Here is a 72,089-nt window from a genome sequence, read left to right as displayed (position 1 = left end):
GCCCAAAGCTACACCCAAGCCTGAAACTGAGTGCTTCTACTGCAAAGGAAATGGTCACTGGAAGGGGAACTGCCCCAAATACTTGGTGGATAAGAAGGATGGCAAAGTGAACAAAAGTATATATGATATACATGTTATTGATGTGTACTTTACTAGTGTTCATAGTAGCCCATGGGTATTTGATACTGGTTCAGTTGCTATGATTAGTAACTCGAAGCAGGAGTTACAAAATGAACAAAGACTAGTTGAGGGCGAGGTGACGATGTGTGTTGGAAATGATTCCAAAGGTTCGTAAGATCACCATCGCACACTCCCTTTAACTTTGGGATTAGTGTTGAACCTAAAATAAATGTTATTTGGTGTTTGCATTGAGCATAATATGATTGGATCAGTTTATTGCGATACAGTTATTCATTTAAGTCAAAGAATAATTGTTATTCTATTTACATGAATAAAACCTTCTGCGGTCATACACCCAAGGTGAATGGTTTATTGAATCTCGATAGTAGTGATACTCATATTCATGATATTGATGCCAAAAGATGCAGAGTTGATAATGATAGTGCAACATACTAGTGCCACTGCCGTTTAGGTCATATTGGTGTAAAGCGCATGAAGAAACTCCATGCGGATGGACTTCTTGAATCACTTGATTATGAATCATTTGATGCTTGCGAACCATGCCTCATGGGCAAGATGACTAAGACTCTGTTCTCCGGGACAATGGAGCGGGCCACTGACTTATTGGAAATAATACATATCGATGTATGCGGTCCAATGAGTGTTGAGGCTCGTGGCGGGTATCGTTATTTTCTGACCTTCACAGATGATTTGTGCAGATATGGGTATATCTACTTAATGAAACACAAGTATGAAACATTTGAAAAGTTCAAAGAATTTCAGAGTGAAGTTGAGAATCATCGTAACAAGAAAATAAAATTTCTACGATCTGATCGCAGAGACAAATATTTGAGTTACGAGTTTGGCCTTCATTTGAAACAATGTGGAATAGTTTTGCAACTTATGCCACCTAGAACACCACAGCGTAATGGTGTGTCCGAACGTCGTAACCGTACTTTATTAGATATTGTGCGATCTATGATGTCTCTTACCGGTTTACCACTATCATTTTGGGGTTATGCATTAGAGACGGTTGCATTTACGTTAAATAGGGCACCGTCTAAAAATTCATTGAGACGACACCGTATGAACGGTGGTTTAGCAAGAAACCTAAGTTATCATTTCTTAAAGTTTGGGGTTGCGATGCTTATGTGAAAAAGTTTCAGCCTGATAAGCTCAAACCCAAATCGGAGAAGTGCGACTTCATAGGATACCTAAAAGAAACTGTTGGGTACACCTTCTATCACAGATCCGAAGGCAAGATCTTTGTTGCTAAGAGTGGATCCTTTCTAGAGAAGGAGTTTCTCTCAAAAGAAGTGAGTGGGAGCAAAGTAGAACTTGATGAGGTAATTGTACCTTCTCTCGAATTGGAAAGTAGCTCATCACTGAAATCAGTTCCAGTGATGCCTACACCAATTAGTGAGGAAGTTAATGATGATGATCATGAAACTTCAGATCAAGTTACTACTGAACCTCGTAGGTCAACCAGAGTACGATCCACACCAGAGTGGTACGGTAATCCTATTCTAGAAGTCATGTTACTAGACCATGATGGACCTACGAACTATGAGGAAGCGATGATGAGCAAAGATTCCGACAGATGGCTTGAGGCCATGAAATCTGAGATAGAATCCATGTATGAGAACAAAGTGTGGACTTTGTGGACTTGCCCGATGATCGGCAAGCCATTGAGAATAAATGGATCTTCAAGAGGAAGACGGACGCTGATAGTAGTGTTACTATCTACAAAGCTCGACCTGTCGACAAGGGTTTTTGACAAGTTCAAGATGTTGACTACGATGAGATTTTCTCACTCGTATCGATGCTTAAAGTCTGTCTGAATCATGTTAGCAATTGCCACATTTTATGAAATCTAACAAATGGATATCAAAACTACATTCCTTAATGGATTTATTAAAGAAGAGTTGTATATGATACAACCAGAAGGTTTTGTCAATCCTAAAGGTGCTAACAAAATATGCAAGCTCCAGCGATCCATCAATGGACTAGTGCAAGCATCTCAGAGTTGGAATATACGCTTTGATAAGTTGATCAAAGCATATAGTTTTATACAGACTTGCGGTGAAGCCTGTATTTACAACAAAGTGAGTGGGACCACTACAGCCTTTCTGATAAGTATATGTGAATGACATATTGTTGATCGGAAATGATGTAGAATTTTTTGGAAAGCATAAAGGAGTGTTTGAAAGGAGTTTTTCGAAGAAAGACCTCGGTGAAGATGCTTACATATTGGGCATCAAGATCTATAGAGATAGATCAAGACGCTTGATAAGATTTTTCAATGAGTACATACCTTGACAAGATTTTTGAAGTAGTTCAAAATGGAACAGTCAAATAAGGAGTTCTTGCCTGTATTGCAAGGTGTAAAGTTGAGTAAGACTTAAAACACGACCACGACAGAAAATAGAAAGAGAATGAGAGTCATTCCCTATGCCTCAGCCATAGGTTCTATAAAGTATGCTATGTTGTGTACCAAACCTATTGTGTACCTTGCCATGAGTTTGGCACGGGGGTACGATATTGATCCAGGAGTGGATCACTTGACAACGGTCAAAATTATCCTTAGAAAACTAAGGACATATTTCTCGGTTATGGAGGTGATAAAGTGTAACACCCCGCATGTAACTTGCCATATTTGTAACTCCGACTCTTGCCATTTCCGGCTATGTGATATGTTTTTCCCTCCGTTGTCGGGTTTTGTCTTTCGTTTTGTATTTTTTCATGTCATGCATTTTCATATCATGTCATCATGCGCATTACTTTTGCATATGTGTTCGTCTCATGCATCCGAGCATTTTCCCCGTTGTCCGTTTTCCAATCCGGCGCTCCTATCTCCTCCGGTGCACCCCTCTAGTTTTCTTTCGTGTGCGTGTGTCAAACTTTCTCGGAATGGACCGAGGCTTGTCATGTGGTCTTAATATACCACCCGGAGACTACCGGTCAAGTTTCGTTCCATTCGGAGGTCGTTTGGTACTCCAACGGTTAACCGGGCCTCCGCAATGTCCATTTGAGTATCCAACAAAAACCCCCTCCAAAACCAGCCCAAAGCCCACCAAACTCTCTTCCATGCTCTAGGTCGTTCGATCGCGATCGTGTGGGCGAAAACCGCACCTCATTTGGAGTCTCCTAGCTCCCTCTACCTATAAATGAGTGGGCATCCCGAAAAACGAAATCTCAGACGAAACCCTAACCCTCTCCCTCCGCGCCGCGCCGGACGCGTCCGCTCCGGCCGGACAACGTCCGCCGCGCGCCCGGCCAACCGGAGCGCGCCACGTCATCTCCGCCGCCGCCCGGACCGCGCCGGCCCGCCGGGCCCGTGGCCGGCCCCCTCGGCCCGCTCCTCCGCGCCTCCCGTCGGCCGCCACCGACTCCGCCGCCGCAGCGCGCCGCCGCGCCCGCCCGCCGGCCGGCCAGCCGCCTCCGCCGCCGCGCCGCGGGCCCGCCGCCGACTCCGCCGCCGCGCCGGCCACCGCCTCCTCCGGCGCCGCCCCCGCCGGCGGCCCCCTCCTCCGGTGCCGCCGCCTCGCCACCGGCCTCCGGCCCCTCGCCCGCCGGCCCCCTCTCCTCCTCCGGCCCGAGCCGGCGAGCTCGAGCTCCCGTTGACCGCGATCCAGATCTGGTCAAAGGTTGACCCGAAACCCCCCCTCCGTTTTGCTAAGTCTGATAATTTTCTCAGCATATGCTCCTGTTCCCGATGCGATAACTTTGTGCATGTAGCTCCGATTCGGGCGTTTAATATGTCAAATTGTTCGTCTCGTGATGCTCTACATTTTGTTCAATTGCACCATGTTCATTAGAGGTCATCTTGATGCCCAAATCTTCGTTGGAAGAGGGCTAGTTGCTGTTAATCTCTGGTTCTTATCAGAACTTGGAGATTTGTCATTTTTGTATCATTTATTCTGTGCATCTTTTGAGCATGAACTCTACATGTGTTTTGAAGTATGCCATGCCATCTTTCCAGTGGTATGGTCCATGTATTTTTGTGGTCTTTGTGGTGACTAGCACAAGCATGCAAAGTAGGCCCCGTAATAATTCTGATTTCAGGGACTTAGTGATTTCTCTAAGTTTTTGTCTGCTGTAATTTTGTTGCCATGTAAACTTGATGCTAGAGAGAGATCCATGCATATTTTGGAGTTGTTCAGTAAGGATGTTTTGTAGATATAGTTGCAATTGATCCATTCCTGCAATTGTTTGCAATTTTAGAGTACAATAGAATGACTCAATCTTGCTCTACTTTTGCTATAAAATATTTCTGGCAGATTCTTAACATGGTATGCATTTTTGCCAAGCTTATTGTAGTTTATCCATACATGCTACGCAATTGTTCTTGCCATGGATAGCTTCATAAACATGCCATCTTGCTGTAGGTATGCTTGGGTTGTCATGCATTGCTCTGTAGTGAGTGCATCAAGCTCACAAAGAGGCCTACATATTTATATTTCTGCCATGCTCTATTTTCTGCTAAGTCTGAAACCTGATAACGAAACTTGCTATGTTTACATGCTTGCCATCATATCTTCTGGTCCTTTTTGGCTTATGGTCAGTAAGGGACTTTTGTCATGTGCATTTAGTAGAACACTACCATGCCTTGTTTTGCTATGTTAAGTTCCTGTAGCATATTGATTTCGTGCTCCGAACATTGCTACCTGATGCTGATTTCTGCCATGTCCAGTTTTTCACTAAGTCTGTGAACCTGTAATCTTTTGCACTTTTGCCATGCTTGTTTGAGCTTGATATGTTGTGAACTAGCCGTAGCTCAGTGTTCATCTTTTGTCAAGCATCTCCTGTAGATTACTGCCATGTGCTTTGTTGCTATGTTGGGGTGCTGTAGCATTGTTACTTGTGGTATTTTAAGTGCTATCTTGCTGTTTAACGCAGATTAGTGTCATTCTTGTTTTGCTTGCCATTTGCAAACCGTGCATCCGATTCCGGTGATCTTTATATCGATTTCGACCGAAATCATCTCATCTTTCCAGTGGCATGCTTGGTTTGCCAAGTTACTGCCATGTTCATCATTTTCCTTCCGGAGCACGCATACGCATCGCATATCATATCTTGCATATCATACATGTCTTGCATCATGTTGCTTGTGCATTTCTCGTTGTTGATTGTGGGTCCGTTTGTTTGTGTTCTTGTCTTGGGTAGAGCCGGGAGACGAGTTCGTGAACGAGGAACCTGTCGAGTACGCTTACGAGGATCAAGCTTTCGACAACTCTGAGAATCTTGCAGGCAAGATGACCACCCCTCGAAATCACTTCTATCTTTGCTATGCTAGTTGTTCGCTCTATTGCCATGCTCGCTACCTATCACTGGCTATATCATGTCTCCTATTTCAGCCATGTCAGCCCCTAACCATCCTTTCCTAGCAAACCGTTGTTTGGCTATGTTACCGCTTTTGCTCAGCCCCTCTTATAGCGTTGCTAGTTGCAGGTGAAGTTGAAGTTGTTCCATATCGGAACATGGACATGTTGGGATATCACAATATCTCTTATTTAATTAATGCATCTATATATTTTGGTTAAGGGTGGAAGGCTCGGCCTTATGTCTGGTGTTTTGTTCCACTCTTGCCGCCCTAGTTACTGTTATACCGGGATTATGTTCCTTGAGTTTGCGTTCCTTACGCGGTCGGGTGATTTATGGGACCCCCTTGACAGTTCGCCTTGAATAAAACTCCTCCAGCAAGGCCCAACCTTGGTTTTACCATTTGCGACCTATACCTTTTTCCCCCGGGTTTTCTAGAGCCCGAGGGTCATCTTTATTTTAAACCCCCGGGCCAGTGCTCCTCTGAGTATTGGTCCAAACTGTCAGCCGCCGGTGGCCACCAGGGGCAACTCTGGTCTGGCCTATCGGAAGCTTGGACAATCCGGTGTGCCCTGAGAACGAGATATGTGCAGCTCCTATCGGGATTTGTCGGCACATTCGGGAGGCTTTGCTGGTCTTGTTTTACCATTGTCGAGATGTCTTGTTAACCGGGATTCCGAGACTGATCGGGTCTTTCCGGGAGAAGGTTTATCCTTCGTTGACCGTGAGAGCTTATGATGGGCTAAGTTGGAACACCCCTGCAGGGTATTATCTTTCGAAAGCCGTGCCCGCGGTTATGAGGCAGATGGGAATTTGTGAATGTCCGGTTGTGGATAACTTGTCACTTGACCCAATTAAAATACACCAAGTGCGTGTGTAGCCGTGATGGTCTCTTCTCGGCGGAGTCCGGGAAGTGAACACGGTCTGTGTTATGTATGACGTAAGTAGGCGTTCAGGACCTCTTCTTGGTCATTGCTAGATGACGTCCGTTCCTTTGCTTCTCTTCTCGCTCTCATATGCGCAAGTTAGCCACCAAATATGTTTTTGCCGCTGCAGCTCCACCTCTTTGCACCATTCCCCCTTTAAACTTAAATAGTCTTGATCTCGCGGGTGTGAGATTGCTGAGTCCCCGTGACTCACAGATACTTCCAACACCAGTTGCAGGTGCCGACGATGCCAGTGCAGACGATGGCGTCGATCTCAAGTGGGAGTTCGACGAGGAACGTGGTCGTTATTATGTGTCTTTTCCTGATGATCAGTAGTGGAGCCCAGTTGGGACGATCGGGGATCTAGCATTTGGGGTTGTCTTATTTTCATCTGGATGTTGACCGTAGTCGGTCTATATGTTTGTATTTTGGATGATGTATGAATGATATTTATGTATTGTGTGAAGTGGCGATTGTAAGCCAACTCTTTATCCCATTCTTGTTCATTACATGGGATTGTGTGAAGATGACCCTTCTTGCGACAAAACCACTATGCGGTTATGCCTCTAAGTCGTGCCTCGACACGTGGGAGATATAGCCGCATCGTGGGCGTTACATAAAGAGTTCGTCGTAAAGAGTTACGCCGATGCAAGCTTTTACACCGATCCGGATGACTCTGAGTCTCAATCTGGATACATATTGAAAGTGGGAGCAATTAGCTAGAGTAGCTCCATGCAGAGCATTGTAGACACAGAAAATTTGCAAAATACATACGGCTCTGAATGTGACAGACCCATTGACTAAGCTTCTCTCACAAGCAAAACATGATCACACCTTAGTAATCTTTGGGTGTTAATCACATAGCGATGTGAACTAGATTACTGACTCTAGTAAAACCCTTTGGGTATTAGTCACATGGCGATGTGAACTAATCACATGGTGATGTGAACTATTGGTGTTAAATCACATGGCGATATGAACTAGATTATTGACTCTAGTGCAAGTGGGAGACAGAAGGAAATATGCCCTAGAGGCAATAATAAAGTTGTTATTTATATTTCCTTATATCATGATAAATGTTTATTATTCATGCTAGAATTGTATTAACCGGAAACTTAGTACATGTGTGAATACATAGACAAAACAGAGTGTCCCTAGTATGCCTCTACTTGACTAGCTCGTTAATCAAAGATGGTTATGTTTCCTGATCATATAAATGTGTTGTCATTTGATGAGCGGGGTCACATCATTAGAGAATGATGTGATGGACAAGACCCATCCGTTAGCTTAGCACTATGATCGTTTAGTTTATTGATATTGCTTTCTTCATGACTTATACATGTTCCTATGACTATGAGATTATGCAACTCCCGAATACCTGAGGAACACTTAGTGTGCTATCAAATGTCACAACGTAACTGGGTGATTATAAAGATGCTCTACAGGTGTCTCCGATGGTGTTTGTTGAGTTGGCATAGATCGAGATTAGGATTTGTCACTCCGAATGTCGGAGAGGTATCTCTGGGCCCTCTCGGTAATGCTCATCACTATAAGCCTTGCAAGCAATGCAACTAATGAGTTAGTTGCGGGATGATGCATTACGGAACGAGTAAAGAGACTTGCCAGTAACGAGATTGAACTAGGTATGATGATACCGACGATCGAATCTCGGGCAAGTAACATACCGATGACAAAGGCAACAACGTATGTTGTTATGCGGTTTGACCGATAAAGATCTTCGCAGAATATGTAGGAGCCAATATGAGCATCCAGGTTCCGCTATTGGTTATTGACCGGAGATGTGTCTCGGTCATGTCTACATAATTCTCAGACCCGTAGGGTCCTCACGCTTAACGTCCGATGACGATTTGTATTATGAGTTATGTGATTTGATGTACCGAAGTTTGTTCCAAGTCCCGGATGTGATCACGGACATGACGAGGAGTCTTGAAATGGTCGAGACATAAAGATTGATATATTGGACCATGTTATTCAGACACGGGAAGTGTTCCGGTTAGTTTCGAGTAAAACCGGAGTGCCGGAGAGGTTACCGGAACCCCCCGGGGGAACTAATGGGCCACCATGGGCCTTGTTGGAGAGAGAGGAGGGCAGCCAGGGCAGACCCCCCCCCCCTTGCAGTCCGAATTGGACAAGGGAAGGGGCGGCACCCCCCCTTTCCTTCTCCCTCTCTCTCTCTCTCCTTCCTTCCCCCTCTCTCCCTTTTGGTGGAATCCTACTAGGACTAGGAGTCCTAGTAGGACTCCCCTCTTGGGGCGCGCCCTAGGGGCCGGCCGGCCCTCCCCTCCTCCCTCCTTTATATACGTGGGGAGGGGGGGCACCCTAGAACACACAAGTTGATCTTTTAGCCATGTGTGGTGCCCCTTCCATAGTTACACACCTCAGTCATATCGTCGTAGTGCTTAGGCGAAGCCCTGCACCGGTGAACCCATCACCATCACCACGCCGTCGTGCTGACGAAACTCTCCCTCGGCCTCAACTGGATCAAGAGTTCGAGAGATGTCATCGAGCTAAACGTGTGCTGATCGCGGAGGTGCCGTGCGTTCGGTACTTGGATCGGTTGGATCGCGATGACGTTCGACTACGTCAACCGCGTTAATAAACGCTTCCGCTTTCGGTCTACGAGGGTATGTGGACACACTCTCCCCGCTCATTGCTATGCTTCTCCTAGATAGATCTTGCATGATCGTAGGAAAAATTTTGAAATACTACGTTTCCCAACACATTATGCCATTACTATGAGTGAATATAATTTCTAAGAGTGGTCATTTGCATGGTGAGTTAAGATCTTTGCTGAAAACATGGGTACTATTTAAGCTTATATACAGGCGAAGGCTGGCAAATAGATTGAGAAGCGACCAACTAGAGAGCAACAAAAGAGTTCGTAAAAGTTTTTCTTTATCACTTCAGTTTGTCAACTGAATTGCTTGAGGACAAGCAATGAGTTAAGCTTGGGGGGAGTTGATACGTCTCCGTTGTAGTTTTCAGCAGAACTACTATGGTGTTGTTTTGGTGCAGAAATAAAAGTTCTCGGAATTGGACAAACTTTTTGGAGATTTTTTATGGATTATATAAAAAATACTGGAGCCAAGATCCACAGGAGGGGACCCACCAGTGGCCCACGAGCCACCAGGGCACGTCCTGGTGCCTCGTGGAGCCCACATGGCTCCTCTGACCATAATCTCAAGTCTATAAATTCATATTTCCATAGAAAATAAGAGAAGAAGTTTCATCACATTTTACGATACGGAGCCGGCGCCACCTCTTGTTCTTCATTGGGAGGCAAGATCTGGAGTCCATTCGGGGCTCCGGAGAGGGGGATTCATCGCCATCTTCCTCACCAACCCTTCTTCACCACCAATTTCAATGATGCTCACCACCGGAAGTGAGTAATTCCTTTGTAGGTTTGCTGGACGATGATGGGGTTGGATGAGGTTAATCATGCAATCGAGTCAATTTGATCCCTAGTATCCATTATGTTCTGGGATTGATGTTGCTATGACTTTGCTATGCTTAATGCTTGTCACTAGGGCCTGAGTGCCATGATTTCAGATCTGAACCCTTTATGTTTTCATGAATATATTTGAGTTCATCATCCTATCTTGCAAGTTATACACACCTATTCGTGTTATGGTCTGCATACCCCAAGGTGACGATAATTGGGATTCTTTCCGGTGACTACCATAGTTTGAGGAGTTCATGTATTCACTATGTCTTAATGCTTTGTTCTGGATCTCTATGAAAAGGACTTAATATCCCTTAGTTTTCTTATGGACCCAGCTGCCACGGGAGGTTAGGACAAAACATGTCATGCAAGTTCTTATCATAAGCATGTATGACTATATACGGAATACATGCCTACATTACATTGATGAATTGGAGCTAGTTCTGTGTCGCTCTAGGTTGTGACTATTATATGATGAATGTTATCCAACACAATTATCCATCGCTCATCCCATGCTACGACTTTTGCATATTGATCTTTGCTAAGTTAGTACTATTGCTACTGTTGTTACAATTACTACAAAACTGCTATTGTTACTGCTACCGTTGCTATTGCTACTGTTAGCACTACTATCAAACTATCATATTATTGTGCTACTAATCACTCTGCTGCAGATATTTAGTTCTCCGGGTGGGGTTGAATTGACAACTCAACTGCTAATACTTGCAAATATTCTTTGGCTCCCCTTGTGTTATCGTATGATTCTATGTTAATAGGTTTAAACCCGTCAGGGAATTGATGTTCCATTACCCTGTCTGTAAAACCGATCAGGTGAGCGGGGCCTCGGGTCCGAGAAGTGTCGCGCCGGACATCGGGATAAATCCGTTCGTAGGCTAGGTCTCGAGCTCGGTCATTCCTGTCCATCCAGGCCTCGTAGCCATCGACACCTGCAGGTTCGCGTCTTCTTCATCCGTAAATGGTCTAAGGCAACGCTCGGTTTGCCTCTATCTGACGTCGAACGTCGTGGGGATATAAGTAATCAACAGGGTCCTTGCCGTGACGGTGTGGTGCTGGTTGGGTGTGGAAACTTTCCCGCGCCGGCCTGTCGCACCCTCTAGGGGGTCAGTCGGGTTGATCTGCCTGCCCATGCGTTAAAGGCAGTGGCGCGTGCGCAAATAAGATTTAGGTGCACTACGGCGTCGCTCCTCGAGATCTTGCTCGGTCGAGAGCATTTCGACCCACATATCACTAAGTGCATCTTCGTTGGCCTGCAGTTGTTACTGCTTCTGTTTCATGCTTCGGGCGGTGGCGACAAGGTGCTACCGAAAGCATTCTTGCTCGAAGGGGTCTTCAGGGACTATATAGTCCTCGGTGCCGAGGCTCTCGTCTTCCTTGGATTCAGGTTGGTAGTTATCATCAGCCCCTTCAAAGAGGTCGTCAGGGTCCATGTCCTCGGGGATTCCTTTGGGGCTGGCATGTCGCTCTAGGGAGGCTTGCAGATCCTCCCCTGGGTCGTCAGCCTCGTCGGCTGCCGCGCCGCCTTTATCGGCAGTGACGTTGTTCCCACTGGGTTCCCCGTCCGCGTCTGCGCCGCTGTCTGGACGGGTTTCTGGGAGTGTGAACCATGTATACATCATAAGTGGATGTTGCGGTCCACTTGCCGGTGTTTACCAGTGGCAAAGTGTTTTCTGTAGGGCCGTTGACATCTTCATCCATGTCATTGGCCTCATCATAGTCTAGCGCATCAGTTAAATCATCGACCGTGGCAACTAGGGTGGGTGGTGTGTGGGACGTAAATTTCCTGATCATCGGTTTTAAGTCTGATCTTGTGATAAACAGAGGTCTGACCATCCGAGATTGACAGGCTCTGGGTACGGTCAAGCATCTCATATAGCTAAGATAATTCCTTGGGGTCCATGACCTGGATGTAGGAAGGGCTGACTCGAAGTACACCCGGCATATAGCCTGGCATCTCTTCAGCGTGGTAAGGCTCCGAAGTTGACTCCGTATCTGGCACATGAGTCGGTTCTAAGTCCGATACAATGCCTGAGACAGGGGATGGGCCGGTGTCACGGCTTGATGCCGAGACGAGATCGCCCGGGGTTGACGTGTTTGGTTCCTCTGATGGTGCCGGGAGCCCGATCAGATATCCTCGAAGGAGATCAGTTTCGGAGTCGAGCCTCCGAGTCTGATATGCCCTCAATCCGACCGGGCATTAAGCCTGACAAGACGAGCTAGCCGCGGGAATCCGCGATGTATTCCAAGCCTCCAAAAGTCACGATCTGATCCAGGGCATAGTTCTCAACGGAGGACAGATGGCCCACCGAGTCGATGCAAAATATCATGCTACCAAACACAAAAGGTTGGTCGGGAACGTATACGTTCCCGTGGCCGGAGCTGCAGTTAATCTGCAGATGAGCCATCGGTCCCTCTATTGATCGCACAGCGGAACTATCAATGAAAGCACCAGTGTCGGTGTAAAATCCGGAAGACCTCATGGGTAGGGGGTCCTGAGCTATGGATCTCGTATCGGTGGTAACAAAAATAAGGGAGATGATGTTTACCCAGGTTTGGGCCCTCTTGATGGAGGTAAAACCCTATGTCCTACTCTTGTTTATATTGATGGAGATGTATCAGGTACAAGCTTGACCTACCTCAAGATCGTAAGTTGTGTTCTAACCCTAGGGCTAGGTGAATGTAATTGTGGTTCGGTCCCTTGTATGGGCTAAACCCTTCGGCTTAAATGCATGCCAGGCAGGGCATCTAGGTAACATGGTCGGTATCCAGGGGATCGCATGGAGGCGGCAGGAGATGTCTTGGACTATACGTCAAGTCTTCAGCAGAGGCAATCTTGATCACGTCTAGTCATGCAGCTTCTGGAGTCCATCCGGTGGAGAATGAGGCCCACGGGCCCATCCCGAGGACTACGGGCCGACTCGGTTGGCACCCCTTAGTCTAGGACATCATCACTTGGCCTCGGTTCGAGAAATGGCATGCGGCTGCGGCGTGGCCAACAGTTGCATGTGGCCTCCCCCTGCCCTATTCCTGCCGACGGGGCTCCAAACTTACCAAAAGGGCTTGCTTTTTCGGCCTCAGCGTTAGGTCCATGTTGATGGGGGTGGGTGGTCTTGGATGCTGGGGCGGCGGCTCTGGAGATGGGAGCGCGGGCCTCGTGGGCGGAGCTCGTGCTTAGGTGATGCCCGGTGGCCATAGTCGTGTGGGCGGCGTGGCGACTAGGGTGTGACGATCGGTGGCGGTGGTGTGGCATTCGTACATATGCCGAGGGTGATGAGTGTGGGCTGGGGTGAAAATTTGTTCTGTCCTCAGGCAGGCCGGCGGAGGCGATGTTCATTCCCTTCTTGAAGGCGTCGCCTCGGTCCTCATTGCATGTCGTGTTGCTCCATGGGAAACCCTGATCCTCGGCTCGAGCGATGGCGGCACTCTGGTGTCGTGTCCTTCCTGGAGGCACCATTTTGAAGCTCACAGGTCATTGTATGCAGCTTCGTCTCTTCGTGGTGGCGTGTTCACAGTTGAGGACCCTGATAGCTCTTGTAGTGGTAGGGGTGGTGTTGCGGCACTCGGCGTCGATGTATCTGCCTTGGATGTGTGCGTGTGTTGGGGTGTCGTAAGTTCATATTGAGTTGTCAATGATTGTTGTTTTATATATAAAGCGGGGCGAAAGCCTTTTTGGTAAGTTGCTCGCAATACCAAGCACATATATTGGCCATCGAAATGAAGGTGGGTATGGCTCGTTGTGGGTAATTTTTCGCCTGATCCACCACAAGTACCAACAACCTACAAGAAGGGCTTGTTTCACTTCCAGACCTGGCGTAATCAGCAGCCGGGATTCACGTAGGAGTAGAAGATGCTCCATCATGACAGAGCCTTATTGGTCAACCGACGCAGCTTCATCAATGATATTCGTCATCCCTAATCGGTTCCAGATATCCTTCGCATGATTACATTGGAACAGAAGATGTTTAAGATCTTATGCATGTTTCCCTAGAAAAACCTTGGGCTTCCCTAAAAAAATTTGGAAAACGTTTTGTATAACCTGGCTGATTCCTGAGTAGAAATTGTTGCAACTTAATTAAACATGTATTAAGGGGGGAATCTTTCATTGTCCCAATCGTCAGGCAGTTATTTCAGTGAAGGGACGCGGTGTTTCCCCCTCCCTCTCTCACAACTGACGCATCATCTGTTCTGAAGAGTTCGAAGAAAAGATTCGAAGCAAACAAAGGGAACTAGAAAAATAATTCTCGGGGCAGTTCATTCTCTAGACGTAGAGAAAGATTCATTTAGACCATGGGATGACGAAAATAAGATATTGGGACCAAAAGTTCCATATACGGTGTCATTGGATCAAGCAAACACAATTGGTTGGGACTCAATAATATCTTTTGATATCTCCAAGGCATCTAACATCTTGTCCTAATTTTTGAGTTTTAGTGAAAACTGCACAACAATATCATTGGATAAATCGATTAGATCCCCACTATGTCACATCGTAGACAAGCTTTGTGTTCCAAGTAGGATGGTAGTCATCCCATGAAAGTCTTCTAAACATACCTTAGTGACTACATCCACCAACCATTATCTCAAAAATAGTATTGTTTGTGTAATTGTGTTGCTCGAATGCAAACCGGTTACAATATTGACGAGCTTACAAGTCAAATCATGTGACATCGCGTTCATATGTTCACTCCAGAAATATGTTTATGGAACTAGTATGTGACGGCTTTGGGATTTGTGAGAATGGGGGGTATCTTCTTGAATTGTTCCTATTCAAAGCATCATATTATACACTTTTTTCCTTCATGAGTTCACTTTACAAATTCTCATAAAGGTTTTTGTAGGTAATATCAACAGCAGATCATATGTCATATTTTATGCTTTCCTCGCCGGTAGTTTTAAGAAAGTATATTCAACATATTTGTTGCCCCCCTAAGTTATATTATTTTCTCATATCGAGTTAAAGGAGACAATAACTGTTATGTGTTGTATAATTTTCTCTTTAGTTTTTCACTGCGCTTGCAGGAGTATTGGCAACACATCAAACACTATACTCCTCACAATTATGACACAGGGTTTTTCAAGGAGTCTATATTCAGATGATGATTCTACATGGACAAGCATCGATTAGGAGGGTGTTACAACTTAATTAAGCATGTTTTATTAAGGGGGCATGCGGTTATTTCCATGAAGAGACATAGGGCGCATTTGGTTACCTGCACCGTTTTTTGCCATTTTGCATACTTGTCCCAGTTGGGCCTGGTTGAGCATATGCAGGCAAAAAAACAACATCCGCATGTTGATTGGTTTCCTGCATACCCTCTCCCTGCATCATAGCAACACCTCTACGCGTTGTGTTGGGTTGCTCGCATTGGTTGTGCTCATACTAATGCATGTTGTTTGGTTACATACACTGGATATGGTTAAGAGTTAACAACTACACATAACACACAGTGTTACACTAGAGGTGCCTCGGCGACAGAGGTGGACTGCGGTCGCGGTGCAGCGTCCAACACGGCGAACACGGAGTCATGGGCGAGCGATCCCATCGAAGGCGTAGTGAACTAGTTGCTAGCACCGCCGCCGCCGAGAAAGTCAGTGTGGAGTAACGAATAGGAGGACGTTGATGCAGAGGATGATGGAGAAAAAATGCAGTGTGCGCGCCATGGCGGCCTCGGTGTAGTACGACGTGAAGGAGGAGGCCGGACAGAACGACGATGACGACGGCGCCATTGTAGTAGGACGCGAGCGAGGAGGCCAAGAGGAACGACATCGGCGATGGCTTCAGTGTAGCGGGACATCGGAAAGGAGACCGAGAGGAATGACGACCGCGCGAGTGTAGTAGGACATGGGAGAGGTGGTTGAGAGGAACGCCGCCGCCGATGGCACTAGTGCAACAACACGCAGGAGAGAACCGCAATGGCGACGATGCCAGTGTAGTAAGACATGAGCGAGGAGGCCAAGAGGAACGACGCTGGCGATGGCTCCAGTGTAGTAGGACATGAGAGAGAATGTAGAGAGGAACGACGCCTGCGGTGGCGCTAGTGCAACAACACGTGGGAGAGGAGGTCGAGAGGAGCGACGCCAGCGGTGACACATGTGTAGCAGGACACTGGAGAGGAGACTGAGATTAAGGAGTGTCATTAACACCATATATATGCGTACATACTTTTCACGAGGAAGAAGTTAGATCTAATCGTCTACGGTCGTTGAAACAGAAAATGCACAACACGAAAGTCGTGTGAAAGATAAAACTACTGGTCAAAGGAAATTTCAAACGGTCGACCGTGCACAACGAATTTGAAAAAAATCATCCAAAATAGCTTCAAACATAATACAAAATATATTATTTACCTTCGATGAAACTTTGAACTGATCGCAAAAATGGAACCATAACATCAATATGCATCTTTTTCATGTAGAGCTTATCTCGATTTGATGCACTGTTGTGTAGATTAGAAGGGACTAATAAATGAACAAGGTTAGGAATTAAACCAACACACCACATGCAAACTCACCTACACTTGTGCATGAGAACGAACGAGGCTGCATACATCTAGCCACCCACGTGCGCTGGACTGCATCGCTCGGGCCTGGCTAGCGAAAACAGCCAAATCAAGCGCTCCCAAAGATGCACGTCCAGAGATGCTTTAAAGTCCGTACTGTGCAGGTCAATCAAATGGGCCAAATCCTTTCCGCGCGGGTCTAGTTAGACCTAATGCAGGTAACAAAACGTGTCCATAGTGTTTCTCTATCTCTCACACACACAACCGATGCATCCTCTCGGAGCGTCTCCCTATAGCCGATGTGTCCCTTCGGGGGCATATATAATGTAACTTCATCATGGACAAAAAACACACAGTTCCACTACTGTTCATTCTCTCCCGTTTTACAATTACATGCAACAGAACTCAGTCGCTTCCATTACATGACATGTGTCATGGGCTCATGCATGTCGCTTTCCACTCATCTTTCTTCCTAATATCTGGACGGATCATGTCGCCTTCTCCCTCCTTTGATCCCATCGCTCTCGTCTCTCTCGGAGTAAATAGCATGAAACTACTACAATTCAAGTTAGGAACCTAAAAAACTATTAATTTTTTTTCGGTGATAGCTATCAAGTCTGAGGTTGGCTGTTTCAAAAAACCCAAAAAGGCGAGTGATTTATAATTGATCACGATTATGACAGGAGCCCGCACGCAAGAGAACTGATTGTTTGACTGTTAACTGACATGTGGGACCCACATGCCAGTGTCTCTTTCACATTCTTTTACAGAATAACCCATATAAGTATTTTTAAAAAGCAATCAGGTCTCTATAATTATTTTTTAAAAGCAATCAGGTCCTTGGACATTTTAAAAGAGCAATCCGGCCATGGAGTCGCCGCCGTTGCGCCGCCATGGCGTTTCGCCTAGGGTCGCGGCCGCACCTCCATGGGGCTCCGCCTGGGGTCGCCTGCGCGGCCATGGCGCTCCACCTGGAGTCACCGCCTTCTGCCATGGCGCTCCGCCTGGGGTGGCCGCACCGCGCAACCATGGCGCTCCGCCTGGGGTCACCGCCTTTTGCCATGCGCTCCGCCTGGGGTCGCCTTGCGCCGCCATCGCTCATCGCCTGGGTTGCCGTGCCGCCATGGGGCTCCGCCTAGAGTCGCTGCCTTCTTCCATGGCGCTTTGCCTATGGTCGCCGCCACGTCGTCGTGGGTCTCCGCGTGTGGTCACCGCCGCGCCACCGTTGGGCTCCTCCTGGAGTCGCCGCCGTCTGCCATGGCGACGCCTGGAGTCGTCACCGCCTGCCATCGCATCGCCTAGTGTCCCATATGGATTTGTTCCGCCCCTCAATATGTTCCTCCCCTGGCTTTGTTTTTTTTTAACATGTCGCTTTGATTATTTGCTCCATGGTTGACATGTGGGCCCACATGTCAGTTAACGGTCAAACAAACGATTTGTTTAGAGGTGGGCCTGACCTATCATAAACTGGATCAATTCTGAATTGCATGGTCATTTGGGTTTTTTGAAACAGCCGACCCCCAAGTTGGTAGTTATCAGCAAAAAATATGTAGTTTTTTGGAACCCTAACCCGAATTGTAGTAGTTTTATGCTATTTACTCTCTCGCGCACGCGTTGCATGTCCTCCTCTTCTTTCCTTCTTTCCCAACACTGGCCGCAAAGCTCAGCACACCATTGTTGCAAGGACAATAGTTGTTGTTGCAGGCCAACCACCGCAGGCATGCACCGGTGCTTCAGAGAGCCTCCTTCCTTCTCCCACTTCTCTCCCGCCATCGGCCGAGGAGCTTCCACGCCACTGCTGCGAAGAAGACTGTCGGTGCTGCAAGTCAGCCCGCCATTTCACGCATGAGCTTGCTGCAAGCACCGCGCCCCAATGGTGTTGCAATGCGGCCTCAGTAATGTCCGTGGGGACCCAGGTTGGTTTGTTCGCCACCGTCAACTATGTGGCTGTGTTGCATGGACACTGCAAGCCAAACCAAGGGTCGACGCTGGAGTGGTGTTACAAGTTGGCCGACCGCAGCTTCTTGTAGGATTCACGCATGCACAGTCGCTGCAAACTCACCGCTGGTTGGCTATGAGCCGACACCGTGGCTGCTACAAGCGGGTGCTACCTTCGGTCGCTCCCGCGGGCGACCAGGGAGCCAACCCTAGCCGCCGCTAGAGCCCCAAACCGGTGCTCCCCTCCCCTCGCCGCCATCTGCAGGAGTCGTCGGGCGAAGCCCGCCCTGCTCGGCGGCGGCAGTGCTCTCTTCCTCCTCCTGGGCGAGCGGCGCGGGCCGATCACTTCACTGGGAGTTCTCGCAGTCGTCCGGGCGGCGCGGCGAGGCTTCAGGGCGGCTCGGCGCGTAGGATGGCGTAGGCGGGTGTGCAGCCGCGCGGCGTGGGGCGAGGGCCCAGGGATGGCCAGGCGTTGTGGCGTGCGTGCATCTCAGATCTGGCGCGCGACGACGCGGTTCGGCGGGTGCGCGCGGCGGCGCGACTCTGTGGCCGCAGGTGAGTGTGTGCGGCGTCCTCCTGCCGCGTGGATGGCCTAGTGCACCGGCTCACGAGGGTTGATGGCCTCGGCTGTCTTGTAGGTGTGGTGCGGCGGATCTGGCATCTTCAGTCGTCGAGTGCAGGCTACGGCTGGGCTCCGTGGTGGTCCTCAGCCTCGGGTGGCACTCTCTGCTTCCTTGCTGGCATGGTGCTCGGCCGGGCTCAGCAGCGATAGCTACATCCGATGGCTCTGCTCCTGGTATGCTGTGGGCGGATCTGGCCTGGTGGCTACTTTTTGGCCGTCGGTGGCCTCCGCGAGGTGCGGCTGGCTGCTCTGCGCCTCTTCATCGACGGGCAGTCGTTGGTTGGTGGTCTTGCCAACGCCGGTGTGGGTCTCTGAGGGTGTGGTTGGAAGCTCGGGTGAAAACCATGTCTGGCCAGCGATGGCGCCGTCTGTCGGCATCGTGACCTTCTTGGAGGCATCGTTGTTTTGCTTCCTCACCCCTCACGCACAAGCCGGTTCCTGCAACTCCGGGGGAAACCCTAGATCCGTGTGACCAGACGAAGGCGACACCTTGGTATCGTATCCCCTCTTGAGGGCTTTGTCTTTGGAGCAAGGCATTGGCAAGAGTGACCGGTGAAAGATGATGGTGTTGGCGTCAAGGTTTTTGTGGCAACGATGGCGTTGGCGAGCGATGTCGAAGGCGTGGCAATGGTTGCGGTAGTCGGCTCTTCTTCGAGGTGTCCGTGCGATTACCTCGGGTTGTTTTGCTGCAGTGGGGTCGGAGCTGCGGCGGCGGGGCCCCTGTGGCAACGATGACAGGCAGCAGGTGGTTTGTTCGGTGGTCTTCCATGGCACCAGCCGTGCGTTGTTCTCCTTCGAAGCTCTCCATCGAAGTCGGAGTTGCGCTGCCTTTGATGCGGGTGGCTGGGTCTGGCACGGGTCTTTTTGGGTTTCCGTATAGCCTTTACGGTGAGTGTTGAGTCGAGGTTGTCTTCGGCAAAGTCAAAGTCGCTTGCTCGGAGACTAGGGAGGGCGACGACGCCTGTTGGGGAGAAGAGATGACGATGACGTCAGAGTGTATGCTGATTTTCCGTTAATTAATCAGGCAATTCTCTTCTGCTTAATTAATAGACGAGGCAAAAAATTTGCCTCCATTTGAAGAAAAAAACAAGCGGATGCTACTTGCCGGCAAGCTATTGCGCTGATGAGAGCTATGAGCCTGAAACAAGGGACGCTGCTTTGAAATATACGCACAGCGACGTCGAGGCCAACTCAGTAGGGGAGGGGGGTGGGGGCCAAGTGATCTTAATCAAGCGAATTGACCTCACCTATTCTAATATATTTTAGCAATATATCCAATAACTACCATTTGAAACCGAACCCATTTTTCAGGTATATGTACAGTCCAACTTTCCAGGCGCTCCACATGTTCAATCTAAGGCCCTGTTTGGTTCAACTTTTATCAACGAATTCTGCTGCCGGGCAGCAGAATCTGAACCAAAGGGCGAATCTAGCAAAATCCGATTCTAGAAATCCGCTGCCAAAATCTGAACCAAAAGCGGAAGCAGCCCAAAACGTGCTTTCCAAAATCTGATTCCGCTGCGGGCCAAAATCTGAAAAAGCTGTATCAGCTGATTTGCCAAATAACCTACATCTTTTTCACATCAGATTTTCCAGTAGATTTTTCACAGCTGCTTTTAGAAATCCACAGCCGAACCAAACAGGGCCTAAAGGCACAACCAATGGCGCTCAACTATCAAACACCTTTTCAAGTCTCAAGCAGAGTGTGCAAAAAAGCTAAATACACGTCAAGATTACTCCACCCAAACTGTCACCATAGACAAATGAAAATGCATAGCTCCACGTACACTGGCCAACATAACTATCAAACAGGGAATTCTTGGGTGCGAGTGTTGTTGCCGACATGTCAGAATTACTCAAGAATGTTGTTACAGCTTGTCTTTACAGGTCGTTTTCAAGACCATGATGGTCAGGAATCAAAGCTGAGTTACAACCCTTCACTGGTTCATCTGTCTGCACAAACCGGAGAATGCGGCTTTCCGGATGAGAGGGTGAATACTCCCAACAAAAACCTCCTCGTCCAACATGCCAATGTGAGACCAAATCTGCAACATATCATATGTATTTTTATATCTAATCAACCAGTGCACGCTCATGGAAACTTGAAATAACCAGTGATTATGAATTTAACAGTTCAAACAACCAACACCAGTAATTACCTCTGTTGCATACTGTCGAGAAAATGACTTTAGATACCCCAATGTGCACAGGCACCATTGCTCAAGCTCTCCAATAGTATAACCAGCTTTCATATTTTCACCATTCACTTGACTGTCAAAACATAAAGACAAGTTAGCAGAGGCCGTAAAACTCGTACCAGCATGTGCATCACTGCACACTGGCTAGTAAATACTGGGTTGTGCGCCGATAATGGTATTAATGAGCAGGTCTTCATTCATCTATGAACCAATATCCGTTGCATTATTTCAGACTCGATTCTCGGTGAGTGTTGTGTTAAACACAAATTAATTATTCATAGCAAGCCCCACCACAAAATAAATATCCACAAAAGTACAAGGAAATCTGGCTGGTTCTACAAAATGTAAATCCAAACTTGCCAGAAGCAGTCAATCTGAAAGAAGTACTGGAAACTGTGTATTAAACTCACCTATTGTTATCTGCTCCATTTTCATCGTCTATCTCCATAGTTGCCGCTTCAGGATCGCTGGCTGGAAATGTTACATTAGGATCTCCAGCGCGTAGGTTAGGAACATCTCCATCAGCAGAAACAGGTGGCAGGCGTTCAGTAAGCACATCAACAAAGCTCTTGAATAATAACCTAAGCAATTCCTGGAAAACCAATGGCAAGATAATGGTAAGTTGATGTGAGATGCTCAAAACTCTGTCATAGCAAAAGCAAGTGCCACAGAAAACTTAAGTTCACAAAATATGTATATCAAGTTATCAATAGATATGGAAGGGTTTACAGAAATAAGATATAAGAGAGTAGCATACTTTGCCTTCTTCAAGGCCCCGGGCAAGGAGAGCCTGCTTTGCCTCTAACGATTCTTCAATAGTTACTTCCTCTTCTTTTGCTTTGTCAGCAAAGCCTTGAAGTCGTCTCAGCCTGCCTGGTCTTTCAGATGACACAGGTTGGCCCTCTACGATTTCAAGTATTGATTTAGCCTCCTCCAACTCTTTGATGGCTTTTGCACTAGCCTCTTTAGCAACTTGAATACTTTTCCTCAGTGTCTGAATTTCCTTCCGGAGATCACTGATTCGATTGTATGTCTTACTAACAGTATTCCTAAGAATCTGTTAAGAGGGCATGCCAATCAGACAGATTGAACAAAAAATCATAACAAGTACTCCCTCCGTCCCAAAGTATAAGATCATTTTTTACACTATCCCTCCATCCCAAAATATAAGATCATTTTTGTAACTAGTGTCAAAAATGATCTTATATTTTGGGACGGAGGGAGTATATAATGTGCTGCATTGGGCAGAAGAAGGCTACATAGCATTAATATAACACCAAACATGCATGCATAAGGCAAAAAATATCTTTGTATGTGCCGTAAATTTCAAGAGCATATAACATCCAGACACATGCAAATCTAGAGTAGACAAATCTACTATATCTAGGAGGCCCCCACTACATGATTTCTCTTCACATGCAGCCTATCCACCTCAGCAATCTGCCACGTCAACGACTCTCAACAGCCTTCCACAAAAAAATCTTCTGAGCGTAGCCCCTTCTAATTATGTGTGTTTAATATTCCTTTGCTAGCAAGTTGGTAACCACACGCGGCCCATTACTCCAAACCACATGCATCCCATTATTAGAAGGACTGGAGGCAATCTTAAAAAAAAAGGAAACTGTTGAATTCCATTCATGTCACGCATAATCTCTTCCCCATCATATTTTTTTTGTTGAGAAGATCATCAGTGGTGTACGTCAGTTTAGACAGTCTTATCAATTAGCGTTTGATTGAATACAAGGTTGCACTTTTCCCCTTCCTCTTCCATTTCCCCTTCCCTTATGTAATCCCCACGTGAAACTGCTTCCTCCAGACCCTAAATAAAATTCTACCGCCGCTGTTGCAAATGGTTGTTGGCATCTTCCTCCAAATCCATGGCCGGCCAGGATCAAAGCTGCAGCGTCCTCCACCGCTGAGGATTTTTTTCTCAAACCCGTTAGGATTGCCGCAATACATGAGGTCGCCGCTGCCTTTCATCACCAGCGAGGCAAGTGCGCTTGTGTGTTCATTTTTATATTCTCACTTTCCATAGATTTCCTTTATGGTGTTCCTGATGCTGTGGCTAGCTACATCATACTAACTGGACTACATGATTAAAAAATATAGTATAAGTTGAGACAAACATTTACTTGCAGATATCCTGTCACATGTGCAAAGGAATAACCAATGCAGATTACCTAATGTTGTTGTTACATCATACTAACTGCATGATAAAAAAAAAAAAACAGGTTGATGCAAACATTTACTTGCAGAATATATAGCTCACCATATCCTTATTCGTTGACTCAAAATATTTATTTTATCTTAGTCTTCTCAGGGCTTGGCACCAATAAAACATTACTTTCCTTGCCAAAACAACTTCATGTATGGGATGTGTTATTTTATTCATGTTTGTCCTCTACAGAATCCACATAGGACATAACATGCCATAAATATAGGTGCGCAAATTGCAGGATACGCACATAAGATATCCTAACAATTTGCAATTTTATTTCTGAATTCTTTCTGGTCTATCATTTATTTTCATGCCATCATTTATTTTCATGCTCACACTGATTATCATAGCCTTTAATTTCTTCTGGGTTATTCTTGCTCAGTATACCAAACTAAAGGGTGGTTATAAATGATTCAAGATGGCTCTCTTGGTATGATTTACCTACTTTTGCTATGGACTTCCTTTAACCTTTAATTTATATTTGGTAGTTGTACAAAATGCATAATTTAGGTTGTTAGCACTACCAAGTAACCAATGAGATTCTACGGACCTCCTAAAAATTAATCAAAAAAGATTGATTGCTACAAAATCCAGCAGCGACGCGCTGGGTATCTTCTAGTATGAGGATAAGAATGTACCTCCCATGGACGATCCGACACATGAAATTGATCAACATTAGCAGGAGAAAAAACCCACTTGACTATAGCCAAGTTGGAAATTAAGCGATAACCCATCATTCTATCAATAGCTATAGCAGTCATCTGGGTACTGTTCTTCCAGTAAGCACTGACTTCATCCATCAACAATAACTGCATTTCCTCATCTGGGCATAGTTTGGAAATTATTTGACCATATCTCTCCAAAACAGTGATAAGATGGGTGAAACTTTTTGAACCAATGTCAAGAAGTGTCTGACTAACAACATCAACTGCGAATTTGGTGCCATTTGCAGGAACTATTTGTTCCTCAACCCACAAAATAATATCACGTGTAGTCTTTCTTCCTCTAACCATGCTAACAAGTTCCTTGGATATCCTGTGGCCTTCGGTGCTTTCTTTGCTTTCATCTGTATGATATCTGAAATTAGGACCAGCTTTTGGGGGTAACAACCCTTCCAACTCAGCAGCATCTTCAATACTCTGCAAAACAATAAAGGCAATAAATTCAATTCAAATGACCATTTCCAAACCACACAACAATTGAGTAGAAGGATATAGAAATATAAAGCACAAAAAGGTCCTTTTTACTCCCCAGAAGTATTGCCCCATCTATTTCTTGGTTCAGTTTTCTCCCTCAAAGTTTCAGTTACCATTTACTAAACCGCCTACTCTGGTTTCATATTGTGGTTTTGCTGACGTGGGCAATAAGTGCACAAGACTCAGAGCTGTGGACAAAAAAAAATGCATACACGGATTGGGACATCGTTCCAGAAAACAGAGACAACGAGGAACACCATGGCCATGGATGCTGTTAAACTGGAACGAGGAAAATGCCGTTAAGCTAAAGTAGTGGTTGCACACGCAACAAGCCAACAATGCTCTTCTGTGAGCAGGCAGGCAACTGAGTTTAACCAGGCAAGTAAATTAGGTACTGATAAAGTCAAGGGGATGATACACATGCCAGGTTCATATGTCATCCGGATGTAATAAACATGATGGGAGAACAATTTTGTGGAAATGATTGGGGGTGAAGAAGTTTGAGGATGCAATATGAGCAGAGGCAACGAGAAGCACACAATATTGGACAAAGATGTATGTCAGCACGACTATTGGTTGGGCAGAGTTCAATGGCCACTCTGGACATGGCCAAACAAGTCGTCCCATCTCAGCCAGTAGTCACCTCCCAGTCACAGATCTCGTCGCTCGTGCTCACTTCCCACCCCTTTACTAATGGGTGAAGCGGCTCTTGGGCAGGATCACGGTAGGTGTAGAGTGCACGACGGGAAACAAAGGGAACTACCACGGCTATTGATAAGTGAGCAGTTATTGTCCCCCTACTTTGGCACATGGTGCTCGAGACCATTGGTTCCACGGCAATGGATTTGATGCAGCTGCTTGGTGGATGCACATGCTACCACTCTTGGCTGCGAGGAGCAGATGAGCTTGGTAAACAGAAAGATATGGGCAGAAGGGGTGAGGAATAAAGACAGAAGGAACAAAGGTTGAAGAAGATATTACAGTTGGCAGATTGGCAGGATCTTGTGTGATTTTGATGATGTCATTGTTCATGTATGATGCCACGTGGCAGAACCATTCCACATCAGTCAAACAAGAGTCTAAAACTAGGGTAAGGGGTTAAACTCGAGGAGAGTAAACTGAACCAAAAATATAGATCAGGGGGTTATCCGATCAACTGTAATACTTCAGGGTAGTAAAAAGGACCTTTTACCAAATCAAAGTGGCAAGGCATAAATCTAACACAAAACAATAAATTGTAAAAAAAAAACTCCTTATTGAAAAGGGATGTCTCATATGCCACTAACCTGCTTGATTTTCTCGAAATAGGACAACCGAATTTCCCTTTCTAGTACTTCTTGGACAAAAACACGTTGTGGAGCCCATTTTGGTAGGCCCTTCACATTGGCCCACTCCTGCCAAGGCCAAATGAATTGAAAATTTGACCTGCGTAGGCAGATAATGTCATTAAGATTTAGTAGTACAAGGTTGCAGTTTGTTTTCAGTGCTACAGGAGATCAAACTTGTGAAAAGAAAAATTATGTTCTGAAACCAATTGGTTTAAAAGCTATACTACCATTGTATGTAACGTTTTATGGATTTTTTTTAAGCAGTAGCAGAAGTGGGTCATCATCAGGGTATTGAACATCAAGAGGAAGAGTAGCAATAGCCAATAGGCTGCAGTAAGAGGTTCCAACAAACTCATACTAGGCCAAATAACCAAAGCAGGAACACTCGTGAACAAAACAAATACATGGCAATGAACTTACAAATGATGTGAAAACCATAGGATAAGTCTGGTGCGGCACTCTGTATCCATGTTACTTATTCTATCAAAAAGAGCATGTACTGCTGCTACCACCACAGATGGAAATGCAGCTGGCAAAGCCTGAAGATATGTTAAGATAATTAGACTCGGTCCACTCATCCTCAAGGAAGAAAGTAAAACAATTTTCTTTTATGGGAAGGAAAAAACGTAAAACTGTAACCAGCCGGTTTCTACGGGAGGTTGCACACAAACATGTGTTGCCTATTCTCTAAATGTTGAACAAAAACATCCAGAACACTTGGTAATGGTATGGTGTTGATGCGACAAGTGGTGTCCTGATCTTTGGGTGAGAGGATAAATAAACGATTTGTGGTGATGACCCTGATGGTCCAGGTATCAACTCAACAGACTAGTAAATGTCGCAATCAGGTGAGTTGACAGACGTGAAAAGTGTAAGATGCGTCCTATATATGACATATCCAAAGCTTATGTTGTTTAAGTAGCCAACTCACTAATAGACGGCTCAATTATTTTTCTAGGACTCAGATTTGTTATGAAACCATACAGAAAATTGATTACTTCGTGATAACCTTAGCTCGTGGAAGCTTACTTGCAAATAAGTAAATACACTGAACCTATCAATTTTAGGGTGCTACACTTCACATCCACATCTACGTTGATTATATGGTTCAAGACTCTAAAGCAGATCTACATTCACATTTCACAGGCAGAAATTATGGCATCAGTAGTTTACCAAAAATAAAAGGTGTAGTGGTATAGATGAAAACATAAGCAAGTATGGAATGGGAATCTGGTATGCAGATAGATCATAACAATATCATTCTTTCAAACACAAATAGTAAACAGTATGTTTAACTATGTTATGAATGAATCATAAGTGTCCTATTGACAAAACAAAGGAACTGTGGTTTCACAACTGTGCTCATCATAACCATACAATTATGTAACAGAATTTTGCTCAACCCATGCACCAAAATCTGCATGGCCATGATAGAACTCAAGGCATATTTAGGTTTGCTGATGTGCTCATTAACAATGATGTGTTTTTAAATCTCACATTGCATACTGGTCTCATCACTACACAAAACAGTCTCAAAGCATTAAAGAAGAACTACCTTGCAAAGATCGATGATAACCAACGTATAGTAGATTGGCCTGAAAGGTGGATTCGGCAGCAATAGTAGCTGTAGAATATCAATGTGTCATAAGAAAAGATTCATTTTTATTTGACAAGTATACTCGCTATAATGGATAATGGAGAACCTCAAAATGCATGCATAAATATTGCACTAGGTATCCTAACTATATCTTTATAAAAATATAGTGGTAACTGTTAAGACTGTTAGTGTCTATAATCCATCAGAATCAGGATACAACTTGGTATCATAAAGCCCAGAACCAACACCTCAGATCGAATGCAAAAATAGTTGGCACGCTACCAATCAAGACAGTATTCCAAGGAATTTTAAAATTCAGCTACTAAATACAAAACACCCTGAGGAGTCACAATTTGGATTTATTAATAACCAAATCCATGCCGGCCAAAATTTGACGTCTCCTTTTTCTAATATTGTGAAATACATGTATAATTGCCCCCAAAATATTAGTAGATCAATATGAAGACAGAAATGGCAAACTGGCAACTATTCAGAAGGAACACTCAAGGGTTTAACTTTAGTACCTAAATGAGTGCTTTTGTCCTTTTTATTAATATACATGTACATTAAACTCTGCTGAAACTATTGCATGGAAGTAATACACTTGTTCAGAGATACTCATAGCAGGTTGAAGTTTTCCAGCCAGCTTTTCTAGGTTTATCATCATTGTATTTCAGAATACAACGGATAGTTAAACGATGTTATCAAGATAATGATCTAAGGTAGGATCATTTTTGTATGACAAGGTCAGCTCGTTGAGCCGCCCATAATTGTATAAGATCATAAAAATCCATATACTCTATAAAGGGAAATATATATTGGGAAAAGCAGAAAGCTAGACACAAATATTGGATCTTGAACAAAATTTGCGAACTTAGGTGAACTTATTCATGTTGGTCAGCTGGACGTAATTTTTCAAACCTTACTCAATATAAACTATGTGTTACTACTACAATAATATCTCCAAACTAATCCACAATTAGCTCAGATCAGCACACCCAAACAATCGGTCATATTCAGCAGATCCATTGGAAATGCTTGGGCGAAACTCAACACATGCACCAAGAAAAGCAAGCTTTATTACCCATTTCATTGTGGTTAACTTAAATCATTGCCATACAAGAAATTTAGAGTGGAACATGAAGATTCACTTCTGCAACAACTAAAGATACAGTTCACTTAACATGAAGGCAGACATGCAGAGACTAGTAATAATAGTCTAAAACACACGTAATAAAGATGGTTCAGAAATACCTGTGAAAATATGGTCTCAGCCATCAGGTATTCATACCGAAAAGACACAGGAAGGCTGACCAGATAAAACGCACATTCTTTGCGACTGTCTTTCAAAGAAAAATATAACCATGATAGAATTAGTAAGAAAACCAAAATAATACAATTCAGCAGGCAAATATTAACACAAAATTCAACAAATTTTCCCGTGATGGGCATGAGAAAAGTTGTCGACCCTAATTATTGTCTTCAAAATGATATTTTCGCATGCTAGCAGCAAAGTAAAACTGTCACACTTGAGTTAGGCAACTTCACCAAAGATTTAGCCATGCACAGAGGTGTGTGGAAGTTAGCTATCCACGTGCCAGAACCATGACTTGGTTTCGATATATTATGGGTTTCAACTCTAGCCTACCCCAAATTGTTTGAGACTGAAAGGCTTTGTTGTTGTAGTTTGTTTGTTGTTGAGTTAGGAACTTCGACATTGTTAGGCTTGTGCTTAGTTCTTTCCAGAACCTTTGGCTTGGCATGATACACTTTATTACCCCTATACCCTATTTGATGCCACGTGTGTGGCAAACAACTTGTTCGTCACAACCGTGGTTGCCACACTGTTGGGAGAAATTTACAGCAAGGTGTTGTAAGTAATAAGACAGGATTAGTTCTAGCAAAAATAAAACAAATGTTAGAACACCTCCTCTGCATACTTTGGGAGCAAGGTTTATAGACAAAAATTCTAGAGCTTAACAAGAGATGACAGACAAAAGCAACACATCCAAATACAGCCAGATTTTGTTAACCAAGGGAGAGAACATAAGACTCGGCACTACGAAGATAGAGAACACCAAATTTATTCACATTAAGGACTGACAAGCAATCCAATAAGTACAGGGTGTCAGCAATGTCATGCATGAACAACTTAACAAACAGATGCCTGACATCTAACAATCGCAGCTTTTGTACAAGTGTCAAACACACTAATAGAACTGAGAAAAAATTGTAACTGACCATCCATTGAAGAAAAGCAGCACATCCAATATGTATTCCTCAACAACAAAACGGTCTACAGGTTGCATATTCTGTAAGAAAATGATAGCTGATTAGGGCTCATAAGTATATATATATAAACAGGTGAACTTTGCAACATAAAACCAAGTAATAGCAAATTTCATGTAGTTAACATGCATTACAAAAAATACAGCAATGAAAACATCAAATGTAACAATGATCAATGGACTAGAACATAGCATAAAGGTGTGTGCCTCATAATAAGTATATAAACAGGTGAACTTTGTAACATAAAACCAAGTAATAGCGAATTTCATGTTAGTTAACATACGTTAAAGAAAAGACAGCGATGAAAACATTAAATGTAACAATGCTCAATGGACTAGTATATACATAAAGTTGCGATTTACCTCAGCTTTATTTGTTGGAAATATATGGAGCCTACGAAGCCTTTGAGGATACTTTAGATTGGCTTCATGCTTCTCTTGCCCTTTTAATATCTCAGAAGATGACATCGTGAAAGTAGGCGGTGGGCAACTAACTGGGTGGAAACGGTGAGATTTTCCAACTACTAACTGAGCTTCAAACGACAAGTGAGGTTTTGGAACTGCGAGGGGCAATTAAACAGAATGCAAAGCAAATTAAGCAACTGCACATTTGGAATTACGTATACAGTCCTGAGCTGGATAAAGAAGTTTTCTTATCATTCAACACTATACTGCTTGAATATTAAAACTCAACAGCGTATTATTTCAGTAAGAAATCGTGTGTATTTTATATCATGTACTCACATACCACTTTTAACCTTCCACCCATTACGAGAAAGAAGTTGCATACGCTCCCATAGATCTTCCATGAAATCCTACAAGGAATATAAGTTACTGAACTGATCAAAATAGCATAAAAGGAGTTAAATGGATCGGAATTCAGGAAATAAACCAGTGTAAGGTTCAGACATTCAAGAAATTGCCAGTACCTTCTTATTGGGAGAGTTGCCTTCGTCCGTCTCGAAGACTGAGAAAGCAATATCATCAAAATGCCTTCTGATGCTTATATAAGACTGTATACCAACCAGAACCCTCTCGAGTTCATCCGGGGCTTGCTGCATGTTAGAATTCATCAGTGTATTCTACCACTGATTCATGTCTGCAGAATTTCCTAATACACAATTCAAGAATGGGAGTACATTGTAGGAGCCTATAACTTTGCATTGCAATGATAATTTGGTGGGGAGCACCCCACCCCCACCCACCCCCAAAATCGAGAATGTAAATGTGGCTCATGCATTCTTCCAGAAGGTCTAAGCAATCATGGCTAATGTTCATTTTATGGTGCAGACACATACAAACTTTCAAGGTCAGTGGTACCCATATGCACAAGTCTTACTACTTACTAGAGGAGCAGTGTCCCTATTTCACTTCTTGAAAATATGTTGGGATGCTTATAGTGCAGCTTTCAAATAGATGACGGAATGATATAGAGCAACATTAGAAAATAATGAAGATACCCTTCTAAAGATCAAAAACAAGAAAAGGTGCATGAACACTAATATTACTAAGATGTGCAAAATGGCAGTGCCAGCGTAACTCTTAGAGGCATTCAAATTGAACCGCACATACTACAAAAAAGGGGAGTAATCAAAGTAGCTTAATAAAGCCAATGGGGATTCATACAAGCAGAGAACAAGAATCATGTGTTGCTGCTAAAGCAGTCAAATTGGACACCAAAGGTAATGCATGACCATAAAAGATATTACTCATATAAATAGAACAACCATTATTCTCTGACTTAAATGAATAACCGTCTCGCAATAAACAAGATCCAGATATAATAAAGATTAAACAGCACCAGAATAGTTTAATAGTGTTACCTCGAACAATTCTGAACCACCCCATGGAAGGGAAGCCAAAATACAATAAACATAAAAATCAGCACGTGGTTGCCAAGAAGGATTTCCAGCATCCTCATCCAATATAGTTGCAGCAGATGATAAAAGTGTCTCGTATGTCTCAATAATGGAATTTGGGGATATAACTTTGCTGCACATCTACAAAACACACACACACACACACACATTCTACAGTTACAACAAGAAAAGGTTGAAACAACAGAAACACTACAAATTGCCTCGTCTATACGGCGCAAAATACAAGAAAAATATTCTACCATGAAAGGAAAGAGGGCAGAGAGAAATCTCTCGACTCTTTTCGAGAACAAAGCAAAAGCATTCTGAATCAACTTGTTATTGTTAGGAAATATGCAACTTGTATTTCCAGGTGGCCATACAGTACATATACACGTACAGATGTGGTACAATATGCAGAAAACCCCTTAATAAAAAGGGGAACGCGGCTAAATATATATAACTCTAACACCTCCACCCCCCTCTAAAACTCATGGTGGATCAACAACGAGTTTGGAGAGATAGAATCCGTGCTTTGCTTTAGTCTGGGCCTTCGTAAAGAAATCCGCCGCAAACCAGTGCGCACAAAAGAAGCATCAACACCAATATGTTTGGTGAGCTCATGCTTAACAGGGTCACGAGCAATACTAATAGCACTTGTACTGTCAGACAAGAGCAGAGTAGGTGTAGTGATAGAAACACCCGAACTCCTGAAATAACCACCGTAACCAAGTCACCTCTGCCGTCAAAAGAGCCATAGCTCACAACTCAGCCTTTCCTTCGTCTTCAGGACAATGAGAGAACCACCAACAAAAACACAGTAAGTAGAAAGCGAACGGCAATCCAAGGGATCACTAGCTCACAAAGCATCTGAATAGGCCTGATGCTGTAATGAACTGGAGCGGGGAAAGAACAGATGGTGAGAGATCATGCCACGAAGATAATAGAGAACACGAAGGAGGTGACTATAGTGAACCGAAGTGAGAGCAGAGACAAACTGACCCAAAATATGGACAGGATAGAAGATATCTGGACGGGTGATAGCTAGATAGACAAGACTCACAACAAGATGACGATAACGCGTTGGATCAGACAAGGGGTCACTATCAGTAGCACGGAGATGAACATTGAGCTCCACGGGAGTCTCAACAATGCGGTAATCAGTAAGAGCAGCACGAGCAAGAAAATCTTGGGTATACTTTCCTTGGGAAGTAAAGAAGGCATCAGAGGTAGAAGAGACCTCAATCACAAGAAACTGCTCACTAAGGCGTGCCTTCACAAAGGCAATATACTCGGGGTCGTCGCCAATGATGATCATGTCATCAACATATAGAGGAAGAGTCCGACCACGAGCAGAAAGGTGGACAAACAGTGCAGGATCATGAGCACAGACTAAAAAACCAGCAGCAGTCATCACAGAGGCAAAATGTTCAAGCCAGGCAGGAGGGGCTTGCTTAAGGCCATAGAGAGAGCGGCGAAGACGGCAGACCATGCAGTCAGGAACAAAATACCCAAGCAATGGTTGCATGTAAACCTCCTCACCCAACTCACCATTAAGAAATGCATTCTTAACATCAAGCTAAGACATAGACCAGTGGCGATTTGAGGCCACAGCAAGAAGTGTTCAAACGATTGTCATATGGGCCACAGGAGCAAAAGTTTCATTGTAATCACAACCATGCTCCTGCTGGAAGCCACGAGCCACAAGACTAGCTATGTAGCGCTCAACAGAACCATCGGAGAGAGTCTTAACCTTATAGACCCACTTACAAGTGATGGGACGAACACGGGGAGGAAAAGAAACAAGATCCCACGTGTCGGTGCCTGCCATTCCAAGCTGTCATTTGGGATGAAAAACAGCATCACGATAAGAAGTCGGCTTAAGAACAGCAACGCCGGGCGCCAGCGCTTGGAAAACCACGTCGGTTAACAGGCGGAAGCAGACGAGGACGCAAGCCATATAAGTAGGATGAGACGAGGAACATGGCACATCAGAAGTAGATGGCGCATCAGTAGACACATCCACAACATACAAACGGCGAGTATAGAAGTGAGGAAAAGATGGAAGAATACGAGGAGGAATCACCGGAATAAACTCAGGTGATGGAGATGGGGAAGCCACCGGTGCACGAGACAAGATCGGAAAGAGCACAAGTTGAGCGTGCGGGGAAAAAAACTAATGCTCTAATACCATGTTAGGAAATATGCAACTTGTATATCCAGGTGGCCATAGGACAACATATATACACGTACAGGTGTGGTACAATACAATGCAGAAAACCTCTTAGAGAACGAGGAAAATACAAAGGGGAAACAGTTATAAGCTCTCAATACAGGGAGCAATAGGAGATATCAGAGCCTAATGTAAGGACGATATCGCGCTAACCAATATGCTGACCAAATGCAAATTATACAATCATAAATTATACAAATTATGATATAAATCATAAAAAAAACGTGTCTCTAGAGTTGTACTGCTTCAGTTTCTGGGCTGGAGAAGCCAAAGCTACACAAATAAGCCATAACTAACATGCATGCAACACTACTGCCTTAAAGATCGTATGATTCTTAGAGGATGCAAATACTTAGGAATTTTTTCCCTATAGATGCCCGTTTGATTATACGAATGAAGTTAACGAATTTGTATGGATTGCTTTCCTGTGCACGTAATTCTATAGGAATTTGACATCCACTCCGTCTTCTTTTCTACTGTTTGCTTAGTAACTAAGGCAGCTTTCCTATGTCCTACACAAACGCCTACCCGGCAGCTTTCCTATGTTTTGCAATCATCAGTTTTGCACTTGCATTCCCATCGAAATCCTGTGTTTCATTCCTACAATCCAAAGAGACCTTGCAACTATTATTTCCCTCAGAACAGCACCCTTCCCAATTTTATCATATAGTTATTCGTACTTCTAGTTTAGAATTACACATGACTAGTGTAACAGGAAGAGACTAAACACCTTTAGCACTGCTCGATTATTGATGAACATGTGTTGCCAATATAACATGTCAATATGTCAGGTATGAGATATTCAAGAATCACGAGTTGGGACACATGGTAGCAGCTAGAAAAGGATGAGCAAGAGAATCAACCCAAAACTACTACATGACTTACCAGGCCACAGAGAAACCGCAGCAATATCCTGATCCTATCACGGTTTTCAGTATGCAAAGCATCCTGCAATTACAACGAGTCATTACAAGGCTAGGATGATCTTAAGAGGGACCAAAGTTGGGAAAAAGAAGTCCAGTGGCATAATAAGTCAATAATGCTGGAATATAATCATAGAGAACATTTCTCCAGTGGAAGAAAGGATTAACAGATGCTGCCATGCTCTTGATGTAGAAACAAAGATTCACACCTGTAGGTTTGCCTGTGTTGCATCCACGATACCCTTGGCAAAATCTTCATTTTCTAAATTTATCAAACCTATCTGACATTACAAAAGAACAAAGCAGAACCATCACAACGATTTAGTTCAATTAAATAAGAGAAATCATATAGCAGCATCTTATTCTTAAAACATGTAGCTCAAAAGTTAATTTAATGTGAGATTACAAAGTTAGGTACAGAAGGTATTAAAACCAACTGTCATAAATAAATACCAGTTCTTTATGGAAGAGAACTGCTCAAATACAAAATTACTGTGCGTCCAATTTTGTTGCGATTAATTCATCATTTGACCTAAAACAATAGACATACCCTCCTCTCATGAAAAGATGCACATAAAACTACACCAACAGAATAAAATCGTAGAAGTATTGGCGAACGGCTGGACATCATCGCCCACCATAGCATACACGGTACCAAGGGGATCAAGAGACCACAACTGATCTCTGCTTATTTATAAGTAGCAGGTTTGTTGCACAACACATGTGGAAATAATGAAAAGATAGTATGTTTGCATTGGCATGGCAAGCTTTGCGCGGAGAGGATATATAAATGAGCAGTCATACATGAGCACTAGAATAATGAAAATCCTACCCACAGATTAAAAAATAGCATGCAGATCATGTGTAAACATGATAAGACCTAGGCCAACAGAATATGAGCCAAAGCATATGCATGGATTTCGAGTCGCTCGACTAGTCGCGACTAGTCGACGACTAGTCTTATGAGTCGCAAAAATATGGCCGACTCAGCTTAGTGTCAACTCGCGACTCAGTCACAACGCAGGCTCGACTTCTTCCGAGTCGCTGCCCCAGAGCGACTCGCATGAGTCGTGACTCGAAAACCATGAGCATATGTGTGAACTTCAAAGTTCACTCACAATGTAAAGTCACCAGTCATATAGATCACATTTTAGATCAGGGTTACAAACTGTAACTGTGGCGTATGACCAAACTGTACGCTTGTACAGGGCCATGTTTTGTTTCATAAGTCCAACCAGAAACTCAAAATGATAAATATGCATACTAGATATATGTTGTTTATAATGCTGATATACATGCTGCTTCCCTCTTTGTTACAGAAATAATAAGGACATTCAAAGCATGAGCAACAAGTCAAACATGTATTGAGATTCAATAAGAACTTCAAATGATCCACGAGTAATATTTATGAAAGAAGACAACATAAATTAGTAAAGTGTATAGGCTTCATAGAAATAGCTGCATACCAAAACTCCAAAGAAAGGAATCTTGTGAGGTAATTGTTCTGCACACTGAAGGAGAAACTGCTTGGACAAAGGTACATTTAGTTAGCACCTCAAATCGATTCGGATAAAAGATGACGATATGTATCGAAGGCATTGAAGAGGTAAGCAAATGCTACAGGATGCAGCATGTAGGATCCATACTCCATGTTTTTTTAACAATGTCTGGGAAGGAGCCAATTAAGCACTAATGCTTCTTCGTAGAATTAAAACTATAGATTATCAAAAGATAGCCAGATTGGAATAGTAAAAGCACAATAATATGAACAAGCACAGAGTAGAATGTTGGACACCAACCTCAAAAATATCATCTTTGGAGTGTTCATATTCACGAGAAAGCACATTGTAACAGATTTCCTGTGAAGCCAATGCTTGGTCAGAACAGGTGCGAAAGAAACATGGCATGATAGATGAAAAAATGCAACATTCTATTCAGACCATTGTGCGTTAGTTGGAACAACTGCGATGTTGTAAATATTGACAAACAATCACAGGAAAAATGTGTGTGTGCCTATGAACTTGCTTGGCACCCTTTAGTAATCATTTGATTGAAACTGCATTTTGCAATAAATCAGGATTCTACCTAGAGATGGGTAATCTTCATCATTACATACTACTATCCAATAGTACCTATCCTAGGATTATTATTATTATTATTATTATTATTATTATTATAGGCGAGCCAACGTAAAAACTAGCCAGTCTTTTGGGTATGAAACCCATTTGGGCGAGAGTAGTACTAGGATGGGTGACCTCCTGGGAAGTCCTCGTGAAAGGGTTTCATATCTAGCCTACCCCAACTTGTTTGGGATAACAGGCTTCATAAGTAAGTAAGTAAGTATAGGCACGCTAAACTAAGCCCGAGCGCATTATAGCTTATTCTGCGCTCCGGCCATTCAAACCACGCTCGAACTCGCTAATTACGGAAGTGACCGCGTCCCACCAAAGTTCCACCTGATGGTAAAAGTCTCTAGTACATTACCATGTGTGACAATGACTTTTACTATCCAGACCCACAAGTCCCCTCAACTAGTAAAATTGACTAGTAGATTACTATATATTGCACTGTTGTTACTAATCGCTCTAGCATGTGGTAAAATCGACCAACAATTACATATTTTGAATAATTAGATCTTGGTTATAATTTGCTCATTGTGCGTACATGTAACATTATGATTACTTTGAAATCAATTTTACTAGAGAGGTCACGTATTTACTACATGCTATCTGAGATTTTATTAACAATGTCCATGCATCTATAGTAAACATATTACTTTTTTTGAGTGTATAGTAAAGAGATTACTAATTGTACTACGTGTTATACTTCCGATTATTTTCCCGGGAATGTGTAGTAAGGTGGTTAACATGTGTTACTAAATGTTTCATGGGGTGTTACGGCAAACTTCATGACAAGACATCTGTAGTACAAATGTGCATCTATAGTAAAGAGATTACTAGTTTTACTACAGGTTTGCTACCGATTGATTCCCTGGGAACGTATAGTAAATAGGTTAACATGTGTTACTACATTTCACATGGGATCTTACCATAGACTTTGTGACTGGGCTTGTGTAGTAAAAAGGTTACCATGCTTTACTACTAGTTGCCTATGAAACCAAGGCGCACACACGCACGCACACACACACACACACACACACACACACACACACACACACACACACACACACATATATATATATATATATATATATATATAGGATGTCTTTGGTTTGGGCTCGGGCTTGTCCAACGAACAAATTTGGCCAAGGTTCTGTTTGCCCATGAATTGGCCAGTGTTGGGAAGAAAAATGTACTAGAGTAGGCAAAGGGGAATTGGCATGCCCAAAAGTTGGCAACCGTCCAAACAAGGTCCAAATTTTTAGTCATGAACAGCCAGATTGGCACATTGAGAGCCGCCGCGATACCAATTCCACTCCGCACCCCCAATACCAAGAGCTGCGTACAGAGAACTGTGACCGGTGGCTAGGGTTTTGAAGAGGTGGCGTGGTGGGAGGGAGAGAGGTAGGGGAACTCACGATGTGCTCCTTGTGGTCGGCGGTTCCCCCGTACTCGGGGCACCTGTCGCCGATGCGAAGCAGCAGCGTCCTCCAGCCAGCGCTCATGGCGGCGGCGGCGGCGGTGGCGGACAACAGAGAGGAGAGAGAGGTGCCGGGTGCGGGCAGGAGGCGACTCGGGTCGAGGGTTTTGGTTTCGGTCGGTGCGCGGAGGTTTGGCTTTGTGGGAGGCTGGTTAGTGTGGATTTGGCACAAGGACATTTACCATTGGAAGGTCCAAATCTTACGATGACGGTATCCGATCACATCCGCCTGACGATTTTTTTTTCTTTTTCATGGTATAATACGTGTCTAATTTATATCATAAAGATCAAAATACAACTTACGTAATGACCAACATGACAAAATTGAAAACATGACAAAATTGAAAAGATAGCAGAACATTTTTGAGTTTGACACCAACGCCCATCACCTGCCTCCGGCACCACTACAACACCCGCCGAAAAAAAGAATGATGGATCACCTCCTCACCTGAGCTCGACGCGGTTCCATCACTGATATGCAGCTTTGCGGACCTTCAAAGTGGCTCACCAAAAGTGAAGCCCTTGCCGTTGAACGAATCAGACCGGGGCAACACCCGGACACGCGATCAAACTCCAGATCTGTCACCCCACCACGACTAAGACGCCGAAGGAGAAAATCATACCTGCCATCCATGAACCACGAACCCAGCACACGTTTCGTCTTCCACCTGTCGTCGATGCAGACCACAATCTGCATCCGCTCCTGGACTACCTCCCAAGCTCTGCGCCGACGCCAGAGCAAACGCCGTCGCAACAGCGGAGCCCGAGGACACATGTCCACCTCGAGGATGTCGTCGTCGTCACGCCATCCTTACTTGAACAGACTGGTTTCCCAATCCATCCCCAACCATAGGACCGATCGCCTCGTTGGGGAATGATCTGAAGAATCTTTATTCAGCACCGCCATCGCCGCCGCCGAAGGCGAGGCGATGAACAGCCTAAAAATCTAGACTACGTAGGCCAAAACCCACACGCATGGACCCGGCGACCCCCCTCACCACCGACGACTGAGGTCGCCGCCGGAGGGGAGCCGCCGGAAGAACGGCGGTGGAGGAACTCCCCTGGCGGCGGGCTGGGGAGATTGCTTTTCCTTTCTTCGAACCGAAGAAAGAAAAACGCCGACTACCCGATCACATATGCCGACGATTCGTCCAGGGACAATTGGCACGATGACATTTTGAACACAGTACAGACACAAGCGCTCATATACATGCGCATACACTCATCCCTATGAGCGCACACACGCACACCCTACCCCTATGAGCACCTCCGAAAGACTGAGCGGGTATATCATCTTGAAAATTACGAAGTCACCGTAGGCACCTCGTCATCGACGGAAACGTCTCCTCCCACTGAATGCGTATCGTCGGAAATCCTGAAATAAATCCAGAAATAAATGCGAGCACCTGGACTTGAACCTTGGTGGGCACGGTGACATTTAGAGCATCTCCAGCTGTTGTGCCCCCATGGACGATTTTTGCACCGGGTTGAGAATTGTCGGCGCTAATTTTGCTCTCGGGGGGGAGTTTCCCAGTCATTGCGCCCCCAGCCACCAGACGGGGTGATTTTTTTTATTCCATTGTTTGCCATTTCAACAAACGGGCTTTGGGCGAGAGATAGACGAGGCCGCGACCAGCCACCGCCCGCAGCAACGGTCTCGAGGATGCCGGCGCCCATGGCGAGCCGCCCGTCGAGGATGCCGGCCACTCCAGCCCGGCCTCGAGCCGCCCGTCACAGACCGAGCACCTGGTCGCGGCGTCCAACAACCTCAAATCCCGGATCAGCGACGTGCTGGAGCAGTCGACGACCATCGGGGAGCTGAAGGAAGAAGCCACGGGGATCGAGAGGGAGGTCAGGACCGTCGGAGACGCCATGGCGTGCGGATGGAGGCCCTGCAGCGCACCGCAAAGGAGATCGGGAGTGCTGCCGGCGGGTCACTAGAGAACCAGAGAGCTGCTGGAAGGCCAGGCGAACGCGACGTGGACGCTCGGGGAGCTCCACGGGTTCCTGAGTCAGGCGCTCGAGGAGAACAGGGAGGCCTGGGGTAGGTGGAAAGAGAGGAGAGAGAGGGAAAAGATGGCTAACAGTGGGCCAATTGCATGCAGAAAAATAGCGTCGGTCTCCCCAGCTCGCGACGAGCGCGCTGGGTTCAGGCTGGGAGCGTCGGCTGAGACTTTCGTCAAATCCGGCGGAAAATGAGGTCTTGGGTGCACGGCTGGGGCATTTTTTACAAACGGCGCAAAAAAGTGGTCCTGGGGGCTGTTGGGTGGGCGGCTCGGGATGCTCTTACCATCGACGATCCAAATATCCACTCTTTTTTTAGGGAAATCCAAATCTCCACTGGAAAGTTGGTAGGTGGTATCGTAGCTTCGTACCCCACCCATCGATCAAATAAACAACCAACCGAACTTTTCTTACGTAACTTTCTCTTTCATCGGTTTTTACCGTGTTTTTTCTGCTCCTGAGACGGTCATCCCACGCCGCACAAACCGCTCCCTTTCTTTCCTGCCTCTCTCTCGTTCTCCATTTCCCTCACGTAGGGTTACTTTCGATAGAGGTTCTGTCGCCGCCGCTCAACTCCCCCTTGTTCCTCCCCATGCCAGTACCCATGGCTGGCCGTTCTTTCGCAATGGCAAGCGACATCCGCAGCGAACCATGCCTGTTGTGCAGCAGCGGTAGAGGACCGAGTCCTTTTGATTCGCCATGGCGAGCGACATCCGCCTACGCTGCTTGCATGTCGGAGTCATCCCCCAATCACAGGTATTCGTTCGTGTCCATCACTCCACCACTGCCTCACTGATCATCTGATCTCAACGCCACATCTCTCTCGTCTCCCTTTGAGAAACCCTACAGTTCCGGCGAACCACAACGACATGCACCTGCGCCTGTCTGGACGAGGGCCTCAGGGCACTCGCCCACGAGCTCTGTGTAAGAATATGCTCTAGGAGGGGAGGAGGCGACCATGGCTGTTGCTTTGATGCTACTGAATCCGATGACTAGAGGGGGACAGACCTCCTTCTGCGCCACGGTATGAGGTAGCGGCAGCGCTGGCGGCAAGTGACGAGGTCACCTACTACAGGTAGGGTCAAGGACCTGTCATACGGGGTCCACCTAGGGCTCCACACCATCATTGGTAGGTCCCAGGACTACACTCGCATTCGGATGTGTATATATCAGGAAGTCCACTCGGAACCTCGACGTCACTCCGCGATCAGTCTTCATTCGGCACGACTACCACCACTCGGACAGGGGAGGTGGAGGGGCAACGTAGGAGCTGCAACGGTCGAGGATTCCTAAGTCACCCGTAATGTAGAGTCATAGCTACCGTTACTTGTAACTGTTGTAGTTGTGGCGCTTTATACCTGTAACTCCGTAGTTATGTGAAAGTGCAACTATCCCTGGGTGGTTTTGGTAATTCCTAACAACATATAGCTCATTGAACTAATGCTCTTTCAAGATGGTCATTTCAGAAAGTTCAATGATTGGCATGGACTAGGAATGTGGACCCCTCAAAATGCTAAGGACACATGTTGGCAAAAACTCAAGACTCTACTTTTTCATTTTAGTGATCCAAGATCACATTGAGTCCATAGGAAAAGCCAATACTATTAAAAGGGGATGAGGTGTTGCTTAATGGCTTGCTTGCTCAAAATGCTTAGTGATATGCTCCAAAAGCCCTCAACCACTTTCTCATATCCACATATGTCCCAAACCAAAAGTCAAACTCGGCCCCACTGATTTGATCTATCCGGCGCCACCGAGTTCATTTGACATAGCCATAGCCAGAAACCCTAATCAGTTCGGCCTCACCTATGATTGCAAACTCTCTGTTTCCCTTTGTAACGTTTCGGTCTAACCGAGATGAGCGATCGGTCCCACCGAGTTCGCAATGCAAACTCTCTATTTCCTTTTCGTAACATTTCGGTCTCACTGAAATGAGCGATCGGTCCCACCGAGTTTGCCTGACCAACTCTTTGTTTGCCTATTACAGAAATCGGTCTCACCGAGTTTATGTGATCGGTCTCATCGAGATTATGTTATGCCCTAACCCTAATAAAATCGGTCCCACCGAGTTGACATGTCGGTCCCACCGAAAAGCCTAACGTTCACATTTTGAACTGAATCGGTCTGACCGAATTTGAGTATTTGGTCCCACCGGGTTTGGTGAATTGTGTGTAACGGTTAGATTTTGTGTGGACGCTATATATACCCCCTCCACCCTTCCTCCATTCGTGAGGAGAGCCATCAGAATGTGCCTACACTTCTATCATTCATTTTCTGAGAGAGAACCACCTACTCATGTGTTGAGACCGAGATATTCTAATCCAACCACAAGAAACTTGATCTCTAGCCTTCCCCAAGTTGCTTTCCACTCAAATCATCTTTCCACCAAATCCAAAACTGTGAGAGAGAGTTGAGTGTTGGGGAGACTATCATTTGAAGCACAAGAGCAAGGAGTTCTCATCAACACACCATCTATTACCTTTTGGAGAGTGGTGTCTCCTAGATTGGTTAGGTGTCACTCGGGAGCTTCCGTCAAGATTGTGGAGTTGAACCAAGGAGTTTGTACGGGCAAGGAGATCGCCAACTTTGTGAAGATCTACCCTAGTGAGGCAAGTCCTTCGTGGGCGATGGCCATGGTGGGATAGACAAGGTTGCTTCTTTGTGGACCCTTCGTGGGTGGAGCCCTCCGTGGACTCGTGCAACCGTTACCCTTCATGGGTTGAAGTCTCCATCAACGTGGATGTACGATAGCACCACCTATCGGAACCACGCCAAAAATCTCCGTGTCTACATAGCGTTTGCTCCCTCCAAACTCCTCCCTTTACTTTCATATGCAATGATTTACATTCCGCTGCTATACTGTTAGATTTGCATGTGTAGGTTGATTGCTTGACTTGTGCTAAGTTGCTAAAATCTGCCAAGACTTAAAATTGGGAAAAGGCTAGATTTTAATTTGGTCAAGTAGTCTAATCACCCCCCCTCTAGACATACTTTCGATCCTACATTATGAGCATTAAGTGCCCCGATGACGTAGGAGTGATGGAGCTGCGGTGCACTCTATATAAGCCGCACTCCTCCTCCTGTGTTGGGGTTAAGCAATATCTGTAATCATACCCCTCAAGAAAAACCAAGCCTCAGGGCACGAGACATAGGGCTATTACCTCCACTGAGAGGGGCGTAAACTCGCTAAATGATGACCCACAAGTATATGGGATCAATTGTAGCCTTTTCGATAAGTAAGAGTGTCGAACCCAACGAGGAGCAGAAGGAAATGACAAGTGGTTTTCAGCAAGGTAATGTCTGCAAGTGCTGAAACTGTAAGTAACAGAGTAGTTTGATAGCAAGATAATTTGTAATGAGCAAGTAACGGTAATAATAACAAAAGTGCAGCAAGGTAGCCCAATCCTTTTGAGGCAAAGGACAGGCCAAAACGGTCTCTTATAATAGGCAAAGCGTTCTTGAGGGTACACGGGAATTTCATCTAGTCACTTTCATCATATTGGTTTGATTTGTGTTCGCTACTTTGATAATTTGATATGTGGGTGGACCGGTGCTTAGGTGTTGTTCTTATCTTACTTGAACAAACCTCCTACTTATGATTAACCCCCTCGCAAGCATCCGCAACTACGAGAAAAGTATTAAGAATAGATTCTAACCATAGCATTAAACTTTTGGATCCAATCGGTCCCTTACGGAATAGCGCATGAACTAGGGTTTAAGCTTCTGTCACTCTCGCAACCCATCATCTAATAACTACTCCACAATGCATTCCCTTAGGCCCAAATATGGTGAAGTGTCATGTAGTCGACGTTCACATGACACCACTAAGGGAATCACAACATACATACTATCAAAATATCGAACACATATCAAATTCACATGATTACTTGCAACATGATTTCTCCCGTGACCTTAAGAACAAAAGTAACTACTCACAAGTGATAAACATGCTCAAGATCAGAGGGTATTAAATAGCATAATGGATCTCAACATATAATCTTCCACCAAATAAACCATATAGTAATCAACTACAAGATGTAATCAACAGTACTAGTCACCCACAAGCACCAATCTATAGTTCCGGTACAAAGATTGAACACAAGAGATGAACTAGGGTTTGATAGGAGATGCTGTTGTTGAAGATGTTGATGGAGATTGCCCTCCCCAAGATGGGAGAGTTGTTGGTGATGATGATGACGATGATTTGCCCCTCCGGGAGGGAAGTTCCCCTGGCATAATCGCTCCGCCGGAGGGCAAAAGTGCTCCTGCCCAAGTTCCGCCTCGGATGGCGGCGCTCCGTCCCGAAAGTCCTCTCCTTATTTTTTCTAGGTCAAAATGACTTATATACCAGAAGATGGGCACCGGAGGTGGGCCAGGCTGAGCACAACCCACCAGGGCGCGCCTGGGGGGCCAGGCGCGCCCTGGTGTCCTGTGCTCACCAAGTGGCCCCCCTCCGGTAGTTATTTGCTCCAGTATTTCTTATTTATTCCATGAAAATTCCTCGTGGATTTTCAGCTTATTTGGAGTTGTGCAGAATAGGTGGCCTGACGTAGCTTTTCCAGGTCCAGATTTCCAGCTGCCGGAATTCTCCCTCTTTGTGTGAACCTTACATATTATGAGAGAAAATGCATTAGAATTACTCCAAAAAGCATTATTATGCATAAAAACATTATAAATAACACTAGGTAAACATGATGCAAAATGGACGTATCAACTCCCCCAAGCTCAGACCTCGCTTGTCCTCAAGCGAAAACCGAAATCAAAAAACATGTCCACATGCTTAGAGAGAGAGGTGTCGATAAAAACAAAATACGGACATAGAAGCATCATGTGAATTATTATAACAGCGACAAACTTAAACATAAAACTTTATCATAGACTTCTCATGAATAAGTAACAATTCATCACATCATCGAAGTATAAAGCATAAACTCTATTGGAAACCAACAAACTATGTTCTCAGTCAACTTTGCAACTACAATTCATCATCTTTTCAGGAAGGGTCACGTATCAGGATGGGAACGGGCCGACCCGGCCCTGGCCCCTGTGGCCCCAAGGCCAATTTGAGAGGCCACGGGTCGACCCATATAAAGAATAGTCAATGGCCTCGTTGGCCCGATGGGTATTTTGGGTCAACCTATTTTTTGTTTTAATTATATTGCTTGTTGTGTGGATAAACATGAGTTAAAATTAAGTACGGTTTATAATGGAATCCGACTAGTAAGATTACTAATACGTTATTAACAGAAATGATAGAAGTAAGCAGAGCTAAGAATGCATCGCACACTATAGTCCTCTACTTGGGGTTACAAATAAGTAGTAGTACAAGTGTGTGAGGAAGAGAGGAATACGCAGTTACAGCCAGTACCAGTTATCCGACTCGAGGCGGTGCAACTGGTACAGTACACGCCCTGTCTGGTACACGCCCTGCGTGCTAGCTAGCAGGGAGGCAGCACAACAGATGTCTAACAAGAAAAAAAATCAAACCATCTACTTGTGGTCTTACACGTGCACATCTTGCTGAAACATATCAAGACTTTTTTGCGGGGATATCAAGACATTTTTGCTGTTGATATACGCGGGCGTTCACCGGAAATTATATGATCGTAAAATCGGGTCCTACGGCAACATCGACACGAGGAAGATTGCAGCTGATGTGAAATATAAGACTATAGGATGGGCCGACCCGGCTGACCCAGTGGGTCACCCTGTACCGGCCCTATTGACCCAAATCTCGTTTGAGGCCGACCCACATGACCCATTGGCCTTGAATTTTTGGGTCGGGTCGTTGACCTAGCGGGTCGACCCGGCCCATTCCCATCCCAAGTCACGTATCAGAGCCTTTAGGCAAGTCCACATACTCAACCATCATATAGTCTTCTATGATTGCTAACACTCACCGCATACACATGAGCAAAACGTTTCAACCGGACACATAGAAAGATAGGGGCTTATAGTTTCGCCTCCCAACATACTCACCTCGAGGGTGATGTCAACAATAATAACTCATGCTACCCACATCCAACTGGATATATGTGCCTAGATCTTTCCTCACCACATGATGCTTGCCAAAAGAGAAAAATAAAAAGGAATAGAGAGAAAAACTTTGACTCTTGCATAAAATTAAATACATAAAAGTAAAAGATAGGCCCTTCGTAGAGGGAAGCAGAGGTTGTCATGCGCTTTTTGTTTGTATGCTCAATCCCTTAGTGCAAAAGAACGTCACGTTATATTGCCCCTTATGATAGCAACCTTTATTATGCAGTTTATCGCTTTTATTCTTTGCTATCACAAGTTCGTACAACACTCAATTTTCTCTTACACTAAATGATCTAACACTTTTAGAAGCAATTTTTATTGCCTTGTTGCATCGATGACAACTTACTTGAAGGGTCTTACTCAATAGTAGGTATGGTGGACTCTCAAAACAAGATTTGGGTTAAAGGGTTTTTGGATGCACAAGTAGTATCTCTACTTAGTGTGGAATTTTTGGCAAGCAAAGATGGGGGGCAAGCACCACATGTTGAAGGATCTATGACAATATAACTTCTATGTGAATATGAGCAAACATAAATCATTACGTTGTGTTCCTTGTCCAACGTCAACAATTTTGGCATACAATATTTTGATGGGGGCTCACAATCACAAAAGATTTCCAAGATAGTGTATTTGCATGTGAATCTTCTCTTCCCATATTAATTCTTTCAAGAATTGCATCATTGACCAATGCTATGTTTGTCAACCTACAATAAAAATTTCTACTTATACTTTTCCTTACGTGATGTCATTACTTACCATAAGATTAGCATATGATCTTTTTCATTTATTTCCTTTCTTTTTATTGCACATGAAAGTAAAGAAAGCAAAACTCAAACTAAACTTTATTATATATCTCGCACATGATTACAAGGATAGATCACTAAGCATACTCTCAAAATGAAAGGATCGAACTAAACTTTTATTCATCTAAAGCAAAAGATAACTATGGATCGAACTAAGATAAGTAAAGGCAAAAGATAGTGGAGGTGATACGATATCGGGGCACCTCCCCCAAGCTTAGCGTAAGCCAAGGGGAGTGCCCATACCCGATACTCAATTTTCTTTTGGCGATGAAGAAGGAGGTGGTGGTGAGATAACTCCCAATATATCCATGAGTGCCTTCTTCAAGCCTTGAATCTCACGAAGGGCTTTATGGAGCAACTCAGTGTTTTTCTCCACTTCAGCCATAATATGTTTATTCTCCGGCCCCCAAGAGCTTGTTCCTGCATCACTTTCTCTTGGACGAGATATGTCCCAATTGGACGGTATGTGCATGCGAGGAGTATTTTCGAATCCATAATTGTGAATCAAATTGTGAAAATTGTTACGATGTAACCTGTGTAAAGGCCTCCTTGGTGGGAGTTCTTCTTGAACTTCAGGGTTCTCATGACTGTTTGATGATCTTATGGCCTAGTGAGGATTAGGGCGAGTGGAGATGCCAGGCAATGTGCCCCTCTCGAGGCCGGAGAATGAACTCCAGGAGAGTTTTCTTCGTCTTCCTCCATGGCAACCTCCTTAAATCCTTCTCTCCTTAGCCCCCCCCCTATGGCAACCAAGCGTCACCTTCTTCATGGTTGGAGAAGGGGAAATCCATGGTACCTGGCCTGACAGAAAACAGCGAGAAAAGAAAACAGAAGATTTCTCTGTGATACGGAGGTCAATAGGTTCGAGGGGTATATAAAGATTTTTTATCTTGGGAAACAAGCGAAGGGAAGAAAAACGGAGTTCGGAAGGTACCCCAGGTGGGCACAACCCACCTGGGCACGCCCAGGTGTCTTGTGCCCACCTGGGTCACCTTCCTGGTAGTTTCTTATTTTCCAAAAAAAATATTCCAAAGCGGACAGAAAATACTTTTGCAGATTTTTCGGAGTCCGTTTACTTACCGTATCATGTACCTCCTTTTTTCACGATTCTGGAGTGTTCCGAAAGGTTTCTTTTATGTGTTCTTCCGGTGTCATAGTTTGGATAATATTGCTTTCAACATTGATGGGCGTACCTGAGATATAATGTTTTATTCGTTGCCTGAGGGAGTCCTGGATTAGGGGGTCCTCGGATAGCCGGACTATCTACTTTGGCCGGACTGTTGGACTATGAAGATACACGATTGAAGACTTCGTCCCGTGTCTGGGTGGGACTCTCCTTGGCGTGGAAGGCAAGCTTGGCAATTCGGATATGTAGATCTCCTCCCTTGTAACCGACTCTGTGTAACCCTAGCCCCCTCCGGTGTCTATATAAACCGGAGGGTTTAGTCCGTAGGACGAGAACAACAATCATAATCATAGGCTAGCTTCTAGGGTTTAGCCTCTACGATCTCGTGGTAGATCAACTCTTGTAATACTCATATCATCAAGATCAATCAAGCAGGAAGTAGGGTATTACCTCCATCGAGAGGGCCCGAACCTGGGTAAACATTGTGTCCCCCGCCTCCTGTTACCATCCGCCTTAGACGCACAGTTCGGGACCCCCTACGCGAGATCCGCCGGTTTTGACACCGACATTGATGCTTTCATTGAGAGTTCCGCTGTGCCGTCACGATAAGGCTTGATGGCTCCTCTTGTCGTCAAGGACAACATTACCTCTGGGGGAGCCCTGGCTGTAGGCCAAACTCTCAGACTAGGCGGCTTCGTCATGACCGCCCGTTCGACCGTCACGCCGACGATGACTTCTAGGGTCATCAAAAACAACCTCCACGTCGGCTCGGGATTCGCCGAGCAGATGGATCCAATGGAGCTCTCTTCCTTGTACGAGCTCTTGGATCGCATCGCCGCCCTAGGAGTCGCTACGGACTATGATCGGATTGGGCTTAAACCCGACCAAAGGGAGATTAACTCTCCGCCGCTCACCCATCAGATAGCAGTGGTGGAGGAGCAATGTGGCGATTCTTCCTCTATTTTGAGGACAAACTATGTCCGGATTCTCGAGCTCTCCGAGCCGGATACCCGTCTACGGGAGGACATGGCCCAAGCTTCGAACTTAGAATCAGGCATTGGGCCAGAACTATTGGGCAACATCCCGGAGCCCGAACTGCTAAGCTCGGAAACTCCTCCGCCCCTGGGTTTCAGATCGGGTCAAGGTTTGAACCTAAATCTACCCACCTGCCCAGACATAAGTGATCTTTCCCACATTAGACAAGAGCCCCAAGAGACAGTACATCACTATTGGGCCAGATTCCTCCTTGTAATGAACAAGGTCAAGGACTGTCGAGAGGAAGACGCAATTTCATTCTTTTGCAATAATTGCACGGACAAGGGAATTCTCAACGCCTTAAGTCGACGTGACATAGCACACTTCGATGACTTGGCGGCCATAGTACAGAAGTACTGCACGGTGGAAAGCGCCTGGAAAACCCAAACAGAATTCTGGGATCCTCCGGCTCTCACTAGAACCCCCGTCCGAACTAAAAGGGTATACTCTAGTAAGTCACCCGATCCAATCACAAAGAAACCAAAGCCCACTACAGGGCGTGGAACTATATTGGAGGGATGGCTCAATGGGCCATGCAAAATTCACAGTACACCGGATACCACGCCAACACATAGCCTTAGAGCATGTTGGATACTCCGGCAGGTGGCGAAGAGCGGTGAGGATCTCCTCATCAACAATACCGCAGAGCACCATCCCATGGACAATAACAATACAGTATTGACAGTCTTCGAGACCTTCGCCTCAAATAATAGGCGCAAGCGAGCATTCCGCAGCCTTGCCGAAGTCTGCCACGTTGCAGCAATAAATCCATGGAACGATACGGCCATAACCTTCAATGCCAGTGACGAACCTCAATTCCGAACAGCCCGAGCACCAGCCGCTTTGGTCCTTAGTCCAATCGTGGACGGCTTCCGGCTTACTAAAGTGCTCATGGACAGCGGCAGCGGATTAAACCTCATCTACGAAGAAACTCTTAGCAAAATGGAAATAGACAGGAGCCGCATTGAGCAAAGCAGCACGACCTTCAGAGGAATCATCCCTAGTCGGGAGGCACGCTGTGCGGGAAAAATCACACTAGATGTGGTATTCGGCACACCGGAGAATTATAGGTCCGAAGAAATCACATTCCAAGTGGCCCCGTTCAGTAGCGGATACCACGCCCTTTTAGGGCGGGAGGCATTTACGATCTTCCAAGCTATACCCCATTACGGGTACATGAAGCTCAAAATGCCCGGGCCCAATGGAATCATCACTCTAGCTAGTGATCCGGACATAGCACTCCGCGCCGAAAATAAAACCGCCGCACTAGCCCTCGAGGCGTTATCCGAAGCCCTCGCGGCCGAAGAACTAACCGCGCTGCGCTCCACAGTGGACAGGGACGACGTGATACTCGACAAAAGATCCAAGTCCACCTCTTTTAAACCAATGGATGAAATAGTCAAATTCCAGGTCCATCCAACGGACCCCACAAAAACAGCATCCATCGGGGCACAACTGAACCCCACAATAGACGCCGCACTACGGGAGTTCTTGCGCGAGAATTGGGACATATTCGCCCGGCATCCTTCGGACATGCCAGGAATCCCACGCAGGCTGGCCGAACACAGCCTTAACATTCTAAAGGGGTTCAAACCGGTCAAGCAGACTCTCCGGCGTTTCTCTGAGCCTAAGCGACAAGCCATGGGAGAAGAGCTAGCCAAGTTCATTAGAGAAATAAAACATCCGGACTGGCTAGCAAACCTGGTGATGGTACCAAAGAAGGACAAATCCTGGCGCCTATGTGTCGATTTCCAGGACCTTAACAAGGCTTGCCCCAAGGATCCCTTCCCCCTCCCCCGCATCGACCAAATTATCGACGCTACCGTAGGACACGATTCATTGTGTTTCCTCGACGCATACTCCGGATACCATCAAATCAAGATGGCGGAGTCCGATCAAGCCGCAACGGCATTTATCACCCCATACGGCCCCTTCTGTTTTAACACCACGCCTTTAGGGCTTAAAAACGCCGGTGCAACCTATCAACGCATGATTCAGACATGCCTGGAAACACAGATCGGCAAAACAGTGGAGGCATACATAGACGATGTGGTCATTAAAACCAAACACGTCGAATCCTTAATAGACGACTTGAGGCTCACGTTCGACAATCTCTGAACATACGACATCAAGCTCAATCCTGAAAAATGCGTTTTTGGCGTACCCGCCGGAAAGCTCTTGGGCTTCATCGTCTCCAATAGAGGAATCGAAGCAAATCCGGCTAAAATTCGAGCTCTGTCACAGTTGGCTACCCCAACAGACCTCAAGCAAATCCAGAAATTAACTGGATGCGTGGCTGCCTTAAGCCGCTTTATCTCCCGATTAGGAGAAAAGGCACTACCTCTTTATCGCCTTCTTCGACGCACCGAACACTTCGAGTGGACGGATGCGGCCATGGCCGGATTGGAAGAAATAAAGGCCGTCTTGGCTAGCAACCCAATCTTGGCCGCGCCAAATATCGGCGAACCAATGCTGCTATATATAGCGGCAACACACCAAGTTATAAGCGCAGTGCTCGTCGTCGAACGAGAGACGGACGGACATAAATTTCCGCTTCAAAAGCCGGTATACTACGTGTCCATTGTCCTCACTCCATGCAAATCACGGTACCCACATTATCAAAAGATAGCATACGCGGTCTTCATGGCATCCCGGAAACTATGACACTACTTTCAAGAGTGTTCAATTACGGTGGCCTCTGAAGTACCACTCAACGACATAATAAATAACCGCGATGCCACGAGCCAGATTGCTAAATGGGCTATTGAGCTCCTCCCGTTCGATATAATATACAAACCACGGCAAGCCATTAAGTCACAAGTACTGGCTGATTTTGTCGCCGAATGGACAGAAGCCGAACTCCCTAAAGAATACGGCGCATACTCCAATTGGATCATGCACTTTGACGGCTCTAAAATGCTGGCTGGTCTAGGGGCAGGCGTCGTCCTGACATCCCCCACCAGAGATACAGTCCAATACGTACTCCAAATATTATACACAGACTCCAACAACGCAGCAGAATATGAGGCCTTGTTACATGGTCTCCGGATGGCAGTCTCCATGGGCATTCAACGCCTAGAAGTGCGTGGGGATTCGAACCTTGCAATATCTCAAATAAATGGAGACTTCGACGCCAAGGATCCGAAAATGGCGGCTTACCGCAACGCCGTCCTCAAAATGTCAGCTCGGTTCGAGGGGCTCGAATTCCACCATGTGGTCCGAGAAAACAATCAAGCGGCGGATATCCTCGCCCGCATCGGCGCTAAGCGCGACCCTGTGCCACCTCTTCTTAGAAAGGCTGTTTAAGCCATCCGTGGTGTGGGAAGGGGAGACCGGCAACAACAGTCCGGATCCGGCCACAACTTCAGAACCCGAACACTCTGACGTAATCGGAGGATCTGCCACCGAAATAACACCTTCGGCCCACGTGATTATGGCTGTCATCGCGCCATGGACAGAACCCTTCTTGGCTTACCTAACTAGGCAAGAACTCCCGGAGGACCCAAACGAGGCACGTTGCATTGTGCGGCGGTCTAAAGCCTACAAGGTCCACGAGGGAGAGCTTTATAAGAAAAGCACTACCGGGATACTTCAAAGGTGCACCTCCGAAGAGGAAGGACGGCAACTTTTGGCAGAAATTCATGCTGGACTTGGCGGCCACCACGCCGCAGCACGGGCCCTTGTAAGCAAGGCCTTCTGTACTGGTTTTTACTGGCCGACGGCCCGAGCAGACGCACAGGACCTCGTCCAACGTTGCGTCGGTTGCCAACTTTTCGCTAACCAAAGCCATATGCCACCTACCGCTCTCCAAACAGTCCCCATTACTTGGCCCTTTGCGGTCTGGGGGCTTGATATGGTCGGACCCCTTAAAGGGGGAAGCCATAAGAAAAAATACCTATTGGTCATGGTGGATAAATTCACCAAATGGATAGAAGCCAAACCAGTTAAAACGGCCGAGTCCAGACCAGTGATAGACTTCATATCTGGGGTTGTACACCGTTACGGCGTCCCCCGTAGCATCATCACCGATAACGGCTCGAACTTTACAGCCGACGAGGTAAAAATTTGGTGCGGCAACATGGGCATTAAGCTCGATTATGCCTCTGTCTATCACCCTCAAACTAACGGTCAAGTCGAGCGAGCTAATGGTTTTATCATGAGCGGCATTAAACCCAGATTAGTGCGATCCTTGAAGGAATCAGATACGCACTGGGTCGAGGAGCTCGACTCTGTACTATGGGGGCTGCGGACCACGCCGAATCGCACTACCGGATACACGCCATTTTGTATGGTGTACGACGCAGAGGCGGTACTGCGCTGCGATATCATTCATGACTCACCTCGAGTGCGCATGTACGAAGAGAAAGAAGCCGAGCTTGACGGGCAGGACAGTTTGGACGCCCTGGAGGAGGAGCGTGACGTGGCAAAAGCCCGCTCCGCATTCTATCAGCAACAGGCTCGACAGTATCAAAGCAGAGAAGTACGGGCCAAAACTTATAACGTTGGCGAACTCGTTCTACGCCTACCAGAGAAGAAAAAGAACAAGCTCAAGCCCAAATGGGAAGGTCCCTTCATTATTGACAAAGTTCTGACCGGTGGAGCGTACCGTCTGCGGGATGCATCGGACAATCGACTCGAGCCAAACCCATGGAATGCGGCCAGACTCCGAAGGTTTTACGCCTAGTGCCGGACTCTCTGTTCATCTCCTTACCTCCGTCAATTTTTTATATATATTCGTTATCTGTCTTTTCTTTCTTTCTTTTCTCCCTTTTTCTTCACGGCCTTAAAAGGTTAGAATGTGTCTTGATTACACACCCTTGACGCGCTAGATGTGCTCATTATACCTGGGGTCTTCTTATAGAGAAGCTTAATATAACTATGTTCCGGGCTCTATGCCCTCCGCACATGTGTTACTTTTCCACATGTACCTTTTCTTCGCCATTATATGCATCGATATGACTTAAGTTTTGGCCAAGCTGGGTTGCCTGGCTCTTGTGTTTATGCCCTACGTTCCCGTTAATTCGGCTAGGGCATAAGGGGAGCACCTCTGCGATTGTTACTGCCGGGTCAGCCGGACGTGTACCTCAGACTGGGTGAAGCCGAAAGCTAGCGTTCTTAAGGGAATATTCGGTCGGTGAACAAAAGATGACTTTTACTTATTGTACTACATGCCCCCAGATGTTTATATCCTGCGTCTCTTTCTGCAGTTCGGACATGCACATTAACGCATGCGTACCCAGGGAAAGGAACCCTTAACGGAACTATTCTCCCTGGAAGATGTTTCTTACTATCCATGTAATATAACATATCTAGTTGGGTACTTGTCTGTTCAAGCACTTATGACCCCTACGCCTGGTTTCTACGCGTACCTCGGTTTTTACATAACTGAGCGGGTATTCGGATACACTTCGGACTGTCGGGTCCGGAGGTCGAAGCGAAAAGGTCCGCCATGACAAATGATTTACAATCCGGCTAGGGACAATATATGTCAATTGAAGTACAAAGTCACTTAGATTGACTAAATTCTTCTTTTATACCATCTAACAGGTTGTCTAGCCTACGATCCTGTTGGGAATACTGTGCGGCTAATTTCACCTGGTCATACACCAAACTGACGGGGATCTCTTTCCCGTCAAACCCCACAGGTCCGACTTCGGCCATATGGTTCGGGTCAGCCTTGGTATATCGAGTCTTCACCATAGCCCAGGCTTCCCTCGCACCTTGTCGGCAGACAGATATCTTCCATAATTGGAAGCGCCGCCGCGCTCCCTTGAGCATCTCTACGAGCTCCCCCATGCCTCCTGGCAGGGAGACGGATGGCCACAAGGCCTGGGCAATGCCTTGCAGCCCCTACCGAACTTGTTCGTGTAGTTGTGAGAGCTCGGGCAGAAGATCACCTGCAGACCCGGGCAACTCTTCTGCGGGACGACCCGTCAGCATACCTACAGATATAACTCTGTTAGCTGGTTTCTTCGCGGAACTCAATAAAAGTTTTTTCAAGCACTTACTAAAAATGCCGCGTCGAAGCCTCTTATTTTCCTTTACGGAGTCAGCAAGTTGGGCCCGAACATCTTTCAGTTCAACACTCAGCCGGATATTGGCATCTTGGAGATCATTTTTCTCCCGCCTAACCTGCTTAAGCATGCGCTCGCCAGCCTTTAACTGTCGTTGAGCATGTTGCTCATCCCCTTGCACGACATCCGGATTAACTCTGGGATCATCTGCAGAATCTATTGTTAGATTTGCATACATGCCGCATACTAACTGGTAAGTGTCATTCTTTTTGATAGAGACAAGTGTTACCAGAGGGAGCCTTCTCGGACTCCTTCATTACGGCAACTGCGGCCTGTAGCTGGGCTTTGCACTCCTCCAGCTCTTGAGACAACCGGGTATTCTTCTCCGTAAGCACCTACACAAATAATGATCCTTAAATCAGTTGTGTCAACTGTTTCAAGTCTCAGGGGCTATTGATATACATAATTATCAAATTTTCTTACCCGTATATCCTTTACATACTGGTCCGTGGCTCTGGCAAGACCATTTTGAGCAGTTCGGATGTACGCGTCTCCTGAGTTGAAGGCATCGAACGCCTCTTGAGAGAAACAAGCATCACGGAGTATGGCCCGGCGACGCCTGTGATTCATGGCACTCTCCACTTCGGAATTCGTAGCGGACAGCCTATCCGCATCCTCTGTAGGAGGAACATCCGGTTTTGGCCCCACGTTAGTGTCTGCCTCTAAGTCCAGCGCCGGAGCCCGACTGGTGGAGGCGTGGCCGGCAGGCTCTCCGGATATAGTCCGGCGAGCTTTTTTTCTGCTAAAGAAACATGGACGTTATTATATTATGAAAGACGACAACCACGGAGCGGGGTTATTTTTCATACCTCTGCGACGGCGTCTCAGTCCTGACCGCCTTCCTTTTAAGCCTGCCCGGTTCCGGTGCCCGTTTTTGGTGGGCCACTGCGGGTTCGGCATGGCGTCCCGAGGGCCTTCCCTGTAAGACACCAAATGTGTGCGGTAGGTGAAGTGCAAAAAATGGGATCCTTCTCGGAAGTTGGGACTCCGGTTTTACTTACATGAGATGCAGGGAGTAGTCCGGGATAATCAGCTATGATGGCCACCAAGGCACCGTCGCAGCTCAATTGATAGAACGTCCTATCGATGAGCTCCACAAATGTGTCCGGATCTTCTTTGAGTCCGGGGCCGAGGGCCCGGTCAGGGTCCTCTGGCTGTGGAGATGGGTTGTGGACCTCCCTCACGGCTTTTCGCAGTTCCTACTATGAAATAGCAAGGTAAATATTTACGATAAAGAATGCAGGAAGGTCTGGAGTAAAAATTAGCAGCTCACCCAGTTTGGGGGGTTGTACATGGAGAATCCATCCCGTGGCTTAATGCGGATGAACTCCTCTTCCTCTCCTTTATATAAATCGGACAGTATTTTCGCTAGAGCACCGACTGAGTCCGGACCTTTACGACCGCAGCGGGTGACATCGTCTTCTCCATTGAAGTGCCACATGGGTTGTCCCCGATATTGAAGTGGCTGCACCCCCCGCACTATACATATTGACATAACCTCAATTATTGTCAACCCTGATTTGGCCAACATTTGTATCCGGCCCATCAGGTAAAGGACCTCTCTGTTATCTTCCTCCTGGGGGCTCCGAGGGCGCCAGCTGCGGCGTTTCTTCAAAGGGGCACTATCAAACTCAGGAAGGCCCACCCGAATAGGGTCTGGAAGGGGGACGTCCTCCATATAAAACCACTCCGAAGGCCAGTCTTCGGATGTCTTCTTCGAAGTACCGGACAGGTATCCAGTCCCGGCGATGTGCCATATGTCGGCTCCGCCCACTTAATATATTGACCCCTCCTGTGTATGGGGTACGAGGCAAAATAGCCTCTTCCATAGCTCGAAATGAGCTTCGCAACCCAAAAACAGCTCGCAAAGGGCGACATAACCTGCGATGTGTAATATGGAGGCAGGAGTAAAATTATGCAGTTGGAGGCCGTAGAACTCCAGGAGCCCGCGGAGGAACGGATGGATTGGAAATCCAAGTCCCCTTAATAAGTACGGGACAAGGCATACCCGCTCCCCCATAGATGGGTTGGGAAAGCTCTCCGCTTGCTCCCCACCATTGTAAGTGGCTAGTCCAGCTCGGACGGGGACCATATACGCAGGAGGGAGAAACCCCTGGGTCTGCAACTCTACTAGCTGTCTGTGGGAGACGGAACACTTCTTCCAGTTGCCAGGCTTAGGGCTACGGGAGCGAGAGGAGGAGCTGCGATGGCCGGCCATGATAGGATGGATTTTTCCAGGCGCGCTCCGATGGATACTCGCTGTGGGAGGATGGTGTGATCTGGATCTGAGGATCCCTGGCTCTTTAAATAGACGATTTACTCACATGGCTAGGGTGGCAAATGTAAAAATGCCCTGGCTCCTCGCATTCGCTCGACACGTGGAAGATAGCCATTATTAGGCGCGGAAGCCAAGGAGTGCAACATTTATGGGAAGCCGGACACTACTCAACAGGTACTCATAATTTGGACAAGAACCCGCCTTGCAATGCCGAAGACAATCTGCACGCCGGACTCATCGTCATTGAAGCCTAGTTCGGGGGCTACTGAGGGAGTCTTGGATTAGGGGGTCCTCGGATAGCCGGACTATCTACTTTGGCCGGACTGTTGGACTATGAAGATACATGATTGAAGACTTCGTCCCGTGTCCGGGTGGGACTCTCCTTGGCGTGGAAGGCAAGCTTGGCAATTCGGATATGTAGATCTCCTCCCTTGTAACCGACTCTGTGTAACCCTAGCCCCCTCCGGTGTCTATATAAACCGGAGGGTTTAGTCCGTAGGACGAGAACAACAATCATAATCATAGGCTAACTTCTAGGGTTTAGCCTCTACGATCTCGTGGTAGATCAACTCTTGTAATACTCATATCATCAAGATCAATCAAGCAGGAAGTAGGGTATTACCTCCATCGAGAGGGTCCGAACCTGGGTAAACATTGTGTCCCCCGCCTCCTGTTACCATCTGCCTTAGACGCACAGTTCGGGACCCCCTACCCGAGATCCGCCGGTTTTGACACCGGCATTGCCCATTAACAACCTTCGGGTTAGTACCTTCTGTCCGTGTCAAAACTGGCGGATCTCGGGTAGGGGGTCCCGAACTGTGCATCTAAGGTCGATGGTAATAGGAGACAGGGGACACGATGTTTACCCAGGTTCAGGCCCTCTCTATGGAGGTAATACCCTACTTCCTGCTTGATTGATCTTGATGAATATGAGTATTACAGGAGTTGATCTACCACGAGATCGTAATGGCTAAAACCCTAGAAGTCTACCCGGTATGATTAGGGTTGCCTCTACGGACTAAACCCTCCGGTTTATATAGACACCGGAGGGGACTAGGGTTATACAAAGTCGGTTACAGAGAAAGGAATCTTCGTATCCGAATGCCAGGCTTGCCATCCACGCCAAGAGAGTCCCTTCCGGACACGGGAAAGAGTCTTCTGTCTTGTATCTTCACGGCCCATCAGTCCGGCCCATGTCCAACAGGTCGGATGCTCAAGGACCCCTTAATCCAGGACTCCCTCAGTAGCCCCTGAACCAGGCTTCAATGACGAGGTGTCCGGCGCGCAGATTGTCTTCAACATTGCAAGGCGGGTTCCTCCTCCGATTACTCCAAAGCACCCTTCGAACACCAAAAACGTGTCCGGCTCTGCAAAACAAGTACCACACACAACCGCAGAGAGTATAATATTTCACAAGTCCAATCTGCTGACAACTTTTGTAGCTTGACTTCACGTTCCTGCCCGGTCACTATTTCGAACCTTTTTTAGCCTCCCGTTCCATATTTTGAGATGCGGTTTTATTGGCACGTTATGGCGCCGCCGATTCAATCATACACTAATCATGCACGCAAACGTGTACGATCAAGAGCAGGGACTCACGGGAAGATATCACAACACAACTCTAAAAACATAAATAAGTCATACAAGCATCATAATGCAAGCCAGGGGCCTCGAGGGCTCGAATACAAGTGCTCGATCATAGACGAGTCAGCGGAAGCAACAATATCTGAGTACAGACATAAGTTAAACAAGTTGCCATAAGATGGCTAGCACAAACTGGGATACAGATCGAAAGAGGCGTAGGCCTCCTGCCTGGGATCCTCCTAAACTACTCCTGGTCGTCGTCAGCAGCCTGCACGTAGTAGTAGGCACCTCCGGTGTAGTAAGAGTCGTCGTCGACAGTGGCGTCTGGCTCCTGGGCTCCAGCATCTGGTTGCGACAACCAGGAAGAAATGGAAAGGGGGGAAAGAGGGAGAAAAGCAAACGTGAGTACTCATCCAAAGTACTCGCAAGAAAGGATCTACACTACATATGCATGGGTATCAGTGTAAAGGGGCAATATCGGTGGACTAAGTTGCAGAATGCCAGAATAAGAGGGGGATAGCTAATCCTGTCGAAGACTACGCTTCTGACAGCCTCCATCTTGCAGCATGTAGAAGAGAGTAGATGGTAAGTTCACCAAGTAGCATCGCATAGCATAATCCTACCCGGCGATCCTCCCCTCGTCGCCCTATGTGAGAGCGATCACCGGGTTATATCTGGCACTTGGAAGGGTGTGTTTTCTTAAGTATCCGATTCTAGTTGTCATAAGGTCAAGGTTCTCCGGGTTGCCTGGTACCGTGGACACGGCTATTCGAATAGATAAACTTCCCTGCAGGGGTGCACCACATTTCCCAACACGCTCGATCCCCTTTGGCCGGACACACTTTCCTGGGTCATGCCCGGCCTCGGAAGATCAACACGTCGCAGCCCTACCTAGGCTCAACAGAGAGGTCAGCACGCCGGTCTAAATCCTATGCGCGCAGGGGTCTGGGCCCATCGCCCATTGCACACCTGCATGTTGCGTACGCGGCCGGTGAGCAGACCTAGCAACCTCCATTACAAAGGAAGTTGTGTTACGCGGTCCAACCCGGCGCGCGCCGCTCAGTCGCTGACGTCAAAAAGAGCTTCGGCTGATACCACGACGCCGGTTGCCCATATCTTGTCCCGCGTGGCGGTTAGTGCGTATAAGGTCAACGACCCAACTCAGATCAAATACCAAGATCTCGTTAAGCGTGTTATTATGAAGTAATCGTGGATGCCGACCAGGGCCAGGCCACCTCTCTCCTAGGTGGTCCCAACCTGCCCTGTCGCTCTGCCACAAAGTAACAGTCGGGGGCCGTCGGGAACTCAGGCCCACCACTACCTGGATGGAGCCACCTGTCCTTTCAGCCCCCACATCGGAATCACATGCGGGTACTCAACGAGCCGACCCGACTTTAGTCACCACCTGTATAGTATGTATGTATGTATATATGTATATACCCGTGATCACCTCCCGAGTGATCACGGCCCGATAGTATAGCATGGCAGATGGACAAGAATGTAGGGCCACTGATGGATACTAGCATCCTATACTAAGCATTTAGGATTGCAGGTAAGGGTAACAACTGTAGCAACAATGACTGGCCATGCAGCAGAATGGGATTAACCAAAAGCAGTAACATGCTACACTACTCTAATGCAAGCAGTAGAGAGAAGGAATAGGCGATATTTGGTGATCAAGGGGGGGGGGCTTGCCTGGAAGCTCAGCCAAGAAGGAGGGGTCGTCAACACCGTAGTCGTACTGGGTAGCAGCGGCGTCGGTCTCGGTGTCTAGCGAGAGAAGAGGGGGAAGAAACAATAAATATAAAAGCAAACATATGCATGACGATGCATGACATGACAATGAACGGTGCTCGGTGTGCCCTAACGCGGTAGTAGGTGATACCGGCGAAGGGGGGAAACATCCGGGAAAGTATTCCCGGTGTTTTGTGTTTTTCGGACAGATGAACCAGAGGGGGAAAGTTGCGTGTTTGCTATGCTAGGGATGTGTGGCGGATGAACGGGCTGCGTATTCGGATTCGTCTCTTCGTTCTGAGCAACTTTCATGTACAAAGTATTTTCATCCGAGTTATTGTTTATTTTATATGACTTTTCAAAGTTTTATTCATTTTTGAAATTATTATTAATTGAAAATTAAATAGCATTTTGCTATGAGTACACACTGAATTGTACCCACCAGAGTTGTTAGAGGCTGGCAGGGGCCCGTGTTGACTGCTGAGTCAGCAGTCAACAATCAGCTGTTGACTGGTCAAACTGACCAAGGGGGGTCCACCTGTAATAGACAGAGTTATTTAACAGGGTTTAATTTAAACTAGAATGGTTTATTAGTGGGGGTGGGCCCCATCTGGCAGTGACTAACTAATTAGCAATTTAAGTTTTAATTATAAAACCAGTTTAATTAAGCACGGGGGCCCACATGTCATTGGCTGCAACACTAACCATGGTTATTTATGAAGTGGGTTAATTAAAAGGGTTGGACCCACCTGTCAGCAGTTCACTAGGTTTGTTTAATTAATCCCAGGTTAATTTGGACGTGGGTCCCATTTGTCATTTACACATGGGTGGTAGATTAGAGGCCAGCTTAGCGGCTAATCCCGCGGGGTCCACCTGTCAGTGGCCCACGGGACGGTTCGAAGGGTCGACGAGGTCGGCGAGGCAGAACACGGTGACACCATGCGGGAGCTCACCGGAATAGCCCCTCTGGCCAGGAACGGGCACGTGGTTGGGCGCGTCCGATAGCGTAGGAGGAGCCGCGTCGGACGGTGGTCGTGACAAGTCGTCGGGGAGGCCGAGAACGCTGCCTACGCTGACAGCAGGCGGCGGCCGGAGTACGGCCCCGCGGCAAACGGCGCCAGGGACGGCCTAATCGAGCAAGGGGAGGAGGGAACGGACGGCGGCTCACAGTGGAGCTGTAGGGATGGCAGCGGGCTCGACGGGGATCGGAGAGGCGGTCGAGGTTGAAGAAAAGACGACGGCGGCGACTTGGTGAAGCTCCTGCTCGCTGGCGTTGGCATGGAGTCGAGGGGCAGCTCCTCGAAGCGTCGGCCTGCTCAGGGAGGCCGGTGGCCATGGGGTTCACGGCGGCGCGGCGTCGGGCGTGGTCGGGCGGTTGTAGGGAGAGGGAGCGACGTGAGGTCGGCGGAGGCAGAGGACGGCGCCGGGGCCAAGGGGACGGGAAAGGCTAGCGGCACGGCTCGGCGGAGGCAGGAGCGAACGAAGGGAGAAGAGGGTGTGAGGGGGGGTTCAGGCATGAGGCGTCTCGCCTCTGTGCGTGCGGCGGCGCGAGGGATGGTGAGGGGAGCAAGAGGAGTGGGGTGAGGGGAGCGAGAGGAGTGGGGTGAGTGGAGCGACGGGGGGGGGGGGTTAGGGTTTGGGGTACGAGGCCATATAGGCCAGGGGAGCTACGGTGGGCCAGTTGGGCTGGCCAGCTAGGCTGGCCAGCTAGGCCGGAGCCCAGTGAGGGGGGGGGGTCCCTTTCCTTTTTGTTTGTTTGTTTTGTTTTCTTTTACTTTTTCTTATTTTTCTTTTCTGCTTTCTTTTAGTTCCTAATTATTTTGGTTTTAATAAAATACCAAAGTGGCACCTAAATTGATGTTACGAATTATGTCACAACCACAAAAAGTTTCAACCCAAAATAATATAGTTTAGTATTTTACAAAATATAAAGGCATTTAATTAATGGTTTTAGCTACTGATTTAATTAGTTTAGTGCATTTAAACATTTTATAAAGACTTGGTTTCTCCACCAATATATCTTATGAATTATTTGTCACAATAAGAACATTTTAGTTTTGACTTTTGAAAACTTTAATTGCTTGACTTGTTTTTGAATTTGGATTTTGAATCGGTGTTGAACTAATGCGAGATTAGCAACAGTAACGGAGGTGATGTGGCATCATTAGTAGAGGTTCACTATAGCTTAATTACCCAGGCGTCACAATTCTCCTCCACTACAAGAAATCTCGTCCCGAGATTTAAGAGGGGGGGGGGTAAGGGGGAAAGATCTGGTTACGAAATTCTAACGAATCCTCTCGGTCTTGGTTGCTCTTCTCGAAGAGGTCGATCCATTACGTTGATGGCTCCATTTGTCTTCTTCATGCCATCATGATGAAGTCGGCATCCTTTCTTCGGGAACTCCATCGTACTTACGAAGGAAAAAAAGGTATTCCGGGAGAATAGACCTCTGCAAGGTTGACTATCTGGTCGATAACATCGAGGAAGGTGGCGGAAAGTAACTCTCGAATTGAAACTTAAGAAAATATCGAGAGCAAAGTAAGGAGGTATCATGGGAAGTTTCGAGCGGGTAGGCAATCGCTCGATGCCTGAAACAGGGCGTGAAAGGGGTTCAAAGCAACGGGGATAAGTATTGTGTTTGATACCAGAATTGAAGATCCCTCGGAAGGTGGCTCATGAATTACATATGGGGCCACGCACGAGGAACAACCTTGGAAACAGGGGGTGTATAGGAGAGTCGGGTTTAGATCCTGTGGAACTATGGGTTATGGGCCCACCATGTGGGTTAAAAGTAGAAAGGGTGGTGATATGTTGCACAGTCATGATAACAAGGCATGTCAGAGGATAGCCTATCAATTATGTCGGCAACGTTGGTACCAAGGGCGAGGGACGAAGAGAACCATATTCCTGCTTGTTGAACGAGGCAGACCAATAGGTAAAGTTCTCGTCCATCAATGGTTACCAAAATGTTATCAACAATATTAACAGGGTCTTACTGATAGAGTGGTACAATGAGGTGCTTACCTAAGCAGGGAATTCTCACTGATTAGTTAAGTCAGATTACAAGAAAGGTTAAACAAAACAATGGAAAGGAAATACGATTATCAGATCAAACAGAACAATGGAATGGAAAATGCGTTTAAACACATATTTCAGGGGTATATCCTTCCCAAGGGCAAGCAGAGCATGATAACCATGACAGGATATTAAGTAGAAAACCCGTTAGGTGAGGGGAGAGAAATTTCATGACATTACTCATACAACGGTGTTAGGATAAATGATAAAGAAAATTTAGCATTGTGCTTCAAATGTTCTTATTGAAAAATCGGAGTACCACCGACATGCTTCGAGATAGTATTGACATGGTCATTGGGTAAAGATCAGACTTTGGATTCACAAATGATCCATCAGGAACAACTTATAGAATAAGCCTTACAATTTCCTCATGGAAGAATGGCTAACCTTGATAAGAGGATACATATACTATAACAATAGGTCCTCTGGCCAGGGGTGCTAAGCAAAGACACCACCTTACCGGGTTATGTAGAGACCAATGTTATAACTCTTGGAAATATATCCCAACCATCATATCTGACCGATATTCAGATCCGATTGGTGTCAGGATACCTCAGACTCAGGATGCCTGAGAAGAAAAGGTGCAACACAATTTGACGAGATGACATTGTGAGATTCTCGGAAATGATCTATGGAAGCGAGTTCCGAAACAAGAGTTCATCATTAAACCAAGGAGAGGATGAGCGGGTGGCTGATGAACTAAACGACAATTCATCGAGATTTCCAAAAGATGGATTTCCACAATCATGTGAACAAAGAGATAACATTTGTCAGATCAGATGATATAAGGAGATATGCTCAAGGAAAACATACCCAATTAAACATTGGTTGAAAGGTGCACCCGAGATATGGGCTTAGGTAGCATGACCGATGTTATAATGGTAATTCGATAACCAATGGTCTAAGAATGAAATGTCAACCATTAACTTCAAAGCAATAGGGTTGCTAGAAGGAAGGAATCCAAACAACACCGTTCACTTGTTGGAATCAACACGGGGACCAAGAAAGAATGGTGATGGTGAGAAGTATCACTATACCAAGAATTCTTAAGAGGTGGAGTAATCCTCATGACATTCTTGACATAAAAGATGGTAATACTCCAAGGTAAAGAAGAACAAATGCTGGATAGCAAGGAACTCAAGGTATAACACAGAACACGAACAAGTTTGTGTTGGAGGGAAGGCAATAAAGTGGTCGATGACAACACAAATCATCGAGGGCAAGGATGGTATTTCTCATCATGAATTCAATTGATATCTTGGAAGAGCTCCGAATGCTGATGATGATCACGACACATTTGTCAAGAGATTTCATGAAGATGTAATCGATCGGCGATGACATCAAGTTAAAGGAATGATGAAGCGAAGTTTATTGGAACCATGGGTACGACACAAACTCGAAATCAAGTTTGCTGTTCAAGGAGAAATGATATGACGAGGAAGATCGACGTAAGATTAGCTCACTGTCAAAAGTTGTGCTCCGGGATTAAGGACCAGGTAGCATAGTTAAAATTAGCACGATAATGATGTAGCCGATCAAGCTAGGAGTGACGTGATGGAGTATTAAACTTCTCAACAACAAAGTACTGGGAGTACTGAATCTCAGTGTTGATTCGATTCACAAATCGGTGTTCTCGGTTGACGACAACCCAGAACCCATGGAGTGACTATGACGGACAAAGGTACTACGTCATCAGAAATTCATAAGATGAAGTGCAACTGGTTGATATCCTCGAGACCAGGGGGTAATACTCGAAGGTAGAACAAAATAGAGGTTGGGAAGGCGTACTGATCTACAGAAGGCAAGTACTTTAACTTGTCCGAGAAATAAAATCAAAGGAGAACAATCATTGTCGGAACCATGGTTGCAAAGGATCAATTCACAGATACCAGATGATATTTATCAAGGAAATAGTTATTATTACAAGAAGTTTCCATGATAGGATCTACATCATGTCCATGGGCATGAACACAAAGTTCAAGGTCGACTCCCACTTCTCTAATGCATAAACTTTCATTCACTTCTCGCCTTCGACGAAGTTGTAGTGTTGAAGTTTTATCTGACATAACAACAGTAGAGTATGACCCGTAGTAGTTTCCGGGTTCACACAGATTAGAAAAGGCATGGGTTCAACCCATCAGGGCCTTAGGAACATATACCACAAGCTTCAAGAGTAAATATCACCAGCTCGATAGCACAGCATGGTTGGTCAAATCAGAGAATAGGATTTACCAATGGCATTATGTATCAGGGAAAGAACTTATAAAATGATTGAATATGAAGGACGCTGTCGGATAAAATCCACAAAGGATCCGGTGGTCCTCAAGGGATCTGATGTGAGCATCGATACTCAACCAGAGGACGAAAGAATGTAAGGAGATCATATTGTAGAAACAACTAACTAATCCAAAGCTCAAATGTAAAGGAATTATCATTTCCAAATCAAGGGATCAGAAGAAGAGGCTCTGATCAAGAGATAAGTAAGTTGAACAGACATAGATCAACAATCAATCATGGTTTGATTTGCCGAGAACCAGCTCATATCTGGATTGACGTCCGAGACAGAAGGATAATTTATAAGGGTCAACTAATGATTGCGTCCATTCACACACAATAAATCATTAGGCTCAAAATGGCAAGGACAAGGGATGTCAACGAAGACTACTAGACATATGGAATTAACCATAATGCAAGCAGGCAAGCATTTCAAGAGCAATAGGCTACTGAGGATTTTCGAAAGACCGAATAGCATTTCAAAGAATTTTGTGAAACACATGATCAACTGGGGATGAACAAATCCTCGATAAGTGTGAGGAAATATTTGCAGGTGTATTCACACTGAAAAGAGCTAACAGTAGGCACAAAGGATTCCCGAGATATTAGAAAAATATTCCGTGGTATCTAGTAATAACAAGAGCATCTCGGAATGAAGGTATGGACGACGAGTGTATGTATTTATCCATAGGGATATATCGATGATAGGGAATTGCAAAAACGACGGGCACAAAGTCTCGAGAGAACATCAGAGGGTATCTTCAGAATCTTCTAGTGCAGTAGGCGATCATCTGTAATAAGGGGCTCTCCAGGTGGATGTGATCACGAGATCCTAATGTTAGAGTTAGTAAACCATTTTAACCCGAATAGAAGAGAGATCAGAGTCCCAGAGTATAGACGAGGAATAAAAGATCCTACTACCACCCAATGGCGACGTGGGACCGTAAGCCGCACAACCATGTTAGTAAAAGTTTTGCAATGTCTAGACTCGACTTCGACCAAGGAGTGTCGAAGGGGGATTCCTATAGGCAGTCGGCTTTGATACCAACTTGTGATGCTGCCGATTCAATCGTACACTAATCATGCATGCAAACGTGTACGATCAAGATCAGGAACTCACGGGAAGATATCACAACACAACTCTAAAAACATAAATAAGTCATACAAGCATCATAATACAAGCCAGGGGCCTCGAGGGCTCGAATACAAGTACTCGATCATAGACGAGTCAGCGGAAGCAACAATATCTGAGTAGAGACATAAGTTAAACAAGTTGCCATAAGATGGCTAGCACAAAGTGGGATACAGATCGAAAGAGGCGTAGGCCTCCTGCCTGGAATCCTCCTAAACTACTCCTGGTCGTCGTCAGCAGCCTGCACGTAGTAGTAGGCACCTCCGGTGTAGTAAGAGTCGTCGTCGACGGTGGCGTATGGCTCCTGGGCTCCAACATCTGGTTGCGACAACCAGGAAGAAATGGAAAGGGGGGAAAGAGGGAGAAAAGCAACCATGAGTACTCATCCAAAGTACTCGCAAGCAAGGATCTACACTACATATGCATGGGTATTAGTGTAAAGGGGCAGTATCGGTGGACTGAACTGTAGAATGCCAGAATAAGAGGGGGATAGCTAATCCTGTCGAAGACTATGCTTCTGGCAGCCTCCATCTTGCAGCATGTAGAAGAGAGTAGATGGTAAGTTCACCAAGTAGCATCGCATAGCATAATCCTACCCGGCGATCCTCCCCTCGTCGCCCTATGTGAGAGCGATCACCGGGTTATATCTGGCACTTGGAAGGGTGTGTTTTATTAAGTATCCGGTTCTAGTTGTCATAAGGTCAAGGTACAACTCCGGGTCACCTGTTACCGTGGACACGGCTATTCGAATAGATAAACTTCCCTGCAGGGGTGCACCACATTTCCCAACACGCTCGACCCCCTTTGGCCGGACACACTTTCCTAGGTCATGCCCGGCCTTGGAAGATCAACACGTCGCAGCCCTACCTAGGCTCAACAGAGAGGCCAGCACAACGGTCTAAATCCTATGCGCGCTGGGGTCTGGGCCCATCGCCCATTGCACACCTGCACGTTGCGTACGCGGCTGGTGAGCAGACCTAGCAACCTCCATTACAAAGGAAGTTGCGTTACGCAGTCCAATCCGGCGCGCGCCGCTCAGTCGCTGACGTCAAAAAGAGCTTCGACTGATACCACGACACCGGTTGCCCATATTTTGTCCCACGTGGCGATTAGTGCGTATAAGGTCAACGACCCAACTCAGATCAAATACCAAGATCTCGTTAAGCGTGTTATTATGAAGTAACCGCGGACGCCGACCAGGGCCAGGCCCACCTCTCCCCTAGGTGGTCTCAACCTGCCCTGTCGCTCCGCCACAAAGTAACAGTCGGGGGCCGTCGGGAACTCAGGCCCACCACTACCTGGATGGAGCCACCTGTCCTTTCATCCCCCACATCGAAATCACATGCGGGTACTCAACGAGCCGACCCGACTTTAGTCACCACCTGTATAGTATGTATGTATATATGTATATACCCGTGATCACCTCCCAAGTGATCACGGCCCGATAGTATAGCATGGCAGACGGACAAGAATGTAGGACCACTGATGGATACTAGCATCCTATACTAAGCATTTAAGATTGCAGGTAAGGGTAATAACTGTAGCAACAATGACAGGCTATGCAGCAGAATAGGATTAATCGAAAGCAGTAACATGCTACACTACTCTAATGCAAGCAGTAGAGAGAAGGAATAGGCGATGTCTGGTGATCAGGGGGGGCTTGCCTGGAAGCTCAGCCGAGGAGGGGTCGTCAACACCGTAGTCGTACTGGGTAGCAGCGACGTCGGTCTCGGTGTCTAGCGAGAGAAGATGGGGAATAAACAATAAATATAAAAGCAAACATATGCATGACGATGCATGACATGACAATGAACGGTGCTAGGTGTGCCCTAACGCGGTAGTAGGTGATACCGGCGAAGGGGGGAAACATCCGGGAAAGTATTCCCGGTGTTCTGTGTTTTCGGACAAATGAACCAGAGGGGGAAAGTTGCGTGTTTGCTATGCTAGGGATGTGTGGCGGACGAACGGGCTGTGTATTCGGATTCGTCTCTTCGTTCTGAGCAACTTTCATGTACAAAGTATTTTCATCCGAGTTATGGTTTATTTTATAAGATTTTTCAAAGTTTTATTCATTTTTGAAATTATTATTAATTGAAAATTAAATAGCAATTTGCTATGAGTACACACTGAAGTGTACCCAGCAGAGTTGTTAAAGGCTGACAGGGGCCCGTGTTGACTGCTGAGTCAGCAGTCAACAGTCAGCTGTTGACTGGTCAAACTGACCAAGGGGGGTCCACCTGTAATAGACAGAGTTATTTAACAGGGTTTAATTTAAACTAGAAGGGTTTATTAGTGGGGGTGGGCCCCATCTGGCAATGACTAACTAATTAACAATTTAAGTTTTAATTATAAAACCAGTTTAATTAAGCACGGGGGCCCACATGTCATTGGCTGCAACAATAACCAGGGTTATTTATGAAGTGGGTTAATTAAAAGGGTTGGACCCACCTATCAGCAGTTCACTAGGTTTGTTTAATTAATCCCAGGTTAATTTGGACATGGGTCCCATTTGTCATTTACACATGGGTAGTAGATTAGAGGCCAGCTTAGCGGCTAATCCCGCGGGGTCCACCTGTCAGTGGCCCACGGGACGGTTCGAACGGTCGACGAGGTCGGCGAGGCAGAACACGGTGACGCCATGCGGGAGCTCGCCGGAATAGCCCCTCTGGCCAGGAACGGGCACGTGGTTGGGCGCGTCCGATAGCGTGGGAGGCGCCGCGTCGGACGGTGGTCGTGACAAGTTGTTGGGGAGGCCGAGAGCACTGCCTACGCTGACAGCAGGCGGCGGCCGGAGTCCGGCCCCGCGGCAAATGGCGCCAGGGATGGCCTAATCGAGCAAGGGGAGGGGGAACGGACGGCGGTTCACAATGGAGCTGTAGGGATGGCAGCAGGCTCGACGGGGATCGGAGAGGCGGTCGAGGTTGAAGAAGAGATGACGGCGGTGACTTGGTGAAGCTCCTGCTCGCTGGCGTTGGCGTGGAGTCGAGGGGCAGCTCCTCGAAGCGTCGGCCTGCTCAGGGAGGCCGGTGGCCATGGGGTTCACGGAGGCGCGGCGTCGGGCATGGTCGGGTGGTTGCAGGGAGAGGGAGCGACGTGAGGTCGGCGGAGGCAGAGGCCGGCGCCGGGGCCAAGGGGACGAGAAAGGCTAGCGGCGCGGCTCGGCGGAGGCAGGAGCGAACGGAGGGAGGAGAGGGTGTGAGGGGGGGTTCAGGCACGAGGTGTCTCGCCTCTGTGCGTGCGGCGGCGTGAGGGATGGTGAGGGGAGCGAGAGGAGTGGGGTGAGTGGAGCGACGGGGGGGGGGGGGGGAGGGTTTGGGGTACGAGGCCATATAGGCCAGGGGAGGTTAGGTGGGCCAGTTGGGCTGGCTAGCTGGGCTGGAGCCCAGTGAGGGGGGGTTCCCTTTCCTTTTTTGTTTGTTTTGTTTTACTTTTTCTTATTTTTCTTTTCTGCTTTCTTTTAGTTCCTAATTACTTTTGTTTTAATAAAATACCAAAGTGGCACCTAAATTGATGTTACAAATTATGTCACAACCACAAAAAGTTTCAACCCAAAATAATATAGTTTAGTATTTTACAAAATATAAAAGGCATTTAATTAATGGTTTTAGCTACTGATTTAATTAGTTTAGTGCATTTAAACATTTTATAAAGAATTGGTTTCTCCACCAATATATCTTATGAATTATTTGTCACAATAAGAACATTTTAGTTTTGACTTTTGAAGACTTTAATTGTTTGACTTGTTTTTGAATTTGGATTTTGAATCGGTTTTGAACTAACGCGAGATTAGCAACAGTAACAGAGGTGACGTGGCATCATTAGTAGAGGTTCACTGTAGCTTAATTACCCGGGCGTCACACACGTCTTGTCAAAGCAGAGATCGTGTACCCTTATTGCGGGATTCTCATCAATACGGTCGTGGGTAATCCCACCGTGCCGTCGATACGTCCCTTGGGGAATAGGCGAGTTTTAAGGTGAGTAGGGAGGAGCTTGATATTCGCTGCCTTTATAAGGAGATAAGGATTCACCCTCTTTCACCCACCCATTCTCGAGCTCCAGCGCCCAAATTCTCATCCTTTTCGCCTCAAGAAAACACACCAGTCATGTCCGAATCTAGAGCGCAGGTCAAGTGGATGGTTTCCTCCATCAAGGATAAGGACATCACCAAGCTCCGGGAGGCCGGGTATTTGGCCAAGGAAGTCGCCCACCGGCTTCCGGCCAAGGGACAGATCGTCCCCACCCCGGAGCCCCATGAGAGGGTAGTGTTCATCCCCCACTTCGTCCGCGGGTTGGGATTTCCTCTCCACCCATTCGTCCGCGGACTCATGTTCTACTACGGGCTGGATTTCCACGACCTGGCCCCCAACTCCTTCCTCAACATCTCGACATTTGTTGTTGTGTGCGAGGCCTTCCTCCGCATCTCACCCCACTTCGGACTGTGGTTAAAGATCTTCAACGTGAAGCCGAAGGTGGTGGATGGCCAACATGCAGAGTGCGGAGGCGCCATGCTGAGCAAGATGCCCAACGTCATATGGCCCAAGGGTACCTTCGTGGAAACCGTCAAAGGGTGTCAACAACAGTTGTT

General features: G+C 46.3%; 1 protein-coding gene across 1 annotated transcript; it reads right to left on the bottom strand.

Annotated features, from left to right (window-relative positions):
* Positions 1 to 20,571: 20,571 nt before the first annotated feature.
* On the bottom strand, positions 20,572 to 38,506 carry LOC123097487 (nuclear cap-binding protein subunit 1). The gene is made up of 19 exons (XM_044519243.1): positions 38,285 to 38,506; positions 36,546 to 36,605; positions 36,213 to 36,269; positions 34,956 to 35,027; positions 34,709 to 34,771; positions 31,558 to 31,734; positions 30,664 to 30,789; positions 30,483 to 30,549; positions 30,098 to 30,294; positions 29,688 to 29,758; positions 28,701 to 28,785; positions 27,405 to 27,473; positions 26,270 to 26,388; positions 25,808 to 25,946; positions 23,964 to 24,464; positions 21,865 to 22,164; positions 21,518 to 21,699; positions 21,069 to 21,180; positions 20,572 to 20,954 (listed from the first exon to the last, which is right to left on the bottom strand). The coding sequence occupies exons 1-19, from the start codon at positions 38,369 to 38,371 to the stop codon at positions 20,847 to 20,849; spliced, it is 2,592 nt and encodes an 863-aa protein (XP_044375178.1). The 5' UTR covers positions 38,372 to 38,506; the 3' UTR covers positions 20,572 to 20,846.
* Positions 38,507 to 72,089: the final 33,583 nt, after the last annotated feature.

This window comes from Triticum aestivum, chromosome 4D (assembly GCF_018294505.1).
Source record: "Triticum aestivum cultivar Chinese Spring chromosome 4D, IWGSC CS RefSeq v2.1, whole genome shotgun sequence".
Taxonomy (NCBI): domain Eukaryota; kingdom Viridiplantae; phylum Streptophyta; class Magnoliopsida; order Poales; family Poaceae; genus Triticum; species Triticum aestivum.
This window is presented reverse-complemented; position numbering and strand designations above follow the sequence as displayed.

Excerpts from the sequence above, each read along its gene's own strand:
- LOC123097487 (XM_044519243.1), bottom strand. The coding sequence starts at position 38,371 with ATGAGCGCTGGCTGGAGGACGCTGCTGCTTCGCATCGGCGACAGGTGC. Across the intron at positions 29,759-30,097 it reads TTCCAACAAATAAAGCTGAG|AATATGCAACCTGTAGACCG; the intron begins GTAAATCGCAAC and ends ATTTTCTTACAG. Across the intron at positions 21,181-21,517 it reads AATGGAGCAGATAACAATAG|TCAAGTGAATGGTGAAAATA; the intron begins GTGAGTTTAATA and ends ATGTTTTGACAG.